Consider the following 67,407-nt stretch of genomic DNA (forward strand, 5'->3'; position numbering starts at 1 on the left):
CTACTCTCGATGAGACCTATAGCTTGTTAGGGAATAGTGTTGGTCATGGCCCTTGAATTGGCTCGTGACATATGACTCTTCTAATCAAATTGTTGCGGGTCCATGTAATCAAAAAGTGGAACAATCACCTTTCATTATGATAACAAGAAGGATGCAAGATCTTTACGAGTTAGCGTAAAGATATAGTATTGATCGACCTTTAGATAACATATAAACTAAAAAAATTGTTGGCAATAAATCTAAAATTGAAATATGTTTAACTTAAACGAGTATTAAAGATGATGAAGATTTCAATTTATTGGGTTGGTAGAAGTTAAAAATTCCTCAAAGGTTTAAGGTGCTAGTTGAAATAGCTCATGATATTTTAGCTATAACAATATTCACAGTGGCTTTAGAATTTGCATTTAGCACTGAGGGATGAATTCTCCATCCATTTAGAAGTTCTCTCACTCCAACAATGGCAGTGGCTCTTACATGTTCGCAAAATTGACTGCACTCCCCACCAATTAAAGGAGACAAAGATAACATTATTAAAAATGTTGAAAAATGGGAATCAATTGAACCATGTATGGTTTATTTACTTATACCCATAGTTTATTAATATAATCTTATTAATTTTAGTTAAATTGGTTCACTCATAAAATTTTTATTTGATTTCATTGTACTTAAAAGACTTGTTGGCTGCTATTCACAACACAAAAGTTGGAGAAGAAGTGATATCAACTTCAACCTTTCAATTCTGGTTGATCATAATAGTTAATGGTTGATGTATGGATTTGCAAGTCTACAAGTAACTTGTTCCTCTTTGATTATTTAACTATTTTGTTCTAATATATATGATTAATAATGAGTCTAATTGTTGGTTTGTTATTGTAGATGGTGGGGTGAGTAACAAAATGGTAAAATTTCAGTAGAGGAATTCAGAGCTGGAAAAATCCATCTAGATGCCTAACAGCCAATATGCCATACTCGAGCTAATACAATGGAGAAAACAAAAATGTGAATTATTAGGGCCAATAGACCATACCATACCATACCCTCCTCTCTACCTTATACCTCATAATTAATCTTCACTTCGTCTATATGCATGCTCTGTCTGCATGTCTACTTCCTGTTATTTCTTCCCCTCATTCATTCTTCACCCGTACTAGCTGCTGCTACCAACTACCACAAAATGAAATCTCCTGCCATGATCGTCAGCGGCGCGACCCCTCGAGCCCCAGCCTGCTATTTAGCCAACTGCAGACCTCCTCCATTTCTCTGGGGATCGTGTAGTGACCCAGCCTGTGGATCAGAACCAGGATTCAGTAAATTGTGATCCCAAAAACATAAGTGTGTTTCTTTCTTAAAAAGAAAAAAAAAATCCGTCAGCTCAGGTCAGGTCAGGTACCCACCCTTCGAAGGTTTTGAACGCGAGGTGTCGAAATCCAGCTAAGGTCAAGTAGTGCGCTGACGTCTCTCCGAATTTAGAAGGGACTACCTCATCACCTGCAACAGGCAACAAGATGGTGAAGATGTTGAACTAGCTAGGCCTTGTATGCCCTTAGAAATTGTACATCATGTATCTGGAAACTGGATAAATATATATATATATATATGAAGAGAAATGAATCCATGTCCATGGAAACGTAATTAGGATGAGCTATGAACCGCCATTATTTTCATTTAGTTTTCATCAAATGTGCTATCCTAGGTTTACCTAGTTTTTTCAACTGTAACTAACCGATGAGCCCTCAGTTCTCTCTATCAAGGTAGTTTCCAAAGAGAGGTTGATGAGGGTACTCAAGAATTCTTTTAATGTCATCTCCACCTATGATAATTAACCAGTCCTATTGAAAAAACAGCTGTTACAGTACATAACTGAAAAGCTAAATGCGAATTGGAAATTGAAAGTTGGAAGCAACCAGCTATGGGGTTGAATTGAGTTTGATGCCTTTATGCATGCAGTTACTAGTGACAGCACAAGAGAAAGAACATGTAAGATTTGCAGTACTTACAGGTTCCGTGACAAAGCAAAATAGGCAAAGCTGCAGCTCGCCTTCCAGCATCACATGATGCTTCTATCCTGTTCCTCAAGCTTCTGCATATAATAGCCATTAACAGATGAGTATGGTTATATCCTGGATCTAACATTTCTGTCTCTAGCACCATGTGAGCTAGAAAGGACTTGCAGAAAATATTCAAAACATAACAGAGGAATTCATCCTATATAGGATACATGATAAAACACTTGGCAAGTTCTGTTACTACCTAAGAGTACAGAATGACATTAGCTCAAGAATTATTTTAGATATTGAAGGAGGAAACTATCAAACAGGCATTTCAGAAGTTACATCACAGCTTTTGCGTGGGCAATTACTTGCAAGCTTACATTAAGGTAGAGGCTGATAGAAGTCACACCACACTTTTCTTTTATTCAATAGGTTGGTGTTCTCGGGACAGACAATAAGGCATGTGGAATGCAAACAAAGAGGCAGGAGAGTTCAGCATGAGAAGGAAATCATTGCATTTGTATTTTTGTACCTTGAACCAGGAAGCCAACCGCTCAGACCAACAACGGCCCTTAAGCTAACTGGGTAAGGATTCCCATTTCCATACTGGCCCTGGGCAAAACAAGTTGCAGAATAGAGCGCAGTTGCAGCACCCATGCTGAAGCCCCCAATACCAAGTTTAACTGTTAAAAGAGCATTAAGCAATTAAATAGAGAAATGAAAAATGTTGAATGATAGCCGTACCACACCAACAGTCAGTTTGCGTGGCCCTACCATCTGCTTGGAATAGGATAACCTACAATTATAACATGCTAACTAACAAGCTTGCAGCCCTGAAACCAGGGTCTCAAATTGATGGGTGGAATTACATAATTCTGTTAAAGATATAAAAGAAAAACCTTAAGTAAAGGTGAATGAGTGCTGTGATGGTGGAATTTTTTGTGTTAGGTTATAAAACCTTTTATCAGGACAGATAGAAAAATAACTGAAGCTTGGATATATTGTAATAACCTCTTATCAGGAGAAACTTACTGTCAGCAGGCTCTGTTGACAACAAGTTTGCAATATGCGCCACCGAAGCATCTAAACCTTCAAAATCATCAGTAGTATCTTCTGAAAGTTCTCCAGTATCAAACCCTGATATGAACCACTGAGGCATTTAGAAAATTTTGCAGTACCAAGGAATCAAAAGAATTAGACTTCAATCTTACATGCATTGCAGGCGAAACCACCAAGTAAAGTCACAGGTCGATTAGGAGCAGTCGGACATATCCATTTAATCTGAATCATACAAAACATTAGTACCAACCACATTTTTTAAGACACATGAGGGGAAGAAAGAGCCTATTCTTCAACTATGGGCACATAAAAGAACCATTCTTATATGGTGAATAGCTATATAGCAGGGACACGACTCCAAAACTCACAAATGTTTCAAGGGTTGTGAATCCTTACATTTGGAAATGGAAGGTTTTCCAAGAGCTGTGAGCAGCTGCAATAATATGAACAGCACACATTAGGACACATGACTAGTCACCAACTCTTATGAGCCAGTTATATTAGAATATGATTTTAATCTGCATAACATGAAAATCTAAGTGCAGGTGAATCCACATTCTTTTTCTTACAAGTTAATGACCATTACTTTCAACAAATCAAGAAAAACACACTATCATTTAAAACCTTAATTATTTTTTTAACTATTATTAGGGCCCAAATATCCAAATGTGAAAGCTGTATCAAAGTCAAGAAATCATTGACAAAATGAGGAAAATTTCAGGGATGCAACAGATTTTTCCTAGAACTGGGAACGCTTTCATTGTGCCAGCAGGGGGTTTGGGAAAAGAGAGAAATTATGAAGGTTGTGTTTGCTTCTGTCTGAATATCCTCCATAAAAGGTTCCTAGCTGTTTGGACATCAAGAGTACCGAGTTGGTGAACTGGGGGCCCCAGTGAAGCATCAAGCATAAATTCCTTACCTTCTAGCTTTTCTTTCTTTTCTTCAATTAAACCCAGAATTGAAAGAGACAAATATCAAACGACAAAAAAATCAAGTTCTATATGATTTCAATAAGATGATGTGCTCTTATGTCAACTCAATCAGAATAAGAATCATGGAAAAAAGTGGGAGAGTGGCGTGACACATCAAGCATTTTATATTGGAGACATACCCTTGTTAAATAAGATGACAAGACATTGACCTTCTTGCAATCATCTGATATTTTCCTTTAGCTGAACAAAAAGGTCCACCCTTTTCCACTATTTAAAGCAGATGCCCAGCATTAAATTTTAAAAAATAATACTTGTTTGAAGTTAACTAGAGTGAATAGTAAAATTAGGGAAAATAGAATCACACTAATCTTGGTCTCCAACTGTCAACATCAGCAAGTTCAAAAATGATAGGTAGAGACTCAATGCCCTCACAAAAATGAATTCAAATCACCACTATCTTCATGAAAACAAGAGAGAATTAATCAAAAATTTGGTGAGCTATTAACCAAGGTGGAGTTGTTTGAGCAGGGTTCTTTTCTGCCTCTATACTATTTTCCCTTTTTCTTTCTAAAATTCCAAAATAAAATAAGGAAATGTTCAAAGAAGTAGAGAGAATGTGACATCTTTAAGTTTTAATCACAAAAATGCTAGAGAACATCCACGAATGAAGAATGGAAAGTAGTAATTCTACCTCAAACCATTATCGCCAAGGCCGTGCAACCACACTATTGTGGCCTGGTGTCTCCCTTTTGGCTTCACAACATATGTCCTTCCAAATTCAAAAGGCCTCCTTGTTGCTCTACTGCCTGAAAATTATGGTGACAAGGTCATTCCTCCAAAATAAAAGTTGGAAGAGAAGAAAATATGACTAAGATCCTTTTTTTTATTTTTTTGCCCCGGTAAGAAAGATTATACCACTCAAGTGTGAGAGTAATTGAAGCCCACGAGACTCCAACTCAAGAGCTCAGGTTCACAACCAATCACGAAAAGGAAGAACACGAGCAATCACAGTAAGGAAGAATACTAACCAGAACCCATAGAAGCAGCAGTGCGATTCATTATACAGCCACTAGTTAGAGCTCCTACTATAATGAATGAGAAGAGGTGCTGCAAATGCAATGAGGAAAACCCAAATGGCAGTACGTATTTATACCCAAACGGGTCGGTTGAAAATGGAATAAATCAAATGAATAATATATAATTAGCAGTCCATGTATGTGAAACCAGATGCACATTGTTTGTGGCTGAACCAATTAAAGAAACCCAAAAGGAGAGCATCCATGAAAAGGAGCGGTTAAGATAATGACAAAAGTAGGAAATCTTTGTGAGCAGTGATCAGAAAGGCACCATTCAGGCATTGTTGAGCCACCCAACCAGCTTAAAGGCTCTTCTGGTTTTGCAACATAAGAGAAAGAACGGAAGAAAGAAAAGAATCTATGCTGGCGAGCTGTGCACATCAATAAAGATGCAACCTAAGAATATTGCTCAAAACAAGAAAGAATAAACACCAATTTTGTAAAAAGGAAAGAAAAATATCCGTCTTTCAATCATTTTTTATGGGTTTTTGGGGTGATTGATGGATACCCATTAACTTGCAAGTGTAGTTCAGCTGTCCAATTTATCATCATTTATCGGATGAATAAGGGAATAATCCACAAAATTGTGGAGCAGCACTAACTATCTATAGATATGTATATAAATATATATATATATATACACATACCACATTTAAATCACAAACCTGGAATTATCGTGTGGAAGGAACTCTGGCAAAGGCACATGAACTTTTCTCTCAGTGGAGCAGCAACGCTGCTTTCCAATCTCTCTCTCTCTTTTTCTCTGCTTCAGGGAGCAGAGAGCCTAAAGCTAGTTCTTCCATTGCATGATATTTGTCGCGCAAAACCATGGAGACTAATAAAACGTAAATGCATGTGAAAGCAGAGATTCTAGTTATAATATGAAAGCGTCATCATGAAGAATTTTTAGGAGCAATCACATCAGTAGTTCACGAAATCTAGCTCCAGTTTCAATTTGATTCCAAGAGTCCTAATTCAGAGCGTATTTATTGCCTTTTAATCCTTGACATAATACAAAATTACCTCAATTGACATCCAACTTCAATAATTGGATTAAAATTTTGGATGTGCAGTCTTGACCTGAAATCTCTCTCCCTCTCTCTCTCTCTCTCTCTCGCTCTTAATGAATGTTAAACAAATTCATAAGCGCCATAAATTACTTTAGCTCATGGTATGATCTAAAACTAAAATCTTGTTTTTTCCTCTCTTATATTAAAATTAAAAATGTATTTATGCCATTACTCCGGTGGTAGATCAATAACAATGAAGTGTGCGTGTGCGTGCGTGTGTGTGTTTTTATTTGAGAAATTATAAGTTTGGGTTTTATGAACACATTCCCTCTGTCATTTGAAGCTTAGCAATCCCTTATCATTTGGGTTTATAAAAACTATTCTTTTGCATATACAAGAGTGTTCTTGAAAGATTCTTGCAATGAAATCTTAAATTATTGTGTATCTTTTTAAATTACGTTGGTTGGCTGTGATGAAAGTGAAGGGCAAAGAGACAAAAATAAAAACAAAAAGAGAGAAGAAAGAAAAGAAGAGAAAGATGGATGGTGACTCGTGATGGCAATTCTACCCCACCAACAATGCTTTTTCTAATTTCTTATGATTGAATGAATGAATGAATGAATTTACTATCATCTTTTTAGTATCGAATATGAGCATCATCCATCCATCCATCCATCCATGCTACCAGTACTTTTGCACAATCAATTATTTACAAGTTTATTTATGCACTTACTATTCTAGATCAAAATTCTAGCAACTATATTAGGAAAATTAAATTTTCAAACGTTACCCTTTTGGTTAACAAAAACGGATTTCAAGTATCCATCAACTTAAACAAGTCAACTCAAATTCGAAGAGAATATATGTGACTTTGATCACTAACCGGTCAACCTAATTAATTTGTGTTAAATTTGGCTATTTATGTAATTTAACTCAAAAGTTGATCCAATTGTAATTTCAATTAATTAAGTTACAAGGATCAAATTGTGAACACTTACAATTGGCCAAGAGGACCAAATGACAGACTAACTGCAACTTTTTTTTTTTTTTTGGCCAGGTATAAGGATAAAATTGTAACGAGGACTACAGGTATCAAATTGAACTAGGGTTAAACTAAAGTGAATCCAAATGCAATTATTTAAAAAAAAATGATCAATTTATATTGCTCTTAGGACTTCGGAGACAGCTTTTGTATTGTCAACTCCATTATTTAACCCACACCCATCAGATCAGAGCAAGAATCCACAGTAATTAGCAGAGACGATTGGCTGATGCTTGTAGGGTTTTTGTCAACTCCTATAACCCACACCCAGTAGAGAATTAGAAGAATCGGGGGGCGGGGGGATGGAAAATGGTGGTTGTTGATGCTTCACTTATTTGAAGGTTTGTTTAAGGGAAGACAGCTTATGCTGTTGGCACTAGTCTGTAATTGCAGATTTAAATACTTGATCTTGAACATGTATTTATGGTGAAGATTGAATGGAATGTAACATTTGGAACAAGACAAGATCTTACTTCTTTATCACTGTCGTTTCACTTTTCTAGATTGTTATAGGGATCGACGGAACACAGAGTAGCCCTAACTGTGGGTGTACCCATTTAATATATTATATGTAGTTGTTGATTACTTTTTGATGTTTTCTCATAAAAGAGAATGGTGACCACCCAATTCATTAGGTACTTGGCAGGCCTCAAATTCCCTTCTACATAGGTTGGCAAAATGGAGATGCCATGCTTCACAACTATATCAATCCGAATGCAATTAAGGAGATTTACAACTTGTAGCTACTATAAATTCACTAACATGTAGAATACCTTATAAATCTCGTGTACTAAGTAGACAAATCTGCCTGAGCTCACCAACTTGCTCAACTATAACCTCTTCCCACTAGTTCCAAGCAAATTTTAGCTAGAGGAAAATCATTACAATTAATTTGTTAATTGTTTTCTTTACTATATGATCATTAATAAGTCACAGAAATCTATATGACTAATTATATTACATCATTAAGGTAAAAAAGAAAAGAAAAGAGAAGGGGAGAGAGAGAGAGAGAGAGAGAGTTAATCACGGAGTCTGAATCTCTAGAATACTTCTTTTTACAGTGATTCTCTAAACCACCGCTTGGGAATCAAAATCCTAAACAACAATGACAAGTCCTATGTGAGGGGTGGAATTGCCACGAGTTTATACTGAAAATCGGCAGAATACTGAAAGCAGATTCGTTAATAATAGCGAAAAGCAAGCAGAAATTTTGATTGACAACACACTTGGAACTCAAAACAAAAAGGAAGGTCATTGGATTCATCCTCTCATGGAATGATTAGTGGCTTCCATATGTCAAGAAATTTCCTTCATGTCATTCTCTAATGTCTATTCAGTATTCCCATTATTCCAACTGAATAGACAGCAAACAAATATTGTTCCTTTCACAGTGTTATTGCCGAGATTGTCATATGGTTTCAGAATCAGTTCCCTTTTGATTCTTATCACTGACCGCTCTTTTCATTCACTTAGCTGTAAAATCAATTAAGAAAACGAAAAAGTTAAAAGAAGACACTGACATACATGGGCAATGATACCATTCCCAGCTCACTGGTTTTTCTACTTTTTTAAGTTTTCCAGGCGAGACTGAAAAGATCTTTTGCATGTAAACTCAGGATGTAACCATATTTTCAGCAAAAATTGTGCAGACAGATCTCCAAGAGCAACTTACCATCCATAAGCCAGAGCTAAATAAGACTCAGCAGACACAAATATGTATCATTTAATAAAATACTAAAAAAGAGTGAAATAGCAAACTGGAGAGAGAGGGAGGGAGGCAGGCATTCTGCCACTGTTACTTTATTGGCAAAGTCAATACTGAAGCACCAAAGCGTGAAAGTGTGTTAAAATCCTTGTCCATGTGGTTGGTCTAGTCCAGCAACTATAAGGTACGTGGTTCAGTTGGATGCAATGCTAGTATAACCGAATAGATTGATGGTGTATATGACCAAAATAGCAAAGTCTGGGAAATTTAATGCAAAAGAGCAGAAGTAGTTTAGCCACCTATTATTGGCGTTGAATTGAAAAGTCCAAGAGAATCCTTATTCCATTTGATGTCAGTGCCACTTCTAACATCCAAAAAGAGGAAAATTTATCAACTTGATTGTTGCCCAGGCAACAACCATGGGACAAAGGACTCGTGAACGCAAACAAATACAAAACCTTTGAATTCTGAAGCAGCAGAATATACGGAAGAAAAAGTCTCAACATATCACCAGATTTCATTCTGGCAGAAACATTTCAATCAGTAATCAATGATGCTCATCATCACCATGTCCATCCGGAGGACCTCCAGGGCCAACCACTTCCAACTGCCCAACAAAAATACAAAAAGAAAAGAAAATTCAATACTAAGACAGTTATGACCAAAGCTGAAACTAAGTGGAGATTTGTAGCACGTCTAGTAACAAGGAAATGAAGTGATTCAAGCTGATTTTGTCCATCACCTAATTCCCACCCTTCGAAGCAAAAGACTATGTTATAATTTTCACTACCACATCTCAGTTTAGAATGTAAAAGTACTATGGAAAGTTGCTAGGACTTGACCCACAATTTAATCCTCCCCAGGTTAATATCAGAATTTGAGGACTGAATAAAACAACTGTTGAAACCCACTGCAAGATATAAATTAGTTTCAGAAGAAAACTCAGTGGAAACAAACATAAAATAGACTGTTCATGGTGCATATAGAAAAAATGAGAAAAAACTTAATATAGCCCTCAAAAAGAAAGTTCATATTGAAAATCATGTTCACTTCCATCTGCTCCATATCTGCCCTAGACCTGTGAGATGATTCAAGGATTATACTGCACTCACCACGAAGTACTGTGAGCACACTGGACATTCGTGTGGCTTGCCTTTCTCTAGCCAGAACCAGACAACATCATGCTCATCCTCTGTTTAAGAGAGGAAACAAAACAAAACAAAACAAAATTGCAATAAATAGCTATAATCAAGAAAAGGATTTATCTTTTTCAGATAAAAGAAAAACGTAGGAAAGATTTAGTCAATAGTCATCAATTTGATGAGAAAGAAATACAACCGGAACTTACCTCCTTCACCTCCAGGGCACCCAACAATTCTTTTATCATAGTAGGACTTGATGACTGCAGGTGCTTCCTACAGGCAAATAAAATAAAGAATCAATTAATAGCTGATACCATACTTCAACGATCAACAAAGGTTCCAATTTAAAACAAATCATAGTTTCTGATCCCAATGCATCAATTTTACACGAGGTGGTGTTTTGGAAGGCTATACATATATAACCAGCCTTGATACACAATTATAACTGACATCGATCTCAATAAATGAAGAAACCCATTTTTCCACAGCTCTACCACCAAACAAAGAGGTACTTCACTAAATGATAAAATTAACACCATTTTGGACAGCGACAACACCACTTCTGTAACACTTTTGTGCCAATCCTAAAACTCAAGAAGGTTATCCATAAAACAAGCAGCAAATGCAGCCAAAACATTCAAGAAAACAATGGAACACACCAAGTTGAAACTTCCAACACCACAGATTTAGTCCAACAGTTGCAGCTTTAGTTGACAAATTAGACGATTACTTTCAAGATGTGATAACTGGAAATTCTACAATTCAATATTCGATTAGTTCTGAGTAGAAGCTTTCTAGCTGCAAACAAAGCAGTTTCTCATGAGAAAGTCAATTTAAGTTGATTTTGGCTTGTCGGTGCAAAATTACAGTTTATAAGCCAATCCATAGAAACAGAAATGTATGCACACACCATATAATGCAGTCATGTGAGCTTTAGTTGAGAAGCTGAGTTTATTCAGCCTTCTGTTCAGTTCAAATGTGACTGCAAGCCAAGTGAAATTGGTGATTATCCCCAATCCTACAATATAATCATAATATGAGGGCTTCCCCATCAGACAAGCCTCCACTGCATTGCGAAGGTTGGGCAGAGTCAGTTTTTATGCAACCTTCACAACTTGAACCCGTGACCTTCCAGTCACAAAGGAGCAACATTACTATTAGTTCATTACTAATAAGGCTCACCCTCTTGATAATCATAGTAAGGGAAAATATTCCTGAGGTTCAAAATCTCAACTGATTGGATTATTAATTCATGAGGTGCCAGAAGGAAATGTATAGAGATAAACAAAGCATTTACATATGGGGTTTATAGAGTTTTTAAAAACACTTCTGACAAAGCTCCTAGATAAGTATTATCGAGGGTCTTATGGAGTCTTATAGTTTATTAAAAACATGTATCATGGAGTAGAAATGTGTGTCAGAACATATGGGGAGACACTAAGGCTTTTTCCAATTATAATTGGATTACATCAACATTCTGCTTTAAGCCCTTGCCTCTTTGCCCTAGAAATGGAACATATACATGCAAAGATGCCTTGGTGTATGTTGTTTGCATATGACATTGTTAAAAGATTGAAAATTGAATATATAAAATGCAAATTTAGTAAACATATAAATTGGATATATTATGGTAAAACTTGAAGACAAAGTCATATCAAGAAAAGATTAATTCAAATATTTTAGATCAATCATAGAAAAAGATGAAAAGATTAATAAGGATGTTACACATAGAATCAAGGTAAAATGTTGAAATAAAAAAGTGTACCTGGAGTCTTTGTGATGGTAAGATACCATTAAAGATAAAAGAAAAAATTTATAAAGATAGCTATAAGAGAAGCTTAGTTATATAGCACAAAACATTGGGCAGTAAAACATGAGCATAATGGAGAGGAGAATGTTAAGATAGATGTGAGATCCTATAAGAAAAGAAAAACATAAAAATGAGGTTATTTGTTATAACATTGGAATGACCTCCATTGAAGATAAAATGTATGAGACACCAACTAAGATATTTTGGACATGTGAGAAAAGGACTAATAGAGACTCGTGAGGAGAGTGGACATAATAGAACAACTATTTAATGCAAGGGGTAGAGAAAGATAAGAAAAACTTAGTGAAAGACTCTTAACCATGTTGAGTTATAAGGGTTTTACAAAAAATAATACCATAGAAATCATTGGTGAGTTAGAATTCATGTAGCCAACCTAACATAGTAGGATTAAGTCTTCATATGTTGTTGTTTGATTGGTGACCAAGTGAGATCACTAGTCAAAATCTCAATCACTGTTTGGCCAATACAACTAAACCTGTCAACTAATTTATTTGTCTCAAATTTAATAATTTTCTTTTCTTCTTCTTTCTAGGTTTGGTATACCCAGATCCAGGAATGGAGTTCGATGGCATTTGAAGAATAAGAGAGTAATTGGCCATTGAAGAAGGCCAGGGGAGGAGTGGGAGAGAAGAAGAAGATAAAGGGAAGAAGTTCAAGGAAAGGAGGAGGGAAGTGGAAAAAGGAACTTCTAGGGCAATCAAAATGAAAAAGAAATGGCAGCTTGGGTGTGTTCATTGTTTTTAAAATATTTAGATTTTTTTTATTTATTAAATAAAAACAAGCAACCAAACATTATTTTTTGCTTTCATTTCTAAAATTTTAAAAATAAAAATTCTATTAAAGGGGAATTATACCCAGTATGTGTCATGTTCTAATTTAAAACTCCTCCAAAGAACCGCCATACCTTTCCTTTCCTTGCACTGTGAGAGGGGAGAATGAAATGAAAATGGATGGAAGGAGAGAATAGAAATGGAAGGGAACGAAAATAGATAAAAACAGTTTCCATCCAAAGCCTTATTTTTTGACTCCGTTGAGATGGGGATGAAATGGAAATGGATGGAAAGCTTATTTTTTTATGTTGCGACAACATTAACCTTAATAGTTATTTAAAAGTTCAAATCTGCCCTTAACCACACTATCTTTTCAAACACCTTAGTGTATGCCTTGACAACAAAAACTACTTTTTGCTATGGAGAAATAGGAATTTGTAGTTTCTTCTGTAGAAGAAATGAATAAGCAAAATGTAATTATTTTTACACAAAATACCCCTCAATCAAGATATAAAATATTAAAACAACCAACAATCACAAGCTTTAATCCCACTAGGTGAGTTGAGTACATGAATTATAGACCACCAGCTATCTCTATCTATGGTCATATACGCCCTGAGGCCTTTATATCATATGCTATGTTTAAACCAAATTTTCTTTGGTCTCCCTCTTTCTCTTTAACTACAAACTTTCTCCATTTCATCTGCTTGCCTCATAAGTGCATCTATCAATTTTCTTTTGACATGGTCAAACCATTTTAATGGTGAATCCTATATCTTATCTTTAATAAGTGTCACTCTAACCTTATTATGTAAAAGCTCATTTCTTACTATGTCTATTTTTGTGTGCCTACATCTCCATCGTAACATTCTCATCACAATTGGGCCCATATTTTGCTCATGATGGTATTTAATTGCCTAACATTCTGTCTTACAACAACAATTGTCTTATAACTATCTGATAAAACTTCTCTTTTAGCTTTAAAAGAATTTTAAGATTGCATAAAATGCTAGATGCACTTCTCTATTTTGGTCGTATTGCTTTGATTCTACAAATAACATACTCCATAATCTCCCTCCCTTTTTAAGTGATACAAGATATTGGAATTAAACTTCAATTTTTGACCTACTTAATTTAAAACCTTTGGATTCTAAGGTGCTTCTCCACAATTCAAATTTATTATTCATGCTTTCTTTTGTCTCACCACCAAAGACAAGATCATCTGCAAATAACATACACCAAGGCATTTCTTCTTGAAAGTGCTTTGTGAGTTTCTAAATAATAAGAGCAAAGATGTAAATGTTCAATGTAGATCCTTGATGTAATCCAGTTGTAATTGAACAAGCTTTGGTATCTCCACAAGCCCTTACAATAATTTGCACTTAATGATGCATATATGTTAGTTAATAACTTGAATATTAAGCAATTAGGAGTCCTTCCTTCTCCAACACCACCCACAAAACTTCTCTACAGACTCTTTTCATACACTATTTTCAAGTCTATAAATACCATTTGCAAGTGTTTTCATTTGTTTTTAAACCTTTCCATTAGGCACCTCAATAAATAGATATCTTCCATTCTTAACCTATCAAGCTAAAACCAAATTATTTTTCAGAAGCTTGGGCCCTCTACTTATCTTTTTCTCAATTATCCCCTCACAAAGTTTTTGTAGTGTGGTTCCATAGCTTGAATTCTCTTGCAAACAAGCATAAAGTGACTTTTTCTCCACTTAATTGGAACCTTTTTGATTTATGAATCATATACTCTACCAACCAAAAAAGACCTTTGTCATGATCCTAGGGTTTAGGTTGGAAATTGAGAAGAGTATGAGGAAGAGAGAGCAAAAATGGAGGGAGAGACAAAACAAAAATAGAGAGAATTGATGGAGAATTAGACAGAAAGAGAGGGAGAAAAGCAAGAATATAGAGAGAATAGAGAAATCAGAAGGGAATGAGAGAGAGATCAAAGTTGAGAGAGAAACAAGAATTCAATTATCATTTCACAATGACTAACTCTCTAGGTTACAACCTATATATAGGCTTTCTAGGTAAAGGTACAAATCAGCAAAGTAGCAAAGTACAACAAAGGAAAAATACATGTATTAGATAATTCCTAATATATCACTAATATATCCTTGGGTGGACAATTCCTTCTTCCTTGAGAGAGTTCCTATCCCCAAGAACTTCCAGTAATTGGCCAGTGTCCTTCATCCAATCCCTACCTTTGCTATTTGATTTATCCTTCTTTCTTTCTCCTTCTAGGCCTCTTCCTCTTCACTTTTATGTTCTTTCTCTTTTGCTTTTCCTGCAAATGTTAAATGTAGACTTCAAGGATCGACATATCAAGGCTCCCTTCTCCAATGTCAAAACTCCTGAACTAGATGGTAGCAACCTTCTCTTCCTTCATCTTTTGAATCTGGTCTACACCATGTGATATGACAGCAATACTGTCATATTGTCCAAGATCAAAAATACTCAAAACAGCAATAAGATTTTTTTCTGCAGGAATTATCTTAACCTGTGACTCCTCAGCTCTTTTCGAAACCAAAGGAAAAGGAACAGTACTCTTAGAATCTTCTTTCTCAGAACCATTCCTGCCCTCAGCCTCCAGCTTCTTTCTTTAGTCCACACTTATCAGCTTTAGTTTCAGCTTCCTCGAAGCCAATATAAGATTGTTCTGGTCCGAATTGTTCCATCAAAACTCCTTTAACTACATGTGGACCATCACAAACTTGCTGGCTGCTCTTAAGATAACTTTTAGACTTCAGTCAATGCTTTCTGTAAATGGCTTCCAGCGCCAATTCTTGTAGTCGAGCCTTCTCCCCAGCCTGTCTTACAGTGACCAGATGCATCATTTTCACCATAGGTCGTAGCACATCATTAAATCCACTAATGAAACTCAATACAAGATAAGACTCGGTCAAGCTTGAGTGGGAATTGAGCATAAGTGACTTCAATTCCTCAAACCTAACCACATAATCCATAACCAAGCCCTCTTGTTTCAGCTTGTAGAGCTCCTCATTGCACCTCTCATATCCGACCTGATTTAATGCTAATTCATCCCCTTTCTGCAAACTGGAAGTATTAGGTATGCTTCTAATGCTTGCTCAAGTTGGCCCTACAATGGATCTTACAAAAAATTCCTCTGGTAAACTAATCCAGCACCTCTGCAAAATTAGGATCATTAAGTCGTCTAATTTTTTATTGAGGTAAGCAATTGTTTTGCCCAATGTTATTAAAGGTGCACCTAGACGCAAGGCGCACCTTGGGCGCTTGGAGTGCTTCTAGGTGAGCACAAACCAACGAGGCGCACCTAGGCCCAAGGCACCTTGGGGTTAGGCGCACATAGACTTTTTAAACTATTTTTTAGGGTTTTTATTTTACTGTTTATTACTTTATTTAATTTTTTTATTGTTTAGGGTTTATATTTATTACTTTAACTACAAATTTGACAATGAGTAAAAGGGTTAGTTCTTCAAATGCTCCAATTGAATTGGAACTTGATGAAGATGGAGAGGGAGATGATGTGAAAGAAGAGGATATTAGAGATGATGCTTCTAATGATGAAAATACGGAAATGTTTGATCTTGATGATGAACATGATCTTTAGATTATTTAAAATGCATAATTAGTTAATCTTAATTAAAATTTAAGACAAATTGCATCTTTTGACATTTTTATTATTCTTTTCATTGATATATGTTGATTTTTTTAATTTTCTTGATAACATACTTGTGAATATGTTATTAGGAGTTATGATCTATTTTCTACCTTGTTCTTCAACAAGAATATATATTTTTCTTTTTTTTTTTAAGTTAGTATGCGCCTTGTTCCATCAGGAGCACGCCTCACCTTGCGCCTTAGGCTCCAACACCCTTTTGTGCTTTAGTGCACCTTGGGCCTTTAATAACACTGGTTTTGCCTATTGTATTGCATTCTTCCTTGATTCATTTTCTTATTGCAGCACATACTTCCTTGAATATTTTCCCGAATGACTATGCACTTTCAAGAAGTCCGTCGATCATCTCCACAATTAACTTCAGCAACCTAAACTCACTGAAACCTGAATTTGGTAAACCTAGTCCGCCTCTCTACGGCTCGAATCACTACAATTTCAGGCGAGACTCAATCTGTAAATATGGCCTCTAGATATTCACCTGAATTATAGCACCTCTGATCTGAGTCACCTTCCTGAATTGCACTCACTGTTGTTCAGCGATCACTCAAGATCTACTTCCGATCGTGCCTTCCTTCTAGCCTCAACCTCAATTCTGCAGCCGAGGTCCACCAACTTTATAGTAACTTCCTTCCTGATGGCTCGCCGATCGCTGAAATTCGCCAACTCTGCTTCGTTGGATCAATGACAGAAATCAACAGCCAATAGTCAATCTCCCACTTTGTCTTCAAGCTCCGAGCTGAGAGTGCTAGAAATCGAGAAATCAACAATCCTAAATTGCCACTAATAGCCGCCTTTCGATTCTAGATCACAGCTAAGAACTATCGGCTCTGATACTATTTGCCATGATCCTAGGATTTAGATTGGAAATATGGAAGAAATCAGGAATGAGAGAGCAAAAAGGGACGGAGATATTAGAAGGAAAGAGGGAGAATTCAAAGGAAACAAAAAGGGAGAGAGAATTGAGAGGGAAAGAGCATTTCAATATCATTCATCTATCATGCATTCTCTAACTACCTATTTATAGCTATAAATTGAAGGTAGAACACTACAACAGCCTACAGTAAAACAAAGGAGAAAATACATGTATGAAACAATTACTTCTATATCCTTGAGACGTGATAATCCCCCCTTCCTTGAGAGGTTTCTTGTCCCCAAAGAAACTTATTACCATTGAGCCACTGTTTCTTTATCCAATTCCCATTTTCGCTATCTAGTTTATTTTATTCTTCGCCTTTTCTTGTTCTTTTCTCTTACTTTCATTTTCCTTTGCTTTTCCTTCTCTTTTTCTTCAGCCATATTATCAAACCAAGACCGAATTTGACGCTATAGCTCATCAACGATAATGTGAACAATAAAAACAGCAAGAGTCTTGTTCCTAACAGCAAAAAACTCTTCCACCATCCTCTGTTCATCTTGTTTCAATTTTTCCTTCTGCATCCTCCTTTGCTCCAAATCATGAATGCACTGCTAGAGAATTTCAATGTGATCAATTTTTTTCCAAACACAAATATCCTCCATCTTCCTTTAACCAAACTTGAAGTTTCCATTGGTTATTCATTGCGATTAAGGCACAAGTTTCCTCATAATTGACTGATTTTCCAATCAGAGTTACCTAATCTAGTGTAGGCAATTCAACACCGTCTTCCAGACCTGGTGATGGATTGTCTATTCCTCCAAGAGAAACAAATTTTAGGTCTTCAAAATTTAAGACTGTTGTGATTGTTTCCATTCCAACATCTTTGGATTCCAGATTGCTAGCATACATCTTAGTTTCATCTTCAACAGTTATCTCATCCAATGGTGTCACATTGATTTTTCTAGCAACTACCTTGGCATCTGGAATTAACTGATCCAATTCTTGCAGCAAACTTGAGGTAACAGGTAGGATTCCAGCTTCCACTAGAATTAGTTCAACAGTGGATTTTGAAAGAAGTTCCACTGGTAGGCAGATCTAGAATTTCTTTGACATCAAAATTCGGAGGTCATCCAGCTTGTGGGTGAGGTTAACGATTTGATCGTGTTCTTCCTTGATTGCTTTTCTTGTTGCGACGCAATCTTTTGTAATTGCATTTCTTGTTGCGACGCATTTTCTCGATAGCAACTCGCCTCCACTTCAATTTGCCCCAAGCCTTTTTCCATATTGTCCATCCTAGTTTCCATTTGTTTCCCCCAACCCATATCCACTGCTTGTCTCAAATTGCCTAAGATCAAATAGCCGAGAATTCGCCCCGCTTCCCCTTCACAATTCAAATTGAGAGTTGTTTGGCTCTACTTCGCCTTCAATTTCGCACCTAGATCAACTCTAAATTTGCCTCTGAAGTAGCTTCTTGATAATTACCTGGATGTTGCATCGCAACCTAGATCAAAATTCAGTAATCCTGACTTCGTTTCAATCACATTCAAGAACGCCTTACTAAATCGCACTCGTTGTTGTTCAGCGATCACTCAAGATTTGCTTTTGACCATGCCTTCCTTCTTGTCCCAACCTCAATTCTGCAGTCGGAGTTCACTAGCTTTATTGTAACTTCCTTCTTGATGGCTCACCTGCATTGCCAGAGATCGTTGAAATTCGTTGACTCGGCTTTGATGGATCGGTGACAAAAATCAACAACTAATAGTTAACCTCCCACTTTGCCTTCAAGCTTCAAGCTCAGAGGGCCAAAAATCGAGAAATCAACAATCCTAAATTGCTACTAACAGTCGCCTTTCAATTCTAGATCTTGATCTAATTGTTGAAATTTCTGAAATCACAACCGTGAACCATCGGCTCTAATACCATTTGTCATGATCCTAGGGTTTAGATTGGAAATTGAGAAGAGTCTAAGGAAGAGAGAGTAGAAATGGAGGGAGAGACAGAATAGAAACAAAGAGAATTGAGGGAGAATTAGACAAAAAGAAAGGGAGAACAACAAGAATATAGAGAGAACAGAGAAATCAGAAGGGAACGAGAGAGAGATCATAGTTGAGAGAGAAACAAGAATTCAATTATCATTTCACAATGACTAACCCTCTAGGTTACAACCTATTTATAGACTTTCTAGGTAAAGGTACAAATCACCAAAGCAGTAAAGTACAACAAAGGAAAAATACATGTATTAGATAATTCCTAATATATCCCTAATATGTCCTTGGGTCGTGACAATCTCTTGTCCCATGCATTTTTCATGTTTCTATCAAGATATTATTTGCTCTAACTACTTTACTATTTTTCATTTTGACTTTGCTTCACTAGTTGCCTTTTTTTCTTTTTTTTTCCTGGGCTAAAGTATACATCTTTAGGTTTTCATTCCAAGATGTACTTAAAATTACAATACTTGTCCTAGAATAAAATTTGAAAACACTTATCATTACAATAAAATTATTATGGTTAATTTTTTTTCTTTTCAAATTTTGACAATTTATTTCATACCCATTATCGTGTTAAATTTAAAATATAAACTACATTTTTAACCAATTTAATAATTTAAATGACGATTTTAGTACACAGCAAAAGTTACTATAAAAACACTAACGTCAATTCTCTTTTTGGTAATCTGAAAGTTAAAATCACTCTTTTCACTCACTAGGTAATCACATATGATAATACTAAACATTTTTCAAATGATATGCCCAAAGAGTGAACTGCCTTCTTTTTTCTCATAGTAATTTCAGTAAAAACCATTTTCATAGAAGTGATTCTGGCAACAACAATTTTGCAGCAATAGGAAGCACTAGAATGCAATATCTTACAAAAATCAAATGAGGTTATTTAAACTCCAAATAGCATATAAAATTAATCATATTTGAAGTTTTCTACTTATATTTCAATTGACCTCGCCCATTCTCCACTGGACTAGGACACCTCAATTACGTATTGGGAGCCAATAGCTAATCCCTAAAATGAATTCCAGATTGCCAATTCCCATTTCATGACGTCCATCATAGTTATTATTGCAGTAACAACCATCCCAAACAAGTGACAATAATCATACTCTTAATGCCCTAATCGCTTCTACTACATGACAAATTCTCATTTTATCATGTGAATATTATTGCAGTAACAACTATCCAAAACAAGAAATAACAAATTACGTACTTTATACGCCAAAATGAATGACAGATCACCAATTCTCACTTCACAAAGCGAATCAAGCACGTGATTGCAGGAACAACCATCCGAAACAAGTAATAAAAATCATGGAACATCCTATAAAATAAAACGTGTACAAACCTTTGTGCCGAAAGGTCCAACGGGATAGTTGACATCTAGAAGTTTCCTTCCCTGGTCCAAGGAAGCCAAAAAAACCAGTATTACTAATAATTACAGACACGGCGCGTGGCAAAAATGTCCTTATAGCAAACGTCACTATGAACTCACTTCAAGCTCAGCTTCAAGCTCCTCCCGCTCATGCCCCGTCGCAATAGGCATTACATCTTCAACCCTCTTCTTTGAAACAACGCTCTCTGTCACGTCAAATGCAAATCACTATCAACAACCAATCCGAGACATAACACCATCAGTGACCTAGGTAGGGCGTGAAGTCTGAGATGAAATTAGGGTTTGGGGCAGAGATTACCAGAGTCGGAGGCGAATGGGCGAGAATACAGAGACAAGGTCGGCCGGAAAGGCGATGGAGAAGAAAAGGCGCTGGCGGCGGGGGAGGCGGCATCGAAGCAGTGGGGAGCGGAGGCAGATCGGCGTGGAGCCAAGGTTCGGAGTGGCGTAGAGAGTCTTCTCCACATGGTTTGGGAGCTAGGGTTTGAGTTGATCTCAGGTCGCCCCTCTGCTCTGCTCGATGGGATCGAAGGCTTCCCCTCTCTCTCTCTCTCTCTCTCTCTCTCTGTCTGTGGAGAACTAAACAGCGCCAATGGCAAGAGGGGCGTTATTATAATTATATTATTACTATAATTATAATAATTAAATTATTATATTAATTATAATTATAATTATTATATTAATTATAATTATAATTATTATAATTAATTACATAATATTTATAATAATTAAAATATATAACATAGCTATAATATTAATTAAGAGACGAAACTCTTAGTAACTATTAAAAATAATTTTCAGACATAAATAACGCAAATATAAAACATTTTTCATGTTCAAACACTATTAAATGAGTACGATTTTGTGCACCCCATTTAACTGGGGTAAGTTTACTCTCCGTCAATTCTGTCAAATAAAGTGCTGCCCCTTCTATTATTTTAAATAAATGTGAGTTCCGTCAACCCCAGAAATTTCTTTTAATTTTCTTTTAATTATTTCAAAATCACGCGACCCAAGATTTCTGTCCCTTCCATTTGATGGTTCATGTACTCTCCCTCTCTCTCTCAATTTATTTCCAGAGAACCCATAGAACAATTTTCTCTTTGAGGACGCGGGCTTCTTCCATTTCCCTCTTTCACGCATCTCTCTCTGTCTCTCTGTGTGTGGAGGCGGGCTTTCATCTCCGGCGTGGTCCAGCAGCGACCCTCGCTCTTTGCATCCCTTCCAGTAGCGGTCGCGACTTCCCGTCCACATCCGGCGTTTCTTCCAGCAACAACCACGGCATCCCCTCCACCTCCGGCACCCCAACAGCGACCCTTCACTTTCGGTGTCAGTCCTCACATTCACTCAAGTTTGTGTTTAATTTGTTTCATCTTATTTTGCTTCATTCGTATTTCATTGCTTTAAGTTATAAAACCCTAAATGTTTGGGTTCTGTGAAACAAGAACTGCATAAACGGGTAGTGGCCGCGGCGTCCCCTCCCCTCCGCCTTCGTGTTTCTTCTGGGTATTGCTAATTTCTTACTCATTTATATTTGTTATATTTATATTTTGGATGTTTGACATATTATTGACTATTTTGGGGTTGATAATCTTATGGAATTTTTTTAATTTTGTTTTTTGTAAATAGTTGTCCAAACAAATTTTGGCCTGATATATTATTAATTTCTTAGCTTTGTTTGTTCAGTTTATAAATTTTGAAATTTATTGTCTCAATACTTAGCTTTGATTAGTTGTATATCATTAATCATTAAACAGTCATAAATTTAAAATTTTGATTAGTTGTTACTTATCATTAATCATAAATTTTGAAATGGTTATAACTTATCATTAATCATTTCATGTTTTTTCAGTTTAAGACTAAATTTTGATTGAACTACAAAACTATAGAATTAAACTTAAATTAAAAATTGTGTAGCTTTAAAGACAATTTACCTACTTCCATAGCATAATACAATAACTATAATACAACATCAACACCATATATTTGTGAAGTGTTGTATATTCGTAATGAATATGTTACTATGCAGATAAATGTCTCGTTCACAATCTTATAACAATCGTATGTCTCAATCAATGGACAACACTTCAAATAATGGAAGTACATCACCAGAGATGAAAACATGTTATTGCGGCCAGATTGCTCCATTGATTACAGCAATAACCTCCAGAAATGCAGGAAGAAGATTTTTTGGGTGTGGTAATTATGGCCCTAAAGGGCGTGGCTGCGAATATTTTGAATGGTTTGATAATGCCGTCAATGATCGATATGCTGAAGTAGTGCATGGTTTAATGAGAAATAGAAATCATCTATTAAGGGAGCTTGCGAATGAGAACAGAATCAAGAGACGATTAATGGCTATGTTATTATTTAGTTGGATAGTTTTTGGAATAATCTTGTACAATTTGATTTGAATGTATATAACTCCAAATGCTCGTTGGTAGCTGCTTTTAATGGTAATTTTAAACAATTTTTCTTTGTAAAATTTGAAACAGTCAATTAAAATTGTCTTCCTTTGTAACATTTTTCATTAATTTATCTGTTACTCTCTCATTTATAGCAAATAATGGGTTTAATTCTAATTAAATCACTTAGATATATATATATTAGTACATTATTGATTAGATTAAATTTTTTATTTTTAATAATTTAATCAAAATTTTGAAAAATAGCACCTTATAATGTATTTAACAAAAAGAATCTTTTAACGAAGGCCATCAAATCCAAATGTTCTTAAGCTATGCAAACAAAACATAATCATCAAGTAGACCGTAAAAAATTGTCAAAGAATCCAATTCCTAGTCCTGAAAATTTCTTCTACATAAAAAGACCAAATACAACCTATAGGCCCTCAGTTTTACTAAAACATTTAAGTGGACTACACCACTTAAAGGGACATTATTTAAGTGGACTGTAATCTATGAATTGGAGATCAGAAGTGACAAGATATAAAAAATAGGCCCTCTGTTTGAGAATTATTGCAACAAATGGACATATCATTTGTTTAAGCATTTGGGACACAAGCAAGCAAATAAAAAGTAAGCATAATTATGGACATATCATTTGTTTTTTGCCACACGTCCATGAACAATTAGATTTGCATGGTTCTTAGCTATAAGTTCATAAACATAATTATAAGAAACAACTTCAACAATTTCACTAATAACAATATCTTCAACAATTTATCTGCTCCTATCTCATTAGCAGCAGCTTCAACAATTTCAAGTGCAAATCAACATTTGCCCTCCAAAGATCCTCCATAATGACAATTTACATCATTGACTTGGTCTTTTAGAAATTGCAGTAATAGAAAACCATGAGCTCCATGGATCTGAACTCCATCAAAACCTGCATATTAAACAATGAATTAAAATTCACCTTAAGACTACACCACTTACATAAACCAATTACATATCTTTCAAACCGTGATCATAGCAATAATGATCCTAGCTCCAGAATCTTCATAGTGATTTGATAATTTTCTACCTTCTAAATCTATTGGTTGCTTAATACAGAACTCCTTCACTTTCTCATGTATGTTGAGCATTTTCAAATAAAATTAAAAATGTTTGCCCAACATTGAAATGAAAAAACAAGTGGCTCATTATTGGAAGATATTCTTGAATTGCTTCTTTTACGAAATACTTATTTATGTAAAATTTGCATTCATAAATTCTTTTCCTATATGTATATAGGAAGATATGCTATTTTTGTTGCATACCACATATATATCATCTAAAGATGTAAACCATTTTAGAGAGAAATAGGGAGTGGAATTTGCTATCAACAGGTTGATGATATTGAAATAGAAGACAGTTTAAAAAAGTGAAGGAGTTTAAAAACTACAAGAATCCTTTTATAGTAGCTGTCTTAATCTAACAACTTCTCTAACAAACTAACACCTGGCAGTCAGCTGGAAAAACTAAATTACTAACTGACTAAGAAAATTGACTCATTACAGTCTGCCACATAAATCTAATTAGCCTTAGAATGCAAGTCTAGAACCAACAGACGTCCAAGGATATACAATTGATAATATAAACTTGGAGATATCATTCACAAAATCAAACAAAGAATTAGAAATACAATGCTCATATAATGTTTTACATAAACTCAGCCCACACGAGAATCAACCCAAATAAAAAGTGCATTATGTTAAAAGAATAAAATAAAATAAAAAATTAATTAAATAGTAACTTACACTTAGTGAATCACTGCTTTCTACAATGTCGATTAATTCGTGAAGTTTGATGTTGACGAACTTTGAAATTGTTGACTTCTAGGTATTTTTGGAAATGCATACATTTGGGATGAAGAAGCCTGATGAGAGTCCACAAAATGAATAGCAAAATCATAAGTTGAGATGGTAAAGGCAACATAGAGACCAAATTTGTAGAAACATATAGAATTTATATACCTCCTGTGACATTGAGAAATCATTTGAGGGGAGTGCCTTTTGTTGAGATGCGATATTCCATGGTTGAAACATGCATTGAGGTTGTAAGGTTGCATGTGGATACGTGCCTCCAAGATGCATCAATTGCCAACTATTATTGTTATAATATGTTTGTTGGGCCATTCCAAATACCCCCTACATAAATATAAAAGAAAAATATTAATTATTCACATAAATATAATAAATTTAAGAAGAGAATTAACAACAAACATTTGCTTTATAAAAATAGAATCGTTATTTACCACATCTACAACACGATTAGAGTTCAAGCATCCAAGATTCATGATGTGGGTTGCATTCCTATTATCTGTCTTGCCATCCAAAAAAATATACCGTGTTATTTTTCTTTGTCACATACATACATGAATGAAAAATAATACAAGTAAGTTTGGTTAACAACTGACCCATTACTTTTGACGATTTCTTTTTTCGTGATTTGGTTTCCATTGGACCTTTCATTCTTTTGCTACATTGGCCTTTCAAGCGTCTTTTTGTTGGGTCTTTCAATTGTAGGTCATGCTGCATGTTTGATTCTAAATTATGATGTGTGTCGATCGGAATGCTCTTGTTCACATCTTGATCGGAGGCTATAGCCAAGGCCTCAATCTTTTCTTCCACTTCTAGCAATAGTGACTTGCTTAATGAAAAAAAATCAAGACTCCTTGAACCCTTGACAATAATTTTTTGTGAAATTTGTGATAACTCACTATAATGTGCTGATAGCATTGGATCAATGTCATTTGGTATTATCTCTCCCATGGGATCACAAATAATATCATGTGTTGCTGCCCGTGTCCATCTTTTCAAATAGTATTGAGAAGGTAAACTTTTGAACTCTAAGTGGCGGAATAGCTTCAATGCATGCGAACAAATGATTTCATTGAACTCAAAGCTTCTACATGTGCATGACACTGTTTGTTCCAATTGATTGTATGTAAGTGTGCGAATCCTTTGTCGACCTTCAATCTCTTTAGCTTTATATGTACAGATAGTTCCATCATCATTATCCAATTCCAATGACAAATCAATAGTTTGCTTAATACCTTCTTGAAACCAATAAAATATTTTTTTGGTGTATTTTTTTGTGACTTCATGTTCTACAGACCAATTACAAACCAAATTAGGTGTTGTTTGTTGTGTTAAGTGTTTAGCCTCTCTTTCTTTTTCACGACGATTATCCATGGCCCTAGAGTACAAACTTACAAATTCCCAAAGAACAATTCTACCATGATTAAAATAATCCTTCAAAAACTTATTAATGCTCTCACTTCTCTGTGAAGTGGTCATGCCAGCACAAAAGTGAGCCCGACTGTACACTTGAGCCCATTTCTTTCTCAACTCATATGTTCTTTGCAACCACTCATTACCTCTTAGCCCATTATCTTCAAGCAATTTGTCCCAACTTTGTTCAAATTCTTCAACTGTTTCAGGATTATAAATGCAAGCTTTGAATTGTGGTGCAAATGATTTATATCCATTATTACTCAAGTTCTTTGCAGCATTTTGACATAAATGCCACAAACACAATCCATGGTGGGCTTCAAGCAATACCGTATCAATAACACTTGATATAGCTGCAGACTGATCTATAAATATGCTTCTTGGTTTTTTCCCTCCCATAGCCTCAAAGAAAGTAGTAAACAACCACATTACTGCATCAATTGTCTCACCATCAAGTAGACCACATCCAAAAAGTGATGTTTGCCCATGATGGTTGATGCCAACAATTGGTGCACATAACATGTCATAATTGTTTGTCCGAAATGTTGTATCAAAACATATTGCATCACCAAATAACCCATAATCACACCTCGATTTTGCATCACACAAAAATACACTGCGTATCTCACCATCTTCCCGAGTTCGAAAAGAGTAAAAAAAATGTTTGTTTTCCCCTTTCTTTTGTTTGAAGTATTCAAGGAGACATTCGGCATCACCTTTCTTGAAAAATTTAGCCCGTGTTCTTTGTAATAAATTGTTGCAATTAGATCTTGTGAAATTAAGATTTTGGGCTCCACCAGCTTCTTCACACATGTAAGAGAAAATTTGTCCTTGTCTTATTCCAGATGAACGCATTTTGTTCATAAATTCAACTTGTGAAAAATCGATTTTCCTATGGGACCTCAAATAATGGGAATGCTCAGGTGGGACAAGATCATGAGTTTGCTCCGACTTGAACTCAATTAGTCTATACTTATCATTGGGAATTCTTTTAATCACAAAATTTGCCTTACAATTAAACCGCCGACTATCTCTTTTTCTTTCAGGTGTCTTGACTTTTCTAGAAGTGCCCTCACATGAACAAACCAGTGCTTGTCGTTGGATTTTATTTTTGTTCTTGTTTGTTCTTAATATCCTCACACTAAAGCCAACCTGTCTTGCATATCTATTATAGAAGTCATATGCTTCTTTTGTTGTGTCAAATGTCATTCCAATTTTTTGTTCTACCTCGCAATCTATATCTATTTCAAACTGATCATTTGAACCCCGGCACCTTTCATCAACTACAGGAGATTTCTCATCATCACTAAAATCCAAGTCTTGATTACTAATTTCTTCATCAGAACTATTGATAGTTGCATTCATATTTAGAGTTTTATTATTATCCATGTTAACCTGCAGAAAAGTATAAATAACAAAATATTCATCCATAGAAAAATATTTCAATATTTTTAATTCTGTTATAAGGAGTGGTTTTGTATCTTACCTGGTTCTTTGATCATTCGAGAAAGACAAGGGTGACGACACACCAGCGATAGAGAGATGCCGTTGTTGGAGAGGACACTTAAGGACCACGGTTGCTGGCAGAGGGGAGGGGACGCCGCGGCTACTACCCGTTTATGCAGTTCCTGTTTCACAGAATCCAAACATTTAGGGTTTTATAACTTAAAGCAATGAAATACGAATGAAGCAAAATAAGATGAAACAAATTAAACACAAACTTGAGTGAATGTGAGAACTGACACCGAAAGTGAAGGGTCGCTGCTGGGGTGCCGGAGGTGGAGGGGATGCCGCGGTTGTTGCTGAAAGAAACGCCAGATGTGGACGGGAAGTCGCGACCGCTACTGGAAGGGATGAAAAGAGTGAAGGTCGCTGCTGGACCACGCCGGAGATGAAAGCCCCCCTCCACACACAGAGAGACAGAGAGAGATGCGTGAAAGAGGGAAATGGAAGAAGCCCGCTTCCTCAAAGAGAAAATTGTTCTCTAGGTTCTCTGGAAATAAAGTGAGAGAGAAAGAGAGAGTACATGAACCATCAAATGGAAGGGGCAGAAATCTTGGGTTGTGTGATTTTGAAATAATTAAAAGAAAATTAAAAAAAATTTCTGGGGTTGACGGAACTCACATTTATTTAAAATAATAGAAGGGGCAGCACTTTATTTGACAGAATTGATGGAGGGTAAACTTACCCCAATTAAATGGGGTGCACAAAATCACACTCCTATCAAATGGTCCAATAAATTATATCATGATTTGATTGTCAAAATTGACATGAGATCGACCTATTCATTCATAATAAATAAATTTAATTATTTAATTTCTATTTTGTATTATAAAATTTAGAGCATAACTGACCACCGTACATGTACTTATGTGAGCAAAAACTACATGAAATGAGCACTAATTAGAATGACAAAATTGCAATTTAATGAGAATACCTACCAAGGCATGATCCTTGCAATGAATTTAAAAAAAAAAAATAGGGGAAATCACTCATTTTAATTTACTTAATTATATGTATTAACTCATTTTCTCACTTTTTTTTGTCAGCCTTGAAAATTATGCTCAATATGTCTTTTGAACCCAAATTTCTTTTTGGATAACAATTTTTTTTTTTCCAAAAGTTACTTTTAAACATATTTTTTAGAATTTTTCTCATATATTTTTAAATTATTTTTTTTATTTTTTTCGTACTTCATGAGCGAACACACATCCTTTGCGATATGCCTAATCACTTTCTCACACGATACGTTATTGGTTTTAGTCATTTTCTCTAGCCATTCAATCGTTGTTAATTGTCGAATTCTAAATTTTTTTTAAGAATTTGTCAATTTCAACCCTTTTTGTTTTATTTTTTCTTTTTTTTTTTCTCCCATTTTTTCTGCTCTATATTTTTTTTTTTCAATTGAAATTCACCCAAAATCCAACAATGATTTTGGCAGAGCCTTAATTTTCTAAAGACTATTAAAAACAACTCAAATCAATACCAAAATTCTTTTCACAACCCCCAATCAACTCCTTAGAACCCCATAAATAAATTCCCTGATCAAATCTTAAAAAAGTCTCCTCAAACCTACTCAATCATCAAAACCCAAATCAATTTTTTTTGTGAAAATAATGTCAACCCCTTGCATTTATAATCAAATTCCTCCAATCAAAAGCCATAGTCAATCATATGGCCATTATTTCACTTTATTCTAAACGTTTGTAAGTTGTCATGATGGTCGAAGATGGTAGAGGTCGATTTAGGTTACACAATATGAAATTTTTGATAAAAGTCCATTTGAATACTTTAAGGTCAAATAACTTTTACAAATTGCATTTGATCTCTCAAAAAATTAAGAAATTTCTTCACAAATCCTCAATATATTTCAAAATTAATTGCAATTTAGTGCCTTTAATTATTACCTTATCCTATCTTGGTAACGATTATTTATTATCCAATGTTTATCTCTTAAATTTCTCATTAATTTTATTGATTTAATCTCAACCATACAATTTTCTAATAAACTTTATTGATTTGATCTCATCCATATATTTAATTTATTATATTATTTCATATATATACACACAAAAATATGTGTATATATATTACAATATTTGTATAATTAATTTATTTTAAAATCTTATGATTCATTCCTTGATTTATCCATAGGGATATAAATATATATATATATATTATTTCCCCAAAATTCCTTAAAATGCTTAGGGTTTTACATTTTTTACGAAGCAAATTGTGTGGATTTATATACATCAATTTCCATTACACACACACATACACAACTAACGTAAATTGATGGGGACATTTTGGGTTCTTGGGGAAGTTGTGAAATATTCCTCTTTCAAGTTATTTAGTTGCTACATATGTTCTAAGATATTTGGATTCAAGTATGAGCCCAACACAACTTAGCCCACTTCATCAGTCCTACCCCCAATCTAAAATTGTTGCTTGTATTGATTAGCTCATAAATTATTATTTAACCATCCACATAGCACAATTATGATCTCATGCCTTACAAAATGCCTATATAAAAGTATAAATTCAAATATAGGTATGTCATTTATTACGCATTATTATGTATTGATTACTTAACTCTACATTAGGTACGAAAATTGATTTGATTATTAAAGAATATATCAATGGATTAAGCTTTGCCTTTGTAGATCAAGTAGGTTTTGGACATGCTTAGCGATCAAAAATAGATGCACTCTGCTTAAGACAGATCTAGTGGTGATTAGCTCCAAATAATCATCATTTGGTGTCTATTGTGGGGTCGACTTATGTAGTCTTCATCCACACGTGTTTGTTTTCTAAGTCTTACTCTTTTACTGAGTCATTTCTTAGCTTGGCCTCCTTGCATAGTTTGTTACCTTGAAGGGTACTAGTTGCATTAACCATTATGACCAAGACTTGAACTCTATTAAAGCCCAATTCTCAATTATCTAGGATAATCTTACAAACTAAGATAATCAAGGGGGAAATTTGCCCCCCTCCAAATCGAGTAGCCCAATTGGAAAACCAAATCTTACATTTTATTGAATTGTTGAATGGTTTTCTTTAGCAACAAGGAAGAAACCCTTGCCAAAAGAGTGAGCAATCTTGGCATGAGGATAGATGCTCAAGGGATGACCATCTCTATTCTCGAGAAGAATGACATGACTTTTAGAGAGAACACCATTCCCAAAGGGTTTGTTGTGCCTCTTGTAGGGATGAACGTTGACATTTCCAAAGGAAAGGACCTTAATACTCCTGAGAAGATGATCATGAATACCAATGTTTAGAAAGTAGACGTTTGACGTCCTTCAAAATTTTAGAATGATCTAGGAGAAATGTCTTCGACACTTGGAGAATAAGATGACACAGATGGAGAAGGGGAAAAGTTGCATGGCAAAGGCCCTTGCAACCATTTAGCTTGGTTTTAATGGTTGAAGTCCCACTCAAGTAGTTTTGCATCCTAGACATAAAGTTCTATGGCAACACTACTAACCTTTTTGACCATATTGAGCTTTTTACCTCTCATAAGCTAGTCCAAGTCAGGTTAAACAGGATATGACGCCAAGCCTTCTCAAACACCCTAGTTGGGAATACTTGTTATTGGTATTCTAGGCTGTCGGACCACTCTATCCATAATTTTGAAGAGCAAAAAGTGAGCTTAGGCACCTTTGATGATGATAATGGCATTGTAGGGACCTAATGAATCCTTGAGGGACTACATGGCTCGATTAAATGAGGAAACACTTTACATTAGGGACTTTGACTAACAGATAGCCATGGTGGCATTCCAAAATGACCTAAAAAGGGCTTATGATTGCTTGACTCACTCGTTAAACACCTACTAGCCTATTTCTTGGATGTTCTTAATTGAGTTGCGAAGTATATAAGTGTGGATGAGGTACACCAAATGCAAAAGGCAAAACATGCGAAAATAAGAGAAAAATATAAAGGGAAGACATAAGGTAAAAGAGTAGGTCAGACCCTCATAGAAAGGGTAAGACTATATCTGTAACGGCCCACTTCCCGGAGCCCCTCCCGCTAGCATAGAGGATCCGTGAGAGGGTTATCACTTTAGTGATATAGAACAAAAACACCACTAAAACTCACACATAACCTTTATCTAAACCATATCTTTTTAATCATATAATATCTTATAATCATCCTTACATAACCATTCACCCTGTGGGCCAGCCTGGGCTTACATAACCTGCACCTACCTCAAAAGCATAAAAGCATTATTCTAACCAAATAGTCGACACCCAGGATTTAATCTCGGGAGAGCTCTGCACTTGCTATCATAGCTCGATGAATTGAACCCAACCCCGTCGAACGTACATGTTCCCTTGGACAACTCTCTTACCTGGAATGATGGAAAACAAAGATAAGTCGCGAGACTAAGCAAGCTCATGAAAGAAAGGCAACTGGTTACGGATATAACTATTCCCAACATCCTATGCAATTCATGCCAATGCAACCACACCATATCATGATTCATATGTGCCTTACTTCTAAATGCATAACATAAAATCAACTGCACATAAAGGGTCCTTGGGGCCCACATAAGCCACATATTGGCACCCAAGTCTAGCATACAAACCTGTTGTCAGCCTTTTATAGGCTACCATATCATCACTATTCCAAACATGCTTTCTCTTGTCATCATATTTGTCTTATCCCACAGTTACTGTGGGACTCTAACCCCCGGTCTTGTTGTTGTCGTGAGTCTCACCCCAAGGTCTTTACCTCGGGTTTCCCCCAAGCTAATCTTTAAACCGAGCCAAAGCTCTCCCAGGCCAGTACTCCCGACACCCAGACTGGCACGATATTCCCGCCTAGAATAACAGTAACAATAGAATCATGCAATGCAACAAATAAGAAATGCAATGGCTTCTGCAGCATAAACGTGATGACAAGGCCCCCATAAACCAAATATCAGGCCATGCTACGCCCACATAGGAATTCACACATGCGATATGCTCTAAATGCACCGGCTCACCTAAGGAACCCAAGTTGGCTCTTAGACTGACTGGGTCAGGCAAATGCTCACACATCCCGCCACACACAATGCATGTCCCTCCAATGAGAGCAACCCAGTCCCTATGCAACACACATATCATGATATGCACAAATTAAGGTGGGAATCTAGCAGTACCAGCTATTATGGCCTATCTAACACTTATCGTATCAGTCGATGACTAGCGCCCATACATTCAACCATCCATTGTCACGACCCACAATTTACAGTCAGTGGCTTTGTACCCCATACTCTTAAGACACACATTATGTCATTCACGTTCTCATCTCTTCTCATACACAGGAAACAATTTCCACATTCATAACAAATTATTAACATAACCCCATAATCTTGACCACATCCATTTTCTAAGAACTTAGCCCCAACGGGTTTGACATTATTCCCAAGGAAAGCGAAGTGATACGAAGCTCCGTGTCGGATAGAATGAATGACACCAAAACATCATTTACTTAACTTATTTAATCACATTATTAACATACAAGTTATGGAACGGTTGCCACGCGGATTAGCATTATTAATGCGTGGAACCGAGTCACGGTGAGGAAAGGAATAAAATACAAGAAACCTCCAAAACTTTCACGAGAATTAAAGAACATGAGGAGATGGTTAGGAGCTTGCCCTTATTTGGCTAATTCTAGCTTTCCTTGCGCTTCCGCTGCAAAGTAAAACATTTTATAGAAATTAATAAGATTATAACTCCAAAATACCTAGATTTAACCGTGTAAAAATTATAATCTAGACATACAAGACCCTTAATAATTTATCCCACTTACCTTACCATTTAAACTCTAATTAAACCCCAAAACTTCAATTTATCCCACTTACCTTACCATTTAAACTCTAATTAAACCCCAAAACTTCTTAATTTTTCTTCAAATTTTTTTCCATTTCTCGCAGCCTCTTCTTCCTTAATTTCTCCTGCTTGCCTCATCTTCAAAATGCCTTCAATTGAAGCGTTTAATGGCTTCCAACTTGCTGCCCAAGATTCCCTTTTATACCAAATTCAAGTGGCTTTTAAGCCACAAAAAGGAATGGCCAAAACAAGGCCATGCGCGCACACACACATATATATATATATATATTAATTAATTAGTTTAATTTAATTTACTCTTTTATTATCATTATTTTTATTATTATTATGGTTTCTGTTATCATTTTTACTATTTTTACTATATTTTATTTTATTATTATTTTTTTTATCCCTCCCAAACTCTCAAATACTCGATATGGACTTCCAATACTAAAACTTAATAATTATTATTTACCCCAATATTCAGAGATGTTACAATATCAATCTGCCCAACCCCTGAAAATGTTGCACCCCAAATAATTTTAGAATATTTTTGAGGCTTAAGGAAATAAATTTGAATTTAATTCGGAGAAAATTTGAGATTGTTGATAAGATTTCGGTGGATGGGTGTAAAATCGTAAATGTGTAAATATATGTGTGAAAATGGGGAGAGATCTAATTGACGAAAGAATTGGTTAAAAAATTTAGGTAAAATGTATATATATTTATAGTAATGTATATATATATATATGTGCATATAAAGTAACAAAAAAATGAACAAAGGCCTGAAATGAGGACTAAGGTCCCTTTCATTAATTGTTAACCATTGTGTTAAAACAATTAGCTTAAAAAGGGGGTGAATTAAACTTTTTTCACCCTTTGAAAAACTTTAAAGATTGAAGTAAAATAAGAATGTAAAAATGCAACTCAACAAATTTAGAATGGTTTATCTTTAAAGCCTAATCCACAACCTTGGTTTATCACCAAAGATTTTGGCAAAACACAATTTTTTACTTTTATCTTGTAGTTTTTAAACAGGCTTAACTACTTAACATTTACAAGTTGACTTTTTATCACTTGGCTCAACCACAATCAATGCCTTTTAAGGTTCAGCCTTAACTTTTACAAATTTTCACAAATAATTTTTAAAAATTTCTCAAGAGAAAATAATATATTACAATGAAGAACAAAAATTTCTCTTAAAAAGAGACTTAGAATATAAAATTATAGAACTCTCTCTCTCTCTTAAACTCTCACAAATGATAAATTTTGAAAGCACGAGAAAGATTAGAAAGCTTTGTGTATTTGAAAGTCAAGTTCAAACTTTTTATAAAACTGGTTGTAACCTTTTTCAGCATGTTTCTTCTCTTATTTATAGATTTTCTGTATTCAATACTCCTGACAGGTTAATTCACAAAAAGAATGTTGGTTTGCCTCACAACTATCATATTTTGTCTCTACAAACTTCAATCAAACGGTTAGTCAATGATAAATATGTATATGATATCTGAAGAGCATTAAATGAACTGAAAAGTAAAAATTGGTTTTATTAAATGCAGTATAACTGCTATATTTTTTGAATTCTAACAAGAAATACTCAAGTATATTTTAACATTACTCGACTAAGTTTGATCCTTACACGAATGTATATATTATGTACTCGATTATATTTTGTGCTTACTCGAGTATGAAAATACTGTTACTCAATTATTTTTTAAACCACAGAAAGGTGCATTATCCATTTGATTACATAATTAAGTTTACTTGATTAATTACGATCTTTACTCAAGTATAAAGATTATTACTTGATTAACTGTTAAGTCCAAAGACTTAGCCAGATTTCACCCTATATTTACTCGATTACATAAGATATTTACTTGAGTACAAAAATAATATTACTTGATTAATAAAAAAACTTAACTCGAGTAAAAAAATATCCAAATTTATTGATTTAAGATTACTCGATTACAAAGCAGATTCACTCGAGTACAACAAAAGATTACTCTATTATTAAAAATACTTTACTTGATTAATTTGAAGATGACAGAAAGTTATATTACACACTCGAGTACAAGGTTTAATTAGTTGAGTATATTCTTTCTTTACTCAAATTTTCTTATATATGTAATCGTTTATTTTGAAAATACACTGAGCATTATTCGATTGATTTTTACTTAAAAGCTTTTCTGATTTCTCACACACTCGATCAAATACTTGATTATTTTGAACATATTACTCGATTAAAAATGTTGATAAACTTAAGAATTAAAAATGTTGATAAACTTAAGAATTTTTCAATGGTTTTAGTCATCATCATTGAATCAAATTTATTAAAAAAATATTTTCTCAATAAATCAAAACACCTAATGAATCAACAAGTTGGAAGGACAAAAAAGAAGAATATTGTTCTTGTAGGTTACAAGTTTAATGCTTTTATATTTTAGACAAATTGACAAGTGCATTGAAGAAGAAAAAATTATAAATACATGAGAGACTCAAGAGATTAACATAGAGAATGGTCATCTAAATTTTTTTAATTAAAGTCTCGAATTCAAGCTCTTTAAGCTATATCTTTTGTTTATTGTGTTTTAAAGAGAGTGTGTATAATAGATTTGTCTTTCATCCTCCGAAACCCAAGTGAGAAACCTAAATTTGTTTAGCTTTTCCTAGTGTTTTCAATTGTAAAACCCTTTGCCTTTTAAGTTGAAAGGTTAGGTGTTTTAGCCACAAAAGCAGTGGTGGAGCCAAGGAAGAATTTTAGTCATGGCCAAGGGCTAATTTTAGTCCTTGCCAAATTATAAAAATTATAATTATTCATATTAATATATATAAAAAATTGAAAAAATAAAAAAAACCAACTGGGCCAAGGCCCCAGCTGGCCAACATATGGCTCCGCCACTGCACAAAAGCATACATTGTAAAGGTTCTAGCCACATCTTAGTAAAAACTCTGTACAAATTATAACTTAACCTTCTAAAACTATCTATAGTAAGTAGAGATGGGAAATGGGCAGGGCAGCCCATGGGCTGGCCCGCCTTATAGCCCGGCCCGATTCGTTACTGTAGCAAACAGGCTGGGCCAACCCGTCAAGCAAAATGAGGGCCGTGCCGGGCCAGCAATATGTGGCCCGCAGCCCGGCCCACCAAAATAGCCCGTGAGTCGGCTCATCAACTGGCCCTCTAAAATGGCTCGGCCTGGCCCACCAAAAAATAAAAAAATATTTAAAAAATTATGTTTGTATTTAATAATTATAAACATAATAATTAAAAATTATGTTTCTTGTAAACATAATTTTATTGTAATATTTGTAAACATAATTTTAGTGTAATTTTTGTAAACATAATGTTTACTGTAAATATCATAATTTTATAAACATCAAAATTATAAGTAAACATTAATAAACATATTTTAAAAAATATTAGTTACATTTGAGAAAAAATAAAAAAATATATTTAAAAAATTATATGTAAAAAAATTAAAAATAAATGGCTCATGGGCCGGCCCAAATAGCCAGGCCCATGGGCCAGTCCAGCAGGCCCATGGCCCGACCCATCTCCCTCGTGGGCCAAATTCAGCCTGACCCACCAAATTAGTGGGCTAAGCGGGATGTAGGCCAGGCCGGGCCGACCCGCCCATTTCCCATCTCTAATAATAAGTTATTTATAATCTTTAACGAGTTAAGGTAATGGAGTAGGCAATTGGGGCCAGACCACTATAAATTGTTATGTGTTGTATTATTACTTTATTTACTTTTAAGTAAGTTTCTAAAATTGGACTAACCATAAACTAATTATCTTTCGAAAACATTGTAATTTACATTTTATTACATATGAGGCTGGTTTTTTTTGACATAAATTGCACTACATCCTCGCAAATTATGCAAATGTGAAGTTTATGTTTATTACATCAAAATTCAATTTTTTGACATACATGACCCCTTTATGACTTGGTAGATAAATGGGCAGTACATTGTTATCAAATGAGTGATTAAAATTTCACCCTAAATTAAACCTTGTGAGTTCACTTGATAAACAATAAACGACGATTATTACACTGTTTTCATAATTAAGTGTAGGTAGTAAATGCATACCACATGTTAAATTATATGCATAAAAATTATTTTTTAAAGTGTCATTAGATGGTTTATCACCTAATTAGACATATTTAAACTTATCAATATGTGATCCAGCACATCAAAGGAAAAAGAGAAGATGGTGAGATAAAAAGACCTGTTTTAGTTTTTAAACCTTTGTATCTTAAACTCTCTAGACTTTTTTTCATGAGTAATCAAACTTAATGGTGTATGTTAGAACTAAATCTTGAATATTAAATTTCTATTATTCCATTGTATTTAGGTCCGTTCTAAACCTTGTTCCATGCAATACTTACTTTGTAATTATCCTCTTATTCTTAGAGTTTTGTTTAAATTGCTAGACTAAGGGGGAGACACGGATTTTTGTGGGAATAAAACTTAAGGTGAAACATGATTTTCTTGTGATTTAATAATTCCAAATTATTTTTGAAAAAAAAAATGCATTGAAAGATCGAGGCATTAGAAGGAGAATATGGTTAATTAGAACATAGTCTTGTTATTTATATTTTTGTATTTGGAATTATTTTTTGTTGTATTATTTGTTTTCCTTAATTATTGTTGAATCAATACGAGAGATGTAGTGACTTAGTTTTTATTTTAATTGATGCTTTAATTTTTTATATTTCATTTTGATAAGATTCAATCTAGACCATGTTTCATGTATAACTACGATTAGTGTAACATTTCGCATCGAACGATAGAAAGCACTAGAACAACTTACTTTGATGGATCTACGTGAACTTTTCAAGGGGTCACCCATACTTGAGCTTCCCCAGTTCAAGCACGTTTAATTCAGGAGTTCTTTACCTATATTTAGCCCAAAAGGTATCTAATTTGTGTTATTTTCTTCTTTACTTATCCTCGATATATATTACCATTCTCCAGGTTCTTGGGGTATTTCATTCTCCCCCCTTGAGCACATGATGCCCTCTTCATGATGCGACCTTATAACTGATCCTAGATCTTCCTCTTTTGCATGGCCAATGTGGAATTCGCCTAAGGTGCCTACACGCACCCTCCCTAGGGACTCAGTATTCTCGTTGAGGTTTGTCCCACCACCGCGCTCAGAGACTCGGTGATCGGCTCTGATATCATCTGTAACATCCTACATTGAGCAATAGGAAGGATCGAAACAACTTACCATGATAGGTCTACGCGGACTTCTCAGGGGGTCACCTACCTTGAGCTTCCTTAGTTCAAACACGCTTAACCCCGAAATTTTTTACCTACATTCAGTCCAAAAAGTATCTAGTTGGTGATAATTCATTCCTTACTTATCCTCAATATATACTACAATTTTCTAGGTTCTTGGGGTATTACAATTAATCATTCTAATTATAGTTAAGGAGCTAATAGGGAAATTTATGAAAATTTGTAGGTGTAAATGTAATTCCAAAAAAAAAGTTCCTAAATTTTCAAGCCTAGACAAGAAAGTCTATATATCGATGATGATGAAGAGGCAATAAAAATGACAACAAAAAGGGATTGCGTCATGGAGGACAATATGGTAATTTGTGAAATGGTGATTGTGGTTTTTCACCTCTTTTCCCCTCTCACACATATTATTTTAAATTAACCATTATTATTTGACTTGGGACTTTGGGGGGGGGGGGGGGGGGGGGGGACCATATGTTGCATGGTAATAAACTTTAAGAGTTGTTAGTGACATTTATAAAAAACGCGATGACTTTTAGCCAAAGCGCACTAAGGTAGTTTATGAAATTTACTTTTTTTAAAATTCAAACATTGCATTATATTAATTTTGACAATATCTTGTCATGTTTATTTTCATATATTTTTTAGATATGAAAAATGATTAAATTAATCATTAAAGAAGAAAATAATTAAGAATAGTACTATTATAATTGCAGTTTAATGACAATCTCAATCACTCCTTACAATGTATATAAGTCCAGATTGTTACATTGCTCGTGTTAGGCAACATAAAAATTGTACGACGTGCACAATTTGAGAGGGGGCGTGGGCCCCATGGGAGGTGGTGGGGCCCACACACCACCCTTATACTATTGATCGTAACTTACATACTAGAGCTGATTTTGTTGATCATGTGCATTGGGCAACACACGTGATCAACAAATCAGCTCTAAGTATGTAAGTTACGAGCAATAGTATAAGATTAATATTTACTAAAAGAAGAAATAGAATGTAATATTTGTTATTTATTATAATAGCCTAATTAAAATAATAATTAATTACTACAGTTGGAAATTGATTAAGCTCATGAGTTAATATTGGTGTTAGAAATTAATAATATATATTTTGTCACGAATATTAGATAAGAATTAATTAAGAGAAAAAAACCTTTGTTATAAATTAATTTTGCAGCAGTGGTGTAATATGCTGTGACTGATTTAAATAAAGTACTATATTGCTGTGTTTATTAGTAGTCCTTTTGTTGGCATTAGCATTTTGCTAATTAAATGCTAAAATTAAAAATCTATATATTTTATTTAAATGAAATTGCGTATGCATGAGGAACTGCATGGGTCTGACTGAATGAATGAATGAAAATCTAGCTGATTTCAGTTGTTGATGAAATTGTATACATACATGACGTACGTAAATGAGAAGACAAGTATATATTCCGCTTTCCACATTATATCATATCAGACTGAGCAATCACGCAATGCCACGCCATCGCCGCAATTAGTCTTAAGCTAGCCTGGGATGACGAACGCCGACCAGACTCACGTCGTCGATCACCGGACCGCAGAGCGAGCCGGAGTTGTCGCTCTTCATGGTGTAGAACGTGCTCAGGAACCGGACCCTGGTGCGCGGCCCCACCGCCTTGAAACGGAGCTTGGCGCGCTTGAAGGCGCCACGGCCTTTGGACTCGAAGGGCACCTGGAGGGTTACCGTGCCGGCAAAGGCCTCCACCATCAAGGAACCTTGGCAGGAGTCGCCGGCGTCGCCGACGGTGAAGGTGAGGTCGTAGAGCTTGCCGGGCTTGGTCTTGACCACCTGGGCGATGGCGCTCTCTTTGCCGGCCATGAGCTCGACGGCTCGCAAGCCCTCCGGCACGGCGTAGTGGAGGGAGTCGATATACTTGACGGCTTTGAGGGACTCGACCATCCAGCCGGGGAGCGGAGAGTGGTCGTCCTCCACGTTTGACGGGACAAGCACTCCCCACGTTGTGTTGGGGAACACGTATGGCCCTTCTTCGAAGTTACCGTTCTTCAACATGTTCACTGAAACATTAAAAAAAAAAAAACAAAAAAAATAATATTTACTATTTTACTATTAATATATAGAAAACACCGACGCATGCATGATGATATATATTATAACATATGACATATACCTCTGGTTCTCCTGGGAGAAGACAGAGCCTTCAAGGCCACGGAATCGATGAGCGGGCCGCAAGCCGCATCCTCCTCGACGCCGGGGTTTTGGATAGACACCTCAATCTCGTCGGATTCAGCCAGGAACCCCCAGGCGTAGGCGTCCCAGCCGTCGCTGCTGTACGTGGTCTGGATCGGCAGTATCCCCCAGTCCTTGGGCTCCGAGTTCGGCCACACCGACACGTTCAGCTTCTCCTCCTGCCCGCAGGTTCGGGCGGCGATGAACGTCAGCGAGTAGAACGTTCCCTTTGCCACCTTCACTCTCTGCTTGATCGACGCCTCGTTGCCCAGCCTCACCGCGAACGACCCTTCCGGCACCACCAGCAACATGTCACCTTGCTTTTGCCCCGACTTTATGTACTCGATCACGCCGGAGATCCCCCATTTGGGGATCGCGTCTGGGCCGCCGATCACTCTGGTGCCCTTCATTTGGGATGCCTTTGGTCCCTGCTCGAAGTTTCCGTTGGGCAGTAGTCCTGAAAATTCAAGGGGCGCCGAATGAGTCATTATTCAAGTAAGTATGATTTGGATTTGTCTAACTGCGTGTGGAAAGGTAGCAATAAGATTAGAAGATAAATTTTACACGAATTGACTTGAATATTCATTTCTAAGTGTGCATAAATTACGATCACATCTAAATTTACCCAAAAATACATTATCCATCCCTAAAGATTAATCGAATAAATCTCGACATCTTAAGTGAATAAAAAAATAATAAATAATAAATAAATTTTATTTTTAAATGAGGTTGTCAATTAGTGCAATGGAACAACAACACAACACAGCACCAAGTTAGTTTTATAATTAAACAAAGCTATTTCTTAAAAGTGATCACTTTCCGTATAATTAAAATTCTCTATTTTTTAATTAGTCAAGAGGCCGCCACCCTTTACTACTCTTTTTCTCCTTCAAATTCTAATTGATTAATTCCATATATATATATATATATAGATAACATAAAGCTAGATATATATATATATAAATTACAAAATTGAAAACTTAATTATATATATAATTAAGTCTCTTGAAATGAAAATTAATTCCAGATGAAGACGTAAGAGGGCTTACCGTCGGTGAACGATAAGGCATCATGGCAGCTGGCGCATAATAGTAGCACCAGCAGCAAGCAGGTTCCCCCTGTGACTTTCCACATTTCTTTCGGACTCCGAGAGAGAGAGAGAGAGAGAGAGAGAGAGAGTGAGTGTGTGTCTCTATCGTGGATGGAGATGGGAGTGGAATGCAGTGGGTTTTATGTACTTGGGTTCCTGAAATAGACCCTATATTTGGACGAAATTACCATGATGCCAGTCGGAGAGTCGCCTTGACACGAGATAGATTCCATTTGGCACGTGGAATGCGGCGGCATTTAATTAGTAGAAAAGTAATTAAATTTATTATTATTTTCTGTTAGGCTTAGCTAGCTGATAATAATACATACATAAGCCCTTTTCTCTTACATCAATAAAAATATATTAGTATGTTTTTCTTTTAAGTGAAATAAATAAATAAAGCTTTTAAAAAGTAGGAGGGAAACGGCGTCGCATAGGCATGACATATATGAGGTCAGATCCGGGGACATGAAATTCCTTAAATCAGGCGATATTGTTATTTACATGCATTATTGCCCTATAACTTCGCCCCAAGCAACCAAATCAATTAGGGATGGAGGAGGCAAAGGTGGCTGGCAACACAGTCCGACCCCACATACATCCACGTGCCCGCCCGCCCGCCCGCGCCGGCGGCAATGCCTTCCAACCTTAAAATTCATTTTCCAACAAGGAATTGTCATTCAGTAATGATATCCGATTTAAAAATTTAGACGACTACACCCTCACTCACTCTAATCACATATTTGCTTCGTATTTTTAAATTGAATAATAATATTAAATAATTATAATATTATTCATGAGTGATATATCGAAGACAACACGCTTTTTTGCTCGTGCCATGCCAACCTCGACCCCTATATATATATATATATATAATTAATGACCAAATAGGTCTATTGAATCATGCTAGATGTATATCTATTTTGTACATCTTGACCTATATAAAGGGATATTATGATCAAAATACCTTGCGCCTCACGCGTTTCTATGCGTCTTATGAGAAGTTTTTTTTTCATAATACCCCCTTATATAGTTCAAAATATACAAAATGAGTATACCAATAACATTTTTCTTATTTTTATTGTTCCATTCACGGGTGAATCTGGAGAGGGCTCACACAAATTTTAGCCCTCCCAACCTTGGTTCCTGGATCCTACCCTAATACTATCCATATATATATATATATATAATCTTATGATTTAATCATGCTTTATCATCTCTATTCTCTAACTTGTGCTTTTGTATAAGGCTGCTAAAATATAAGCAAGTTATCATTATTCCTAGTTAATGTTAAATACACAATAATATATAATTAAATTAATATTATATAATTTGATTAAAAAAAAATGAAATATGAGATTGAAGTGGGAAATCATTAATCAACCTCAATTCAAAGATTCTCCCATGTACAGGGGCACATGGCCTTTCTAACTCTTAAAAAGAGACCACGCTAGCTCATATCATTTTGGAAAGTGTTCCCAGTAGTCCCCCACACCCCAATTCGAAGGTCCAATCACTGTTTATAGTCTTACATACCAACTTTTTTGATATTTTTATAAAATGTAAATTAGAATAATATAAAATCACATCTAATTTAGATAATATTATCCTTAAATTTATAATAATAATAATAATAATTAAATAATGATAAAAACGGCTGACTACACCGCCGCGGTATCACTATTCTTCTTTGTAACTTGAAGTAGTTGCATTTAATTAATTAATCAATAATTTGATATCTACAATGAAACGAGACTATAGAAAACGAGTCCAATGTTAAATGTTTTTGTTAATTAACGAATTGTTTAGTGAAACAAAACAAAACAAAAACAGAGCATGAGGAAATCAAGGTGGGGAGTGGGGAATAGGGGAGGCATAGAGATCCGATCCAGAGAGAGAGAGAGAGAGCCCCATGTGCAGCTAGCTTAAAGGATGTAAATATCTTAATGAGATATAATATTATAAAATAATTTTTAGGGGGAAGGGAAAATACAAAATTAATTAGTATTAGAGACAATCTTTGCCAGGCCAGGCCACCTCCTTTCCTTGCTGCTATTCCTCTCCTCCGGTCGGCAATAATTCTCTAAACTAATAGCGACGGCATGTGCAATCAGTGACACCATCATCATCATAGTATGTATATGTGCATGCACGCATGATTTATCATTTATATACAGTATTATTACCCCCTTGGGAATGCAGATAGGGAGGGTGGAGACTCGGGTGGCTCGGTCTAGACTGGTCTGATCTGATCTGATGAGGCCAACTCTACTGTCAGATTGACAATCCATCCCTCTGTCCTTGTCGGGGGGTTGTTTTTCTCATAATAATATTATTATTATTATGAGGGGCTAACGTGTTCTTGGTTATACTGTTAGATTTATTTACATATATGTACAGTAACAGCAGCAGTGTATGTAAATAGAAACGGATGTAGAGGATTAGTCATGTTATATATATATATATATATTTTAGTAGGCATAAGTCTTGAACGACGGATTATGATTTAGAGAAGTTTTATTCCATTTTTCTCTTCTCTATTTTGAGCATATTTATTTTCCCAGTTATTGATTTCTTCACATGGTATCAGAGCAGAGATCAATGGGATCTGCTTGATTTGTTTCACCAATTTCATTTGACGTTCTCAGATCCGTCATCGAAGCGATCTTCAATTTCAGATTCTCTGTTTTAATCAAACCAGCGACAGCATTTCATGGCTTCAAACGGATCTAATATTGCGGCAGGAGATCCACTACAAATTCATGCCTCAGATCATCCAGGTATGATCTTAGTCTCTGCTCCACTAACTGGTCTCAATTATAGATCGTGGAGTAGAGGAATACAAATTGCCCTAGGTGCTAAGAACAAGCTAGGGTTTGTAAATGGGAAATTCCGATTCCGGATGAAAATTGCGAGGAGTTTAATCTCTAGAAGAGGTGCGATTATATGGTTACCTCTTGGTTGTTAAATTCGATTTCTAAGGATCTTGTAGATGCCTTCATTTACACTAACAATGCTAGACAACTTTGGCGTGAGATAGAGGAGAGATTTGGGGAAAGTAATGGAGCACTTGTGTATCAACTCCAACGCAAGATAAGCTCCGTTAGTCAGGATAATTTTTCTGTATCTGTGTATTATACTCAACTCAAACGATTATGGGATGAATTGGCTGCAGTAAAGCCTTTACCAAACTGCTCTTGTGGTGCCTCTAAGGCTATATCTGAATTTGCTGAAGAAAACAAGTTGATGCAATTCCTTATGGGGTTGCATGATGGTTATGATCAGGTGAGGAGTCAGATTTTATTACTTGATCCTTTGCCAAGTGTTAATAAGGCTTACTCGATGATTCTGAGAATAGAGTCACAACGTCAGGTAGTTTCTACCTTGAATGAAACTAATGAAGGAGCTGTGTTTTTCTCTAAGCAAAGTCCAAACAATAAGAGAGATCAGAAGAAATTCAAGAACAAAAGTTTTTGTGAAAACTGTAAAAGGAATGGGCATTTGAAGGACTCTTGTTTCAAATTGATTGGTTATCCTGATTGGTATAAGGAGAAGATGAATAAAGATTCAACACAAAAGGTTATTGCAAATGTGACTAACAAGGCTGAATTAACTTCTGATACACCTCTAGATGCTGTCTGGTCGGATAATCAAGAATTGGGAAACTCAATTGCAGCGGCTCTTCTAAAAATGCTCAAGCCCAATGCTGTAAATGTTAGACTCAATACTGCTCTGAATGATTTTGCTGGTAACCCAAGATCTATTAACTCTTGTTCTTTTGATATGCTTGGTGAGGGTACGTGGATTCTTGATAGTGGTGCTACTGACCACATTACATATCATAAAAGGTTGTTTCGTTCTTTACACAAATTGTCACACCAAATTTCAATCCATTTACCTAACCACACCACCACATTTGTTACACAAGCAGGAACTATTTGTTTAAGTCCTGCTATTGAGCTTCAAGATGTTTTATTCATTCCTTCATTCCACTTCAACCTTTTATCTGTTAGTAAATTGCTTTTTGATCATCACTTGCAAGTAATTTTTTTTCCTATTGGTTGCCTCATACAGGACCTGAGGACGCATAAAGTGTTGGCGGTAGGAAAGGTTGAAGGGAGATTGTACAAGCTAGACAAGTCAAGCTTCCTTGTGGACACTATAACCAGCTTTCTTTTCCAGCTAAAATCTCTCAATTTACCTCTTGTATCAGATACTTTACCAACAATTTCTTACAAGAATAAAGCATTTACCAATACTTCTAGTTGTGTTCTACCTGTTACTTTACCATACTTTAGTAATTCCTTTGTTACTACTTCTAGTTGTGATTTGTGGCATAACAGATTAAGGCATATGCCTGTTAAAAACCTGAAATACATACCTACATTGAAGCATTTGTTTGATGGTACTTTTTCATGTGATGTCTGTCCCTTAGCAAAGCAAACCAGGTTGCCTTTTCCTCTTCATGATCCTAAAACCACCAATCCTTTGAAACTTTTACATGTTGATTTTTGGGGTCCATATTCAACTCCTTCCTTAACTGGTGCCAAATACTTTCTTACTATTGTTGATGACTATTCAAAAGCCACTTGGACCTACATGGCTCAACACAAGAGTCAAAGCCTTTCTCTTCTTCAAGCTTTCATTCGGCTAGTTGAAAACCAATTTCAAACCTCAATCAAATCCATTCGAACGGACAATGGTACAGAGTTTCTTAACCACTCTGTCTACTTTCTTGCAATCTAAAGGTATTTTGCATCAAAAAACTTGTACTTACACTCCACAGCAAAATGGAGTGGTTGAACGCAAGCATAGACATTTACTTGAAGTGGCAAGAGCCTTACAACTACGTTCTCATTTACCTAAACAATTTTGGTCTGAATGTGTGCTTACTGCTACTTACCTTATAAACCGAATGCCTCTTTCAGTTCTTAAATGGGAAACCCCTTATTTTCGATTGTTTCATAAAGAACCTGATTATGCTTCTTTGAAAACCTTTGGTTGCCTATGTTATGCCACAAATACCTTCCCTCATAAAGATAAATTTTCTCCGAGAGCCATTAAATCTGTTTTTATTGGCTATTCTCATTGTCACAAAGGATACAAATTGTTTGATCTTGCCACCTACACTATCTTTGTTAGTAGAGATGTTACATTCTTTGAATCTACCTTTCCTTTTCAAGACAAAGTATCTTTGTCCAGTCAACTAGATACACCATTACCTCAATTTCCAATCAGCTTACCTACACCTGAATTTGTTCCAGCTTCAGGTTTGCCTTCTATTCCTTTGACTGACAGGACATCAAATGTTTCTTCTCCAACTTCAAATTTACAATCCTCTTTACCTGAACCTTGCCGCAGTACTCGTGTCCCACAACGACCAGTTTGGCTTAGTGACTTTGTCAGCTTGGTTCAAACTTCACCTGCCTATGCTTCCACTTCTGCGTCTACAGGTAATTGTCATCTTTCTCAATCTGAATCTTTTCTTTTTTCTCCGGCCTATATTTCTTTCCTAAACAATATATCTTCAGCCCCTGAGCCATGTACTTTTCATCAAGCATCTCAAGATCCTAACTGGGTTACAACAATGGAGAATGGGTTGCAGGCCTTAGAGTTAAATGGTACTTGGGAAATGGTTGATTTACCTAAGGGTAAGAAACCCATTGGTTCCAAATGGGTATATCGTGTCAAATATAAACCAAATGGAGAAATTGATCGATACAAAGCCCGATTAGTAGCCAAAGGATATAATCAAATAGAAGGTCTGGATTATAATGATAGATTTTCTCCTGTTGCCAAGTTAGTGACTGTTTGGTTGTTTATAGCAGTGGCTACTGTCAAAACTTGGCCTATCTATCAGATTGACATTTATAATGCTTTTTTACATGGTCATCTTAATGAGGAAGTTTATATGACTCCACCTGCTGGTTATTCTGTTGATCCCAGCAAGGTCTGTTTGCTGAAACGTTCCCTTTATGGGCTAAAACAGGCCTCACGCCAATGGAATTTGGAGTTTAGTGGTTTTCTTTTTCAGCTTGGATTTGTTCAATCTCCTTATGATCATTGTCTTTTTACACACAAAACTGATTCTCATTTTGTTGCCTTACTCGTTTACGTTGATGATGTCCTTATTGCTGGAGATGATATTGATTTCATTCAATCCACTAAGGCAGCTCTTGATAAGAAATTTACTATTAAGGATCTAGGATATCTCAAATATTTTCTTGGCTTGGAAGTTGCTAGATCCTCTTCTGGAACATTTCTATCTCAACATAAGTTCATAATGGATCTTGTTCTTGAAACTGGTTTACAAGATACTAAAGGCTCTTCTTTCCCTATGTCTAAGGGTTTATCTTTAGAACCTGATCAATGTACTCCTCTTTCCAATCCTGATCAATACCGACGGCTAATTGGTAAGCTGTTATATGTTAATCTTACAAGGCCAGACATTAGTTATGCTGTGCAGCACTTGAGTCAATTCATGTCATCTCCTTGTCAGCCTCATTTTGATGCAGCTCTCCATGTTGTTAAATACCTTAAGGACACTGCTTCTCATGGTCTTTTTTATCCAGCTTCTACCAGCCTATCACTTTCAGCCTATTGTGATGCAGATTGGGCTTCTTGCAAATTTTCACGACGATCCTTAACAGGTTTTTGTGTTTTTCTGGGTGGTGCTATGATTTCTTAGAAGACTAAGAAACAGCCTACGGTATCGCGATCCTCTGCTGAAGCTGAATATCGCAGCATGGCGTCCACTACTTGTGAGCTTGTTTGGATTTCTAATCTTCTCAAGGATCTAAATATTTCGGTTCCCTTGCCGATTACCCTTCATTGTGACAACCAAGCTGCTCTACACATCGCTGCCAATCCGATTTTTCATGAGCGCACCAAACACCTTGATATTGATTGTCATCTTGTCCGCGATTATCTCAAACAAGGTTTTATAGCTCCACTCTTTGTTCCTTCTCAATTGCAGCTTGCGGATTTGTTCACCAAACCTTTGACAGCTGCTCATCATCAATCTATGGTTGTCAAGTTGGGCTTGTGCTCTCCCCAATCTCCAACTTGAGGGGGGCTCTTGGTTATAATGTTAGATTTATTTACATATATGTACAATAGCAGCAGCAGTGTATGTAAATAGAAACGGATGTAGAGGATTAGTCATGTTATATATATATATATATATTTTAGTAGGCATAAGTCTTGAACGACATATTATGATTTAGAGAAGTTTTATTCCATTTCTCTCTTCTCTGTTTTGAGCAGATTTATTTTCCCAGTTATTGATTTCTTCACATGTGTTTATTTATGTTAATAATAATAATAGAATAAATTGAACATAAACCTACTACAATAATTGAGATTGATTTAAAAAGAAGAGGAGGCCGAAAGGGAGGGATTTAATGCATTATTTGATTAGAATTGTACAAATAGAAAGTAGCAGCACTCTTTTGAGTCCAAAATCAAACAAAAAACAGGTCTATCAAAGATTCTGGGGATAGTAGAAACAGGGGAGGGTTATGTAAGGATTATTTATCATCAAAGATTCGGGTGTTATAACGTTCTGCTAATCGCAAAGCAGTCCCATCGCCCAGAACCCCATCTATCAGCTCATATTTCTTGTAATTCGCCTTCAGAGTTTTCCACTGTTGGTTTGCAAGCTTCTCTTCTTCACCCACTTGCCGCTGAATGAACCAACCAACCAACCATTCAGAATAAGTTGCTCTCCACATTCTAAATCTCCAATCAAAAAGTAAAATATAAAATGCTATTCCATGCATCTTCTATTTCCAATTCCACAGAATCCTAATTTCAAACGGGGCATAAACTAAGAGAACACTAGAATTTACCTCCATAATGAATGACGCTTCCGCAGCATTTTTCCTTGTCAGATCCTTGAGCTTCTTCGCAACCTGGAAATCAGGGTCCTGCTGGTCCAACCACCGGAAAGTAATCCTTTTCCCAGGTTTCCTTGGACGATCATCAAACATCTCCGGATCAGCAGCACGTGCCCGGATGGGTCTTGGCATCCCTGACATCATGAATGGTAAGTTACCCATGTCACGCACAATTTGCTCAGCCTGCTTTGGATTCTCCATCTCAACCAAGGCACGACCCGCTGCATCGCTTGGGTGCGTGTAGTTCGGAATGATATGAACTTTGTTCACATTCACAAACTGACCGAGTGCAGTCTTCAAGACAGCTTCGGTGACCTGTGGCGATAGGTTGTCCATGTAAACAGTCCGACTCACCCTCTCCTGAAATGCTGCATACTCTGCTTCTGCCGAATCCATGATGAAGCAACAACAATTCAAATTTCACCTGTAATACAAATCAGAAACAGGTCCTTCAGCACTTCACAGGTTAACCAATGTACAGTAACCTATAGCTCATTGACAATGATACAAATGATATCCCGATTACAAATCCATTGTTGTATCATACCTACAACAATTGGTGCCATTTGTGGAAACAGATAAAAAAGCCCAAGAAAAATGGTCTGCACAAGATCTCAGGCCGCAGGTAACAAACATGTCAAGGGTCCTGATGTTGACAGCCCCCCTAATCCAAGATTCTGAGCGATTGTTTCCATCCGATGCTATTGGGGTTTCCAGGACAGCTCCTCAAAACTGTCCCTCTCAATGAATATGAAGCCTTGAAATGACGCCATTAAGAGAGCGCCAAGGCATTCCAGGAGATGGATACCTTCTTTCAAAATGCTCTCCCGCAGACTCCACTTCCTCCAATCTTGCGAGAGTATACACTATAGCAACCGGAATTGATTGGAACACCACAAGTAAGGCTACGGGAGACTGTCAACAATTCCGATAGACTGATGACAGTCCCCGATAAACTACCGACAATCACGAGAGAATGCTCTGCGAAACTAGCCTGATCAACCACAGGCAGCTTCAAATCATAAAGGAGTTGTTCCACCCCCTAAGGAAAAATATCATGAAATTGTGGAGAGTATTGCAGCCAGAATCACACATCACACTTTGGCCTCAGCCAAATCAGTCTAATCTCACTGCTTGGGATACTGAAGATGTGAGAAGAATATTTGAACAGGTCTTGGAATAAAGGAAACTGGTAACTTTGGAGGAAGACCCACACAGAAGAAAAATTCCCTTCACCACAGAAATCATGGAGAAACCTCTTCCCCCAAGTCCAAAATGCCTCTGATCAACTCTTACTGGGGAAAAGGAAAACCTCATGACCACATAGAGAACTATGAATATGTAATGATGTTACATAGCTAGGAAGATGCTATTATGTGTCCAGCCTTCTCCTTAACTTTAAGAGATTATGCTTGTACATGGCTCAATAGCTTAAAGAGAGGTCTCTCTTCCTTTGACCAATTAAGGAGAGAATTCATTAAGGCATTCATCATTAATTGCCATCGGAAAAAAGACGCTACACACTTGCTTAGTATTGGCCACGGAAGTTAAAAAACCTTTCAACAGTATGTAAACTGTTTCAGAAACACTGAATTAGAAATTCAAGATTTATATGTAGGCGTGGCGGTCACTGCATCAGTACCTTTGCAAGAATCCCTTGCCATAAAACAGCCAGCATCATTAGCCGACTTATTCATACAGGCCAATGAGTACATATTACAGGCCAAGACAATGTGAATAGTCGATGGACAAGAGGAAAAAGACAGAAAACAGAAAATAGGAGACCCCGACAAGGAGACAAGTGGAAGAGAGGAAAAAAATCCAAAAAACACAATGGCCCTTCATAACTCCAATTCACAAATTATACTCCGCTTGCAGAGCTCCTATTCTTTACATTAAAAGCCATCGAAGGGTCAGAACCTATCAAATTCCCTAAGAAGACTGACAAACCTCTAGGAAAGAAAAGAGATGCTTCTTGCCAGTTCCACAATACTCACGGGCACTCTAGTGACAAATGTCGTGAGCCGAGGAATCAAATAGAGGTTTTGATCAAAAAGGGGAAACTTACAAGATTTATGGATCCTGAGACCCAACCATAATACCTTGAAAATAGACCCAATGCAGGAAGAAAACTCCGGCAACCAAAGTTTGGGGAGCACAGGTCACCCCTCAAAAGCCAAGTAGTCTTAGGCGGAGGTCTATGAAGGAACTCATGGGAACTTTTGTATATTGCTGAAGCTTCAATGAAATATTGTAAGCATATTCATTTGAATAAAATATTTAATCTCGTTGAAATTTCTTTTATGCGCATTTTGTTTTTCAAAACAATGAATGCATGAAAAAGACTAAAATTCCAATGAATTAATTGCATTGGAAAAAGATTAAAATTCCAATGAATTAATTGCATTGGAAAAAGATTAAAATTCCAATGAAAAAGACTCAAATTCCAATGAATTCCAAGACTAACTCCTACTATCGATGAGTATCATTAGTTTTGTCTTACCTGCCCATCCCCTCACCTTAATTATCCTTCCCGCGGGACATCCTTGCAAAGCGTGCATGGATGTTTCCCCATGCTCCCCTGCACCTTCTCCAGTGTCTTCCGGTTCCTTCCTCCACTTCTTCCATTCCTTCTTCATTCTTCTCCTCCTGCCCTTCCAACTGCATTAGTTGCCTTCTACATTGGTGATCGGGAGTGTACTTTTCTCCACATTGGAAGCACAAACCTAACTGTTGCTTCTGATCCACCAATAATGATTTCCCTGATATCACATTGGAAGGAATCTTAGGATCAAACTTCCCTTCTGGATCAGCTGACTCCCCCCCCCCCCCCCCCCCCCCCCCCCCCTCTTCTTCAGCTGTATTCCACTGATCAGCGGGTTGTGTTCACAGGAAAATGCCTCTAGAACCTTCTTCTAGAGATAAGCCTGCTCAGCTGCTTGCCTGATTGTGTCTGGTTGCAATATTTTGACCATTGGCCTGAGTTGTTCATCTAAACCACTGATGAAACTCGATACAAAATAAGATTCATCTAACATAGGATGGGAAATCAAGAGTAGAGACCTCAATTCTTCAAACTTAGCCTGATATCCTCTACTGCAACCTCCTGCTTAGGTTTGTTAAACTCCTCAATAACATCTGTCTTAGATTTCTCCCCAAACCGACTGCACAGGCCTTTAATGAACTCCGGCAAGCCCAAGTCAGTTCTACCCCCACTCCAACCCTGGAACCATGCATCCGCCGCATCATTGAAGTATGCGGCTGCAATACTCACCTTCAGCCTCTCCTCCACTTGATACTGATAGAAAAACCTCTCACATCTTCAAATCCACCAGTGCAGTTTAACACTTCAAACGCCGAAATCTCCATTCTCGGCATCAACCAATTCCCTTGAACTCCTCCACTTCCTCTGTTTGCCATGTCCCCCTCTAACTCCACCCTTTCCTCGGCTTCCAGAGGACCTGTGGTTCAATTCCTGTCTCTAGGAGATGACAAGATTGGAGCTGTGGTAGCTCTTGGGGCAAAATCCGCCAGCAAACTTATGTTCTGCTGCCCCAGACAGAAGGCTCAATGCAGAACTTAGTTGTTGGCCTAGGCCTGAAAATTCTTCTCTGAGTCCGGTCACCATTCATTCCAATGTCTGTAGCGCTTCTCTACTCACCTCTTCCTGCATTTTCCTAAATTCCCATTTCAATTGTTTCTAGCCAACCTTCCATCCTGATTCTGTCGCATTCTGATCTCCATTGTTTCCAACCAAGATTCCCACTGCTTCATTTGTGTCCCTTCCACCATTCACCACCTCCGAATTCATAACCGGATGCTTAGAAATTCAGTTAATCAATCACCGAACTCTCTACAAACTTAATTTACAGGCCAGACATAACCTGGCTATGCTACCAATTATCAGATCCCAAAGGATCTGTAATTTGAATTAGGGAGGGAAAGGAAGAACTAGAGAGAGAGAGAGAGCAATAGAAATGAGATGGAAAATATCATTCTTATTCAACAACATGATCCCCATCCTCCAAATTGGCTTATTTATAGCCATCCATGCAGCCATCTAGAATCCCCTTCACCTGATGGCCTAACTGCCAAAACCTTTAAGTGCTGCCAATTAACAGAATTAAGCGGGAAAATAAAACCAACTACATCCAATTACAATATTTCCCTTACAAACACCCTAGGGCTGTGACAGAAACACAAGAAAATTGCGAGAATGATAAAGGGATAACCTAGCATCAGAAACACAAAAAAGCTAGATTAACTGAATTTCTAAGCAAACTCTTGTTGGGTTTTTGCATGGATATTCTGTCTGGAAGATGAAGAAGACAGTAGAATCTGTTAGAAGAATGAGTGTGACTGGAATTTTTTCTAAGTTAGAGAATAGTTAACTTAGATGTTATATTATAAGGGTTATTTTAGTCATTGAGTGAATAAAATAACCGGCTTTGTATCTAACGCCCCTATGGTCTATAAATAGGAGGCGAGGTTAGGCAGTCGGACATAACAAACATTCATTCATTCAATTCTGTCTCTGAATACAAGTGAGATTGCTGAGAGGGAGAAAAGGCTTAGAGAGAGTTGGTCTTTGTAAACTCTTGTGTGAGGGTAGTGAACTTGTGTGATAGAGAGTTGAGAGTTCTTATAATCTGTTTTCACCGGTTTCGAGTGGAATTGCTCTCGGGATTTGGGGCTGGATGTAGGACTGATCCTTGATCAGTTTGAATCGGGATAAAATCTTGCGCCTACTGCTTGGTTTGGTTGTTTCTTTCTTTAATCTCTTTGCTGTTCTTATTTTTCCAGTTTACATTATCTGTTGTGGGTTGATTTCGGGTGAGGAGTGTTGAGAGATTTGGCAAACTAAAGTATTGAATTGAGTTTCTAAGAGCTCCTAATCCTAACAACTCTGATTCAAGAAAGTGCACCCAAAATCAAAAGCGATAAAAGTGCGAAAATAATTTAGGATAACGGAGACTAACTAAGATGCCTAGGGATCACTCGCCAACCAAGGACTCGCCTTGGACGCATGTGGTTACCCAACAAATAGAAGACACGAGAATCCTTTAACAAAGTCCTCCCAAAAGATTGGGGAGCAAACTTTGATTCAAGAAGGGAGGAGCACAAAAAGCAAAGGGACCTAAAAGCTTACTCCGCCGGCTAGAAGAAACTCCACACTGAGGACTAGGCAAGAGCCCCAAAACAAAACTACCATATCAACATTACGACTCTAAATGATAAAGTTATCAGCAATTGATTGAGGTACTCCTCTTTATAGAGGAAACTCGAAAGATGAAGTGATGTTGGAATCAATAATTTAGACCGTCCAACGAAAAAAACCCAAAAATAATCATAACCATCAGATGGATGAGAAATGAAAACCAAATGTGGAAAAATCTACCAGACAGAAAATGTTGGTACAGAGCAAAACCCCTTTAACCCTAGAATATAATCACTCAATCTTATATTGTACAATATTTTATAGGGAAAATTACACTAACCACCCTTAAAAGTTTAGTAAAATTACAGAGATCTCCCCTTTAGGTTGATAAATTACAAAGACCACCCCTGCAGTTGAAAAACAAATGAGAGAAATTGACCATTTCACCCCTCTATTTTTTTCTCTCTTCTTTCTTTTCTCCTTTTCTCCACAGTGGTTATCACTGCTATAGAATTTCAGAATCCCATCACAGCAGCAGCAGCAGCAGCGATGGGGTCAGTGAAATTGACCTTTATTATTTTGTTTGCTCTTGGATCAAATATATTTTCTTTGATCCAAAGTTCAATGTGCTGAATTTCTGATTGCATGGTGAACATCTATAGGGATCACTCTATATAGTAGAAGAAACAAAGAGAAACTTATTAGGCATTACTTTACTGTATTCTGTTTTTGACCTATTTAGTATGTGTTGGATCGCATCATCTTGTTTTCAACTACAGAGGAGGTTAGAATGCATCAATTCTCCATTCCAAACTCTTCAATCTTCACAAGTCACATTACCGCTTGGCTCTATTGGTGCCACCAGCTTGGTGATGAAAGAAGAACCCTAAAGAGGTCCTCATTCAATCACTTTGCCTCTGATTGACAGTTGATAGAGATTTATTAAGTTTAAGTAGATTGGAAAAAAAAAAAATCAATGATGGCCACCTCAATATCCTCAGCCTCTAAGTAAGGATGTCAACTGGAGAGCACATAAAGGTGGCATATTAGTGGCTTGAGTAGCATCCTAATTACAACAAAAATTAAATTTTCGGTAAGTTATTTTTGGTTTTAAAACCGAAATAAATCTTATTACTTTGACAAAGGATCACACACACTCAAAACATTATCTAGCTTCTAATATTTGGACTTTGATATGAATTATATTTTGCATAAAACATTTTAATGTAAAAGTAGGATGGAAACTATTTTTTATATAATATCTTTTACACGTCTCTTTGGGTAATAAAAAATTAGGGCAGCCTGGAGTTTTAAATTTTTTACTTTTTTTGTCTCTCTTACTGCTTCAATTACCTTGAAATGTGTTCATATTTATGATTGTTTACAATATTAATTTATTCTTATAAACAGATATATTTAAAATTACATACAAAGAGTATTCAATAAATATCTAGTCTGCTCAAACCTAAATCAGAAGCATAAATAGAATTTGGTCCAAAATAATGCCACAAACTTTTCCCAACTTGTCTTCGGCAGTACCAGTAACATCACAGCATGACATATGGCCTGAACAGGGAAATATTTACAAAATGGTAGTGTATCCCACTCTTTCTCTTATCACTCTCCCATCAAGCTTTGGCTATCCCTCCCACTCTTATAGGATCTAATAGTGTGGTTAACGCTTCATATGTTTGCCTGTGTCCCCTCCTAGATTGAAGATTCATCAGAATATACAATATGATTCCAAAATTTGCTTCTATTCTTGCATTTTTATATCATTTTGATGTGAAAAACAGTTGCATGACCATGGAGCCATACCCTAAAAACCAATAAATTGAGTCACCATCCTCGCACATGTCATCTTCATCTAGATACCCACCAATTCATTTTATCAGGTAGAATCCCAAACTAGAAAAACTAAAAGGAAAATAAGCTGTTCAGTACATTAACCAATTTGATAAGGTGGTTTCCCCACCCGACCTTCTATTATGGTTAACCTCAAGTCCAACAAGTACAATCTTTTACCCAATGGAGGTAAAAAGGACAAAAGAAAAATAAAATCTGTAGCTCAAAAGCATACTTTTAAACTAAGCTTGAAGGTCCAAATTGCTATATATTTCTACTTGAACCGGTACTGCTCAAGTTTCCAACAGAAGATTGAGCAATTGTGAGGTGGGAAGCTCATAAACTATTCTCCCTCTGTTTATTTCTGTAAAAGAAATAAAAAACAAACAAAAGAACACTGAAATGATGAGGCATGGAAGCCCAGCCAAGCCCAAACCCTAACCCTAAATGAAAAGATCTGATTGAAAGGACAGAGGTGGAGCCCCAGCCAACCAAACTATGTCCTTATTACTTTCTTCCCTTTTATCTCTTCTCTTTTGTTGCTCAAAAAGGGGCTGGATCACGATGGCATTCATATACAACATTTTTCAACTCTGTAAGAGCCCGCAGAGGGCACAAAACCATGCATTCAGAGAGAAAAGTACACTACAAAGCGTCTTTACCGTCCATGAAGTTCAAACAACCGGGAAACGAAGGTCCCAAAACCCAACCACAGTGTATGCAAAAACTTTAAAATGCAACTTATTTCCATAAACTCAGCCAAAATAAAACACTAATGATGTAAAAGACCCACTCCGGAAGCAAAACGAACAAACACTAACAGCCATAAAAACAAATTGAGTTTCTAGAACAATAAACACTAACAACCCCCAACAAACTCAAAACCCCAGCTTCAGGCAAGTGGTCGAACAAAAACGAATTGAATAGCATATGCACATGATCCAAAACAAAGATGCACAGAAGAGACTCACCTACAATTAGAGCACTCTTGGGAATTGGGTATTCAGGGAATTGTGGCTTCTGGAGATCTGGGAAGCAAATGATTTCGCAACCAAGGAACTCCTTCTTGTGGACAACGGCGAGCAACGCTTGAGAAAGAATGAAATTCCTGAGAGATGGGGGAAACTTTTGAGGCGATGTTAGATATACGGAGGAGATTTCGCGCGAGGGGTGTGCAGCTAAAGAACGAGCTAGGGTTCTGGAAACAAGATGGAACGATAAAACGTGGCACGGCTGTAAAAATGAACAGCAACATCTGACAACCTGCTGATGTCCGGACACGGATGAAATACACGACAACATAAATCTTAAAATCACTTCAAGTAATTTTGATATTTATATTAATTTATATCACTCCAACATTTATTAACAGAATTTGAGGAAAAATTAAATAAGTGTCCGAGTTTTAATAAGAATTAAAATTTAATAATTCTGATGATAAAAATTAAATATAATAATTAATTTATTATAAATTACATGATTCAGAAATTAATAATATAATTTATCCACCTTCCTTCCAAAACCTAATTTATTAGTGTCCTAAATTCCCACCTATCAATATGGGGTTGGTATACTCAAAGCGCAAGCGCTATTGTAAATGAGATGGTGAAAAAGGCGGCGTGCAAACGATGAGTTCATTTATTAAAGAGATCAACATTTATTAATTAATTAAATAGAATTGAATCGATGAATTAATTTAATAAATAAAATTAATTGATAATTAAAAAATTTAAATCTAAATTGTATAAATTGAATTGAATTAATTAAATCAAAGAAAATTAAAAAAATCGAAATAATCGATAAAAAACACACAAAATTAAAAAAAATAATGTTATTTTATAAATTTCACAACAACATAATTTTAAAGTTCAAATAATTCAATTAATTCGATTCTTTCAACTAAAAAACTTAAGCAAAAACCAAAAATTGAACCTTTAAAAAAAATTAATCGAACTGACAAGTTTGATTCGTTCGATTCAATTAATTTTACTAAATCAAACTTTTACTCTCCTTTATCCAAAAATCATCAAGCTTGCAATCTAAAGAGCTTAACTATACCCCCATTTTAACAACATAAACTACCACCTTGATGGTAAACAAATAGATTATTAGATTAGGGTTTTGTGATGTATGGAACATTGTATTTATTATTCTATCAAGTATTTAATTTTTAAAAATACCCTAAATCATGTTTTTTGTAACGACCCGTTGAGTCTCGGGTATGATTTTTTTTTTGTATGCCTTGGTATTAATTTAATCTTGTTTGGTTGATATTATAATTAATGGTTGGTGTTTGGTTGGGTTGGATAAAGATTAAGTGTTTGGTTGATATTATAATTAATGGTTGGTGTTTGGTTGGGTTGGATAAAGATTAAAATTAATGGTTGGTGTTTGGTTGGGTTGGATAAAGATTAAGTGTGTAAGTTAAAGGATTAAGCTAAGTGCGGTTAAGTATGTAAGTGTATGTGAGATATGCGAATTTGAGGCGGAAGCATCAGGATGGATGAAGATGTATTCGAATAGGGTGAATGAGACATCTAGATATGAGAAAGTCATTTGGATGTGTGTGGAGTATTCGGATGTCGTGGAGAGGCATTCGGATATAAGCATGGGGCATCCGAATAGATTGAGACATATCTAAATGTCTTTCTTAAATTGAGCCAATAGCATATCATGAGAATGCTACAATAGTTCATTTGAATGGTTTCTTTGAATTTTTGTGAGTGACATCCAGATAGGAGGACGAGACATTCGGATATGATTTAGTGATATTCGGATATGAGTCTTGGCATCTGGATATCACTCTCAAGCTCTTAAACCTCGCATCCAAATACACCGAGTTCCTTCTTTGAATCCATCCAGATATGCTTGTCCCATCTAGATATCCTCTTAATTCATCCGGATATGTATACTCAATCCGGATAGCTTCTTAATGCATCCGGATGGCCTCCACTTTCTGCAACTCACATTTCACTTTTTGGATTTAGAAGCTGGCTTTTCAGAGGCATGTTGGAGAATTTATTCTCCATCTTGCCACATATAATTCCCCACTACCATTTATCTCTCATATATAATAGTGGGTGTTGAGAGAGAGAATTAAATTAATTTACAAATAGGGTTGGGCGTGCACAATGAAGAAGAAGAAAAAGGGTCCGAATCCTTTGCTTCAAGCAAGCTCTCTCTCCATTTTCCTTTTTCTTGACTTCTTTAAGGCTTACAAAGTTAGTTTTGCTGATGATCGAGCTATACTCGGTCATGCATATGCGTATACATATATATACATATATACCTATATACGCGATTTTGGAGTTAGTCCTTCTATTATGCATGCACATATATGTATATGGTTATGTATATGCCAATTTGGGTCTAATTCTCTATTATGCATGCATGCATGTATGTGTATATATATACATATGGATATGGCCGAGAGTCTACGTATGCTTAGGGTTAAGTGGCAGAAGGTTGGGTTATACATACAAATGGCTATTAATAGGGTGAGTGATGCAAAATAAAGAAATTTAGTAGATATGTTGGAGACCCTATGTATGGCCGAGACCCTACGGGTCCAATTTATTGTGTATATATATATATTTATATGTTAAGTATTTAATCATTTTTGGTATGAACAGGTAAATAAAGTAAAAATAGGTGTTTATGTCTTGTGGGGATCAATCTAGAGGATAAATAGTCTCCAAGATGGCTCGAGAGGGTTTGTTCGCTCTCCCTTTCTTTCATGGAATGAAGCTAGGATTCGATGAGTAGGTTCTCAATAGGTGTTGAGGTATGGCCAAGAGTCTTTGCATTTATTTTATTTTGTTATTATGTCGTTTCAAATGCATGCAGGGACTCGGGATTATTCATTTGGGGGTTTACATGTGAATGTGTGCTTGGTCACGAGCATGACATTGAATTAAATATTTATGTTGTTAGATACGAGCATTACATTCGGCATGTGATCTCTTATGTGGGCGAGACTTAGCTTGATACCTGGCTTATGGGGGCTTTGTATCACGTTTTGGTCTACCATGCCACCACGTTATTGTATGCATTTGCACGGTTCTTAGTGCCGATTGTCATATTACAGCTGTATGGTGTTGGGTTTTTCAAATTGAGTTTATATTATGGACGTGTAAGCACCTCCACTCGGATATCCCAACCACCCGGTCTATCCGAACGAAAGCACTTACATAAGGGAAGAGAAATAAACACAAGATAAAAATGCCTTGGCATGCATACATATAAAATACAACAGCGGAAGCAAAATGATATACATGCATGCCCATGAGTACCCCGCTAAAAAACAGCGATCACGGAATATATAAAAATATACACAGACCCTGTGCCAACAAATAGGAGATAGAAGGAACAACCCGGCACAGTCAAAAATAATAAACAGAAATTCTATCAAAATATTAGAGACAATGGGGGCAAGCCAAATGTACACCCTACCGATACGGCTAGCTGCTAGGTGGAACGATCCTCGCTAGGGGCCTTCGCTTTACCCTTACTTGGAATGATGGAAAGCAAGGTGAGTCGCAAGACTCAGTAAATTATAAGGAAGTGAAGGCTGTACAGTAAATAGAGGAGATCACCCCAACACAGTCCCGCACGTACACATAAGCCATGTGACGCAACAATACAATAGTGCAGCTAATAAAAGCACATACCGGTCCTTGGGGCCCACATAAGACACCTGGCACCCAAGTCCCATACCAACCTGCCACTGCCCTGAAAGGCAACATAGATCTCCAATAAACCTGCGCGCGCTGTCTCGGGTCGGTACTCCCGTCACTCATATCCATGTCGGTACTCCCGACACCCAAGCCATAGGCTCCCTCGGAATGATACTCCCGTCCGAGAACTAAATACTACCAGTAACCATGCAATGCATATAACAATGCAATGGCGTAGTGAGCATTAACGTGATACACTAGCGCCCATACATCCAGGTATCAGGCCATGCTCCGCCCATATAGTAAACCACATGCGATGTATATGCCCGTGCTGAATGCATCATAATCAAGCTAAGATGTCCGTGACCAAGCATAACCAGATCATGAAAACCCCAACATGCAGCCCGTACCCATGTGCACACCAAAACATGCAACAAAAATAAACGATACCAGTCATGCTATAATCACGTAATGGCAGAGCTAATCAACATTGCTTGGCACCGATCAACGGTCAGTGGATAGGAGAGACCAGCCGGCGGTTTAAGATAGACCGTACGACAGTCACTCCGTCACCGAACCGCCGATCCTAGCCCCCACTGCACAACCGCTCTAGCCTGTAAACAACCAAAATTCATAATAATACCCAAACAGCTAAGAACCTAGCCCCGGGTGAGTACGACATCATTCCCACAGGCATGGGGGTGGCACAAACCCCCGTAGGCAGCCAACGAATAAAATCCTCGAGACCAGTTTAATAAATTAAATTTTAAAACAAATTGTTTAAAATTTCATAATTTATTAACAGCCGAAACAAACGAAGGGAGGTCAAATAAATTGACAACGAAAGAATCGACGAGAAGGGTATAAAGAACTTGCCTTTACGAAGATATCCTTAGGCTTGGTTAAACCCAACATGGTCAAAATTATACAAACTACAAACCCCAATAATTTGTCAAAATTAACAAAATTAGATTTTAAACGAAATTCCGACCATACAAAATATTTATTACTAGCTTTTCTACATACCTGGCAAATTAAATCTTCAATTTAACTGGATTTAATTTGAATTTCAACCCCAAAATCTCCTAATTTCACGATCGCGCGCAATATTCCTTTTTCTGAAATTTGCTCAATGTTCGTTGCAAGAAAATGCCCGAAATTGGGCTTAAATCGAGCAAAAAAGGAGCAGAGGAGGCGCGGCCACATGGCAGTGCGCGAGCCAGGCACTGGGAGGCCACTGCCTCACCGAAACGACGTCGTTTCGGACGCCTAGGCTGATTAAAATCAGCCAAAAATCCGGCCCTCGCACGCAGCCCCCGCATCTCGAACCCGCGATCGCCCTCGCCTCCGCACGCCCGCGTACCGCCCACGCCACACGTTGCCTTCATACATATACCATACTGCATTAAATTTAAAGGGATCTTTAGTCCCTTCTCCGAAATCGCGCCAGCCCCCTCCAACTTCCATTATTCACACACCCCCCTTTAATTAATTACACTAACGACCGAAACTTTTAAAAATCCCACAATTTAATTTATTTCAATTTTTTCCTTATTCCAGAAATATTTTAAAATAATTAATTAATTACCCTAATTTCTTATTTCCTTAAAATCACATAATTTATTATTATTTATAACAACAAGTTATTTTAATATTCCTTTTAAATTAAATTACCCCAATAATGAATAATTAAATTAAATCACAATTTACGGGTCACTACAGAACGCGTGCCCCAGCTTTTATTATGGACACTTATGCGTGCCCCCGTAGATGTTGGTCGCTCCCACCCTAGCGAGTGTTGACTCGAGTTACAAGTATAGCTTGCCTTCATGGCAACAACATGTTTGTGATATGGACTTGGGTGCTGGTGCATTTTTATTTGGCCCCCAAGATCCTGTATGTGCATATTTTTGTTATGCAGTTGATAGCTATTATTTTGCATATGGTTGATTGACATGACATGGTTGGCATGAGTTTTGCACTTAGTGCGAGTTGTTTTTTAGCTTCCATACCCTTGTCAGCTTTTTATTTTTTATATGTATGCTGAGTCTTGTGACTCACTCTTACTTCTTTTTATTTCAGGTAAGGGCAAAGCCAAAGTTGATGGTGAGTCTAATGGTGCTGGACCTACTTGAGTAGGTGGTGTATGAGGCAGTTCAAGTTGACCTTACCATGGGGTGGAGTTGTATGATAGGCTTGTTGTCTTTTTTGAGTTGTTCTTTTTAGTTTGGTTTGTATGTGTGTGAACCCAGTAACCCTATGAGCCAGTTGTGTTTTGAGATGCATGCTTAGGTTATGGTTATATTTCCATTGTCAGATTTATTTTCAGTTATATATGAATCTAAGTGTATGCATGACAGGTCTATCATTCTCTTTATTTTCTTCTTTTCCCCTTGAGGCCACCCGCTAGGGCTCTTTGGCTTGGTTGGAGGATCTGGGTGGGGGGTCCCACATTCTTAATATTTCAAATGCCTCATATAATCTATTTCTTTTATATTTAAAATATTTTTTTATTTAAAAAAAAACATCCACCATCAATTTTCTTTGATATATTATAACAAATTTATTAAAAAAAACTAGTCCCATAATAAACCACCATTTTCTCAAGTTCAAGATACTTTGTAAGTACCGTTGCTTAGATATCTCGAAGTTCTTTGTAGTCACTATTCATCTTGACACACCAAAGAGTCAAGTACTTTGACATAAAAAAAAAAAGTAACATGTGTCACTATTTTCAACTATCATTCCAATAAACCAATTTACAAAATGGCAACGCTGCCAAGACACTCCAAGTTGTCCACCCAAACACACCTCTTACTATTTTCTCCCTTTAGTGGCCAAACACCATCCTAACACAAATGCCTAAATTATCTTTCAAAATCTATACAAAGTGAAAACTCAACCAAACCAAAATCTCAACTGATATCTTCTTCCCAAATACCCATATCCTTTATAACCCATCTCCAAGAAGCCCGTATCGTTACTTAGCTTACTATCGTTAACCATTTTCTTTGTCTTGTTGCCAAACACCCATTCTAGCCTTATTACTGTTGAGTTAACTTACTTATATTAATTAAATTTTAATATTTAATAAAAATAAAATTTTTAATATACACATTATATTATTTTTTATGATTAACAAAAAGAGTATTTTTATTAAATATATTAAATATAATATCAAATTATTTTTGATTAATTTATAAAATATTTTTTCATACCATATATATTACCAAAAAAATTATTTTCTATTAAAATTATTTTTTATATAATTTTTAGATTAATTGATAAAATATTTTTCATAGTATATGTATTACCAAAAGTATTATTTTCCATTAAAAAAAAATTTTAAGATTAATTTATTAAATATTTTTTATAACATATGTATTATCAAAAATATTATTTTCTATTTTTTTAAAATATATTTTAGATTAATTTATAAAATATTTTCATAGCATATATATTATCAAAAATATTATTTTCTATTAAAAATATTTTTTAATAGATTTTTTAGATTAATTTATTAAATATCTTTTTATAAGATATGTATTATCAAAAATATTATTTTTTAAATATATTTTAGATTAATTTATAAAATATTCTTATAACATATTGTATAACAAAAAGAATTTAACAAAGATGCATGCACCATGATTCAAACCTAGCACCTCATAGTTGTTCTTTTGCATGCACATGCTAGCTGATCTACAAGTTTTCTTAGTCACATGTGTGCACATATTAATTTTAAGTTATACTTCTAAGCTTTCCAACTTATAATGATCAAATTTTTGACCGTTGGAAAAGTTTTCAAAATATTTTTAAATATCCCTTAATCTCATTTTTGAGTAACTAAGTGCTTCTATTGCAAATTCAAAGCACGCGAAAGATTCCAAACGCTCTCAAGCTTTCATCCAAGCGATCTGAGGCTCACGATGTATTATTACACATCAACCAAAGAGTCATAAGGTAAGAGGAGAAAAATATTTCGAGTCTACTCCAAATTTCTCCGAGGTCACTAATTTATTTATTTTATTTAAATATTATTGTCTTGTATATTTGTGTACTTAATTTCTTATTTATGTACAAGTGTGGATAAATTATTTGTAAACATTTAAAGAATTGTATAACTTTCTAGAACCATTAAAATCTAGGTGCATCTAGTTTTCAAGGTAAATTAGGGAGAAAACTTTGGTATAGTGGTTGCCTAGAAGCTATTGTAATCTAGGTGTTTATCTAGTTTTCAAGGTGAGGTAGTGTGAAAATCTTGGTGAAATTATTTGAGTGGAACTCCAAGGGTGGTTAGATCTTGGAATAGTGGACTAGGTGTGTATAAAGATACCGAACTACTATAAATTGTGTTGTGTATAAATATATTTATTTTTTGCTATATTTTGTGACTTACATTAATTATTAATCTCAAACATAATTTATAATATTTATCAAATATATATTGTTAAATAAAATCATTAATCAAGAATATTTATTAAGAGAGAAAAATTTTAATTACTCAATTCACTCATCTCTCTTGAGTAGCCATACCCTAAGGGACCAACAATTACTAGACACCATCTCCACCACAAGCCCTTCCTTATCACTACCACACTAGTTTTTCCATCCTTTGCAACCATCACCAACCACCATCTCTTCTAAAGCTCTTTCCTCGTTGTAGCCACCATCTCCACAATTGTTGCTAGCCAATTCCCCTGCCTCATTGTTGATCATTTTTTCATCGTCATTCTAGCCACCCCAACCTTATCGTCGATCACCATATTGGACACTAGAGTTGGTTGGCAATGAGACTGAGTGGTTGAGAAATTTCTCAACCGATAGCTTGAGACGTGCAAGCATTGACCTAAAGGATATTTGCCATCCCTCTAAGGTAGAAAGGGTGTTTATACGGCTATCCTCCCAAGTTTTAACAAACTCTTCTCTTATGCTTACACTTGCAAAAGAGGTTACATGAACATCATTAAAAATACCCCGCCAATGCAAAAACTTTAGACAAGAAAATGGGTAAGAAAAGTTTCAAAAATTGACAAATGAGAAATGGAGAGAAAGACAAAGCAAGATTTAAGTTGTTTAAAACACAAAAACAAATATGTTTATATAAACTGTAAGTTTGCAACTAAAATGTGGCTTGAATTTTGGTTTTGATACCAAATTAATCAACCGATCAATTCAAAATTCAAATTATGATAATAATTCCTTTAATTACAAACCAATTCAAAATTCAACAATCATGATAATGATGATATTGGATTTGTAACAACCTTAAGTTATAAATCAATTCAAAATTCAATTAGATTTGTAATAATAATCATGATAATGATAGTGATGGATTTGTAAAAATCTTCAGTTATAAATCAATTCAAAAATTTAGTTATAGATTTATAAAATATTGCTTTGAAATACTATTTAAAACTTTTGTTTTGCAACAATCCCCACATATTTCAAAAGCTTTAAAAAAATTTGCTAGGTAACTAAGTATAATGCATTGAATCTAGTGCATTTTGGACTATGAACTAGACCTAGAACAACTAAATAGAAACCTTTAGAAACATTGGTGAAGTAAAATGACTTCTATGAACCAAGTTTCTTTTATGAGAATTTGTCTAATTTAGTGTTCACACTATACTTCAATAGTTTTCGATGTTCATCATAGCTTGGCACTAATCAGCTTTATGTGTGCCCGAGTCTTCATAAGTGCTCTAGAGATTCCATCATAAATATCAAGGGAACAACGCCACTCCACACTCATACAGGTGACTCCCTCAAGTATACA

The 67,407-nt window shown here is 36.0% G+C and overlaps 5 protein-coding genes across 6 annotated transcripts; all 5 read right to left on the minus strand.

Annotated features, from left to right (window-relative positions):
- Positions 1-940: 940 nt before the first annotated feature.
- LOC127790276 (uncharacterized) lies at positions 941-5,680 on the minus strand. The gene is made up of 9 exons (XM_052319678.1): positions 5,011-5,680; positions 4,674-4,788; positions 3,447-3,483; positions 3,203-3,272; positions 3,024-3,128; positions 2,524-2,674; positions 1,998-2,080; positions 1,395-1,488; positions 941-1,284 (listed from the first exon to the last, which is right to left on the minus strand). Exons 1-9 carry the CDS (start codon positions 5,039-5,041, stop codon positions 1,197-1,199), a joined length of 774 nt encoding a protein of 257 aa, XP_052175638.1. The 5' UTR covers positions 5,042-5,680; the 3' UTR covers positions 941-1,196.
- Positions 5,681-9,081: 3,401 nt separating this feature from the next.
- Positions 9,082-21,077, minus strand: LOC127790277 (putative cytochrome c oxidase subunit 5b-like). The gene is made up of 6 exons (XM_052319679.1): positions 20,793-21,077; positions 20,594-20,679; positions 20,447-20,497; positions 10,164-10,230; positions 9,928-10,007; positions 9,082-9,422 (listed from the first exon to the last, which is right to left on the minus strand). Exons 1-6 carry the CDS (start codon positions 20,956-20,958, stop codon positions 9,363-9,365), a joined length of 510 nt encoding a protein of 169 aa, XP_052175639.1. The 5' UTR covers positions 20,959-21,077; the 3' UTR covers positions 9,082-9,362.
- A 2,705-nt stretch (positions 21,078-23,782) lies between these two features.
- Positions 23,783-40,239, minus strand: LOC127790921 (protein FAR1-RELATED SEQUENCE 5-like). Its single transcript, XM_052320651.1, has 6 exons — positions 40,225-40,239; positions 38,456-38,685; positions 32,392-32,494; positions 27,698-27,796; positions 26,151-27,563; positions 23,783-23,839 (listed from the first exon to the last, which is right to left on the minus strand). The coding sequence occupies exons 1-6, from the start codon at positions 40,237-40,239 to the stop codon at positions 23,783-23,785; spliced, it is 1,917 nt and encodes a 638-aa protein (XP_052176611.1).
- Positions 40,031-42,142, minus strand: LOC127790872 (protein DUF642 L-GALACTONO-1,4-LACTONE-RESPONSIVE GENE 2-like). The gene is made up of 3 exons (XM_052320600.1): positions 42,011-42,142; positions 40,903-41,418; positions 40,031-40,789 (listed from the first exon to the last, which is right to left on the minus strand). The coding sequence occupies exons 1-3, from the start codon at positions 42,093-42,095 to the stop codon at positions 40,254-40,256; spliced, it is 1,137 nt and encodes a 378-aa protein (XP_052176560.1). The 5' UTR covers positions 42,096-42,142; the 3' UTR covers positions 40,031-40,253.
- Positions 42,143-49,434: 7,292 nt separating this feature from the next.
- On the minus strand, positions 49,435-58,207 carry LOC127790873 (uncharacterized). Of its 2 annotated transcripts, none has more exons than XM_052320602.1 (3): positions 57,928-58,207; positions 49,902-50,373; positions 49,435-49,736 (listed from the first exon to the last, which is right to left on the minus strand). In XM_052320602.1, the coding sequence occupies exons 2-3, from the start codon at positions 50,343-50,345 to the stop codon at positions 49,581-49,583; spliced, it is 600 nt and encodes a 199-aa protein (XP_052176562.1). In that variant the 5' UTR covers positions 50,346-50,373; positions 57,928-58,207; the 3' UTR covers positions 49,435-49,580. The 2 variants fall into 2 exon arrangements, with proteins under 2 accessions (XP_052176562.1, XP_052176561.1); XM_052320601.1 differs by having other exon boundaries at positions 57,924-58,204.
- Positions 58,208-67,407: the final 9,200 nt, after the last annotated feature.

The sequence above is a fragment of the Diospyros lotus genome, chromosome 14 (assembly GCF_014633365.1).
Source record: "Diospyros lotus cultivar Yz01 chromosome 14, ASM1463336v1, whole genome shotgun sequence".
Classification (NCBI taxonomy): Eukaryota; Viridiplantae; Streptophyta; class Magnoliopsida; order Ericales; family Ebenaceae; genus Diospyros; species Diospyros lotus.

What these genes read in the sequence shown, in the direction of transcription:
- LOC127790276 (XM_052319678.1), bottom strand. Translation starts at nt 5,041, where the DNA reads ATGAATCGCACTGCTGCTTCTATGGGTTCTG. An exon ending in AAAACCTTCCATTTCCAAAT is followed by an intron (nt 3,273 to 3,446) that starts GTAAGGATTCAC and finishes TGTATGATTCAG; the next exon opens with ATTAAATGGATATGTCCGAC. An exon ending in TGGTTTCGCCTGCAATGCAT is followed by an intron (nt 3,129 to 3,202) that starts GTAAGATTGAAG and finishes GGTTCATATCAG; the next exon opens with GGTTTGATACTGGAGAACTT.
- LOC127790277 (XM_052319679.1), bottom strand. Translation starts at nt 20,958, where the DNA reads ATGTGGAGAAGACTCTCTACGCCACTCCGAACCTTGGCTCCACGCCGA. An exon ending in CCCATTCGCCTCCGACTCTG is followed by an intron (nt 20,680 to 20,792) that starts GTAATCTCTGCC and finishes TTGACGTGACAG; the next exon opens with AGAGCGTTGTTTCAAAGAAG. An exon ending in TGTGCTCACAGTACTTCGTG is followed by an intron (nt 9,423 to 9,927) that starts GTGAGTGCAGTA and finishes TTTGTTGGGCAG; the next exon opens with TTGGAAGTGGTTGGCCCTGG.
- LOC127790921 (XM_052320651.1), bottom strand. An exon ending in CCCGAGGTAAAGACCTTGGG is followed by an intron (nt 27,797 to 32,391) that starts GTGAGACTCACG and finishes TCTGTGAAACAG; the next exon opens with GAACTGCATAAACGGGTAGT. An exon ending in GAATTGTTCTTTGGGAATTT is followed by an intron (nt 23,840 to 26,150) that starts GTAAGTTTGTAC and finishes TTTAATATGCAG; the next exon opens with GTTTTGATGGAGTTCAGATC.
- LOC127790872 (XM_052320600.1), bottom strand. Translation starts at nt 42,095, where the DNA reads ATGTGGAAAGTCACAGGGGGAACCTGCTTGCTGCTGGTGCTACTATTA. An exon ending in TGCCTTATCGTTCACCGACG is followed by an intron (nt 41,419 to 42,010) that starts GTAAGCCCTCTT and finishes TTGAATTTTCAG; the next exon opens with GACTACTGCCCAACGGAAAC. An exon ending in TTCTCCCAGGAGAACCAGAG is followed by an intron (nt 40,790 to 40,902) that starts GTATATGTCATA and finishes TTAATGTTTCAG; the next exon opens with TGAACATGTTGAAGAACGGT.
- LOC127790873 (XM_052320602.1), bottom strand. Translation starts at nt 50,345, where the DNA reads ATGGATTCGGCAGAAGCAGAGTATGCAGCATTTCAGGAGAGGGTGAGT. An exon ending in AAGCGTCATTCATTATGGAG is followed by an intron (nt 49,737 to 49,901) that starts GTAAATTCTAGT and finishes TGGTTCATTCAG; the next exon opens with CGGCAAGTGGGTGAAGAAGA.